Source organism: Panicum virgatum, chromosome 2K (genome assembly GCF_016808335.1).
Source record: "Panicum virgatum strain AP13 chromosome 2K, P.virgatum_v5, whole genome shotgun sequence".
NCBI classification, from domain to species: Eukaryota; Viridiplantae; Streptophyta; class Magnoliopsida; order Poales; family Poaceae; genus Panicum; species Panicum virgatum.
Genome location: NC_053137.1, coordinates 51,239,414 through 51,310,814, shown reverse-complemented (window position 1 = coordinate 51,310,814; position 71,401 = coordinate 51,239,414). Strand labels below are relative to the sequence as shown.

The window sequence follows — 71,401 nt, the reverse complement described above, 5'->3', positions numbered from 1 at the left end:
ACATCCAAAACAAGGATAAGTACTCGACATAGTACAACTACTCGACATTACAACTCGAGTACTTTTTACATAACTTTACAAAATGACTCGGGCCTGCACGCACACTTCTTGGCTTCCTGAGAAGCTTGCTGCAGCTAGATCGGCCCGAGGCCGTGATAAAGTACAAACTTGTTATTCCCATCAAAGGAATAATGATACTTGTATCCTGGGAGAAAAGTTTCAAGAGTATGAAGGCAGATTACAGTAATCACCTCGCAAGTACTCTTGTAGCATCTTCTGGAGAAACTTCTCCTTCTCCCAGAATACATTGTGACAAGATTAAGCTTCCCCGCCAGAGATGTCAGTTCTTGGGCAGTCTCAACCTGGGAACTCCAAGAGTATGACACAACTAGACTCAACCAATCCACAAAGAACCTGTCTCATTGGAAGATGCAAGGACATGATGTCCAAAATGGATCTAATGAGAGCATGGGTGTGGTAGGATGAGGTTGCAGGGTCTTCTATTGTCACTCGCAAGTTCTCTTCTAGCATATTTTGTTGGGAAGAACTACACAAATCTCAGGAGGGCGAGAGCAAGAACACCAAGGAAAAATCTCCCCTGCCTTTTATAGCCACAAAGGGGCTTACTAAGGAGACCCCGTGAATCAACAGTGCACGTTTCACGGACGCATTCATGACAGCATTCACGGACGCAGTCAAAGCTACAATAATGCAAATTCTCCAAACAGTAACATCTCATGTGAGCACTGAATAAAGAGCCGTACATCCCGGGTTTTATTCCTGAAATTATTTCGGGTGCAATCAGTGTGGCGGATCCAATTGTATCATTTTTCTGGGATTTTATCTAAAAAAGAGGTCTTTTCGGATTCCGGATCTGATGAATCCTGCAAATAATCTGAAGAATAAAATCTGATGCCACGACTTAAATCCTTAATTCCAAATCTACGCTCTGGGGCTACTCGCAGCAAAAGGGATTTTGATTTAAGGCTCGGGGGCTGCTGGATATAGGCATCAGAGATTTATTTTTCAATTTTTTTGGAAAATAGACTGAAGTGACCCTCAGCCTGATTCTGCGATTCAACCTAAGGCTCGGGGGCTACTCTATATGGAGCGCGAGTACTTCGCGCACCATATATGATCAAGATTTCAGGGCTTGAGCACCTCACAGCCTCAAAGCAAACGGAAGTACTTGAAGGACTACTCGACGTATTTGAAGGAAGAACCAGAAGCAACCAGAAGGATGTTCTGACTACTTGAAGTACTCGAAGACGCACAGCCAAGTACTCGACGCCTGCAGGACTCGGCTACGAAGAGCTCGGGGGCTTGTCAGACCCGGGACAGCGGGACTGCTTATAGACATAGAATGTTATAGAGAAAGGGATAGCTCATGGATGTACCTTACCTCTTTTGTAACTACCCGAATAGGCATAGAACTAGCTGCAGTACAAAGGAAACTACCCGATGGTGTTGTAGTAGGACTCCAACTGTACTCGGCTAGGACTTTCCATGTAACCCTGTCCCCCCTGATATATAAGGGCAGGCAGGGACCCCCTTCAAACAATCATCAACACCTAAGACAATACAAACCACACAGGACGTAGGGTATTACGCAAACTCGCGGCCCGAACCTGTCTAAATCTTTGCGTTCCTTGTACCATCGAGTTCTAGAGCAGTCAATCCCTACCTATAAACCCTACTGCTAAGGGTATCCCCGAGCAGGCTTGGCGGTAAACACCGACACAAAAGGTGTAGTTCCTTCTGAGCTTGGCTACGGATATTATTGTGGCAATAGCTACGGAGAGTATTGGGTTCGTATATTAAACACAAATTTGAAACTCCATATGATTATGTGATTGTGCTAGTTGTTGATATATTAACATTTCTGAATGTTTGCCTCTCAATTATTTTTCAGGAGGGAAGGACGTGTGATTGGGAGTCGTTTGAAGGCCAGTATGACCTAATGTTGCAATTGGGTAGAACAAAGAGCCGTGGAAATCTAGAGACACTTTAAGTAGAAAAATGAAGATAAGGAAGGAGCACCACATTACATTGCCCCTTGAGTCTTTTCTGTCAGGGCCTGTACTCCAGGACCTACGGCGTGAGTACGGAAAGAAGGCAGCCGAAAAGGCCACTCTTGAGGATTGCATTGTTTATTGGAGGAGGAACCGAAGCAAGTATCCACGGCCCCTCACTGACAGAGAGCTTTTGGTAAATTTTGAGAAGAAGGAGGAGGAGGAGAGGCAGAGGCAGAGGTTAAGGGAGGAAAGAGCAAAGAAAGGTTTTATTGTTGATCCTGAAGCTAAATACCCAAAGGGTTCATGGGAAGAATATTTTCAGAAATTGGAGGCTAACAAGAGGTTGGAAGAAATGGAAAAGATGGAGGAGTTAGCTCAGGAGGCTCAGATGGAGGCAATGCAAGCCCTAGTTGCAGATCTACCACACAAGGTGCCCAACGTTGAGAAGGAAGTGTCATCCGCGAGCATGGAGGTTTTGGGTGTTAGAGCTACTCAAATGGAGGAAATGAAGGCATTTGTTAGGGACTTACCTACTGAGGATCACCAGTCTGACAGGAAAGGAAAAGCAGTTGACATCCCTAATTGGTTCGGCAATGAAGATGATGATTGGGGTGACGACGAGTTGCTTGCAGATTGTGACTCGGATTAGAATGTCTCGTATTCTAGCTATGTTATTTGTGTAATGGACTTTGTATGACTTTGAGACTTTAATTTCGCGTACAAGACTTATGTGTTGGAGAAGTCAGTTAAACTATAGGACTATGTATGGTTGTTTACTTGGGACTTTATTCTGTTTGGTTTCTTATGCAATGCAGCGCTATCTCTAATATTTAAACTATAATTGCATGGTAGACGAATAGAGCTTTGGAGACATCTTAGATACGTTCACAAAAAGCAATGGCAGATGGGTACATAATTCAGGATTGCATCGAAAAGTACATGATTGCTACAACATTGGCAGATAATACAAGAATGATACATGATAGTGCAACAACAAATATAGAATAGTAGAAGTTGGATAGGCAAATAGAGATGCTTAAACGGATAGATAGTACAATGTGGTGACACAAATGTATCTCCACTAACCATAATAGTTCCGTCGTCCCGAAACTGTTGGAGGCATGAAGCGTCACGTCAAGTTCTTGGTGCGCTCCTGGCGCAGCTCTTCTTCCAATTGTGTGATGCGCTCGGCCATCGTCGACTTCTCCTGATTGTCAAGCAGAAGTTGGTTGATTTGATCATGCTTCATATTAATCTCTGCATCCTTTTGCTGGTTCAATACGTGCAGGTGACGTATATATTCTTGAACATGAACTTCCATGGGCCCATCAATCCAATAAGTGAATCCACAATCAGTCGTCTATGTTCAATAAAAATGAGTTAGCTGCTTACATAATTACAGACATTGGTAACATGAACTAATACCTAGATGTGAAATATACAAACCTCGTAGTGAGGGCACCGGAAGAACCATCTTCCTGCATCACCAAAAAGCTCGTAGACCTGTACAACTGCATCGTCACCATGATGGCAAGATGGCCAAAATTGCAGTGGAAGGGCATTGTGCGCACCGTAGAATGATCTGCTTCTTACTTCTAAGTTTGGGTGCGGAGGGGGCGGATCGATGGGTCCTTGGATCCATGACATGGTTTCTCTCAGATGTAGTTTTGATGGCTCACTACACTACTTGGGGTCACTATATACTACACCCAAAACATGATGCGCACCGGGTCCGGTGGAATCAACTTGTTCCTAGCGTCAAAGCCTCTGAAAAGGCTCTCTCGTATACCCTATTTACTGAAAAGTCTATAGTCCAGTCACTAAAAAGCTTTGTTACTGAAAAGTCTAGTGACTGAAATGTGAAATCACTGAAAAGTTTAGGCATCATAGGGTCCAATCACTGAAAAGCCTAGTTACTGAAAAGTGTACTGATTGAAACGTGAACTTACTGAAAAAGCATAGACATCATATAGTCCAGTCACTGAAAAGCCTAGTTACTGAAAAGTCTACTGACTGAAACGTGAAGTCACTGAAAAAGCCTAGGCATCATAGCGTCCGGTCACTGAAACGCCTCCTCTAGCTTGAATTGACCATGAAAGACCTAAGCATGATAGTATTTTGAAGCATATACAAATATTCTTGGTAGTTTGAAGCATATGCCAACTCCTGTCGCGCCACTGTCGATGGCGCGACAGGAGCCTGAGTCGCGCCAATGGTTCCTAAAAACAGGCCACTCTGGGCCAAGGGAACCACTCTGCGCTAGTGGTTCCCTTGGCCCAGAACGGCCTGTTTTCTAGAGCCGTTGGCGCAACAGACCCTGCTGTCGCGCCACTGGAGTTGGCGCAGCAACTGCAAGTTACCAGGAAGCCCGCTGTCGCGCCAATTGAGCTGGCGCGACAGCTGTAAGTCCCCAGGTCGGCCTGGTTCCACTTGTGCAGGCAGCCTTTGTATTATGAAAACTGAGTCTGGACAGGGGAGCGCAAGCGCCAGCCAAGTTAATAGTAATTTCACAAATAGGGTGGGCCAATACGCTAAAAAATCAGCAATGAGAGTCACATTTGTTATGCCCCATCTTCTATGAAGCAAACATATTCCCTCCGTTTGGGTCCCTACACACAAATACTAAGTATCAAAGTGTGACAATGCATTATACAATAATAGTGTCACAGTGCATAGTTGAACAGAAATGGTCACATGGTGCTACAATAATAAGTATCATCTTGTCCACAACATCTAACGACGGCGACGGCGTTGCTCCTGTGGGCTGAAGGGGTCGTTGTGCCTCCGTGCTCGTCCAGGCTCCGTAGGCAACACATTGACGCTACCAACATCTGAACGGTCACGTCGACGACGTCGAGGTGCCGGAGTCTGCATGGCCTGCACGGTTCACATTTTCGTATATACTTGTGCACGAAACAATATCGTTTTGCTAAATACAGTCAAGAATGAGTGCAAGATGTACCTGGCTGGATTCGCCCTGAGTCTGCATGCTAGGAGGAGCATCGAACATCTGTGACATCCGAAGAACCTCAAAGTCCGGGTCTTCTTCTCTTGAGTCGCTTTGCGCGTCGGAGTTGTCTGTGTCTTCTGGCTCTTGAATAGCTTTTCCCCTAGAAGCGGCACATGAGCCAATTCTCGATGTCGAACGCGAAGGAGTTCTAGCCATCGCCGTGCCGTAGTGAATAGCTATCGATACAACCAAGCAAGTGTGGCCGACCCCCAGCTGTACTGTGCAATGTTTTCCCACTGCTGACCAAGAATAGGAAGGACCATCCATGATATAGTGTTGCCTGAACCATCAGGAAACAAGAAGCCTCCAAAGAGGTGCCACAACCAAACACGTGCATGGCGCTCTACCAATTCTCCAGGTGCTCCTTGGGGGCAATGGTTGAAATTCTACTTGAGCCAAGCCGAGCTCACCCCTAAGGTCTTCCTATCCTTGACTCCCTCTGGCGGTTCTAGAGGACGAACCCCAATCAGCTGCTCAACCATATCTCTCCATCTGTCACTCTGTATGATGCAGGTGACTGCATTTCCCTCCAGAGGCAGCCCAAGAATCATTGCCACATCTTGTAGAGTGATGGAGACTTCACCACAAGACAAATGGAAGGTATGTGTTTCCGGCCTCCAACAGTCAGCAAAAGCAGTCAGAAGCGGTCCATCAATCACTGGCAGACCAGCACACACAACTCGAGCCAGAGGCAGCAACCCAGCCCAGCGAAGGTACGGCCCGTACCGCTCATCCCACCGGAGAGGCGAGTGAGTACGCGCACGTAGGGGCTGCAGCACCTGAAATAGGAACATACAAATAGGGTGTCGATATGTATGTACGGGTTAATGTTGTATGCAATATTTTACAAATAGGGTGCATCCATCTCAGGGATTGGTTGATAAAACAACTCTACTAATAACTGATAATTTGCAGAAGAACTCTACTAATAAGTTGATAAAGACCACTTACTTCCCCCTCGTCAGCTAGTACGTGAGCGCGGTGCTTGGAGTCGTAGAAGGTCTCCAGGAGAGGGAATATCGGATGAGTCATCCTGCATAGAAGAAACAAAGCATCGTTAGTCCCAACAATATTCAGACAAATAATATTAAATTCAAGATACATGACTTTGCAAAAACGTAATATGCACAATATAATGTACTTCTCGGCCTATTGTTTGTCTACCTCTCCGACTTAGGGTTTGGTCAGCCATTTTTTCGTTTCAATTTCTTTTTATTCTTACATTTGCACTGAGAACAAAATCTATGGCCCTTGGAGCAACGGTTTTGGCTCTTGTCCTCATCAAAGTCACCGGTTCTGTAGTCTGCACTAGCCCGACCTTGGGCCTCATCCATATCACCTTTGAGCCTTTTCTTTCGCCTCCTTCCTTTCTTAGGTTTCAACAGTGATGCATCCGGCACGTACTCTACTCTCTTGTGTTCGACCGAGGGTAGTATGGACTCAAGTAAGTCGGGCTTTTGAAACAAAGTCCGCGGGCCCTACATGCCGTAATTAGGTGCGAGCATGGATGGTGTAATAATTGTGGAGTCATGCAAGTGCACTCTCCAGATATGAGGTCCACTTTGTAATGGCGTCCTCCGTGACTCTCACCTCCTATATTTGTACCACCTGCTCCTCTAACACCATAAATCATTCTCTCAGGCCCGTACGGCGCTGCAAGTTGGTTCACCGATCTATTCTCGGCATCGTCAAGGTGTTCATGCGCTATTAGCCCCCACTGTTGACCCTTATCCAACAAACTCCGAGCTTTCCCCCATCTATCGATGAAGTACTCGTTTAACTTTTCAAAAGAGAACTCTACAATGCCAGCAACACGTCTTGATCGAATACCTTTGAATATATTGTTCACTGACTCAGCATTGTTTGTGGTCATGATACCGTACCGCCACCCCCCTTCATCATAAGCAAGAGCCCATTTGTCCTTGTCCACCATTTCACCTTTCAACCACTCCTTCGCCCTCTCATTCATGTCATTCTCTAAATCTGCAAGTTTTTCTTCAAAAGCTTTCTCCGTGTGCACTGAACACAACAACTTTACTTTTTCAATTAGTTCCTTCTTTTTCTGACGCCTCCACATATTTGCTGCAAAGTGTCGCATGCACCACCTATGCACAAGAGGTGGAAATCCATCCATGTGCTCTTTAACACAGTTTAGAAGACCATGGTGCCGGTTAGATATCATACAAACTTGCCTGGAGGGGCCCAACACATACCGCCACACCAGCTTCATAAACCAAGACAAGCTATTATTGTTTTCTCCTTCGGTCAAAGCAAATACTAGAGGGACTAGTTGCCTATCAGGGTCCACGGCAACGGCCATCATTAGTGCCCCCTTGTATTTGCCCGTCAGGAATGTGGCAGTAACGTCCCGCCTCCCCGAGGCCAGGCCCGCTTACATCTGGCAGCTCTCTAGGACATAGAATGCCCTCACAGACCAACACATGTCTTTTCTGCACACTTTGTCCTCACTCATGCGCACCCGGAAATCACTTCCCGGTCGGTCACCCATCCCCAAATTGCTCCGAGCCAAACATGCTTAACCTCGGAGTTCTTTGGTGATCGGCTTCCGGAAAAGAAGTTGCAACTTGTTGACATGAGTATTCTATCAATCCTATTAAGCCCTGGACCGGGATGTCACATCCTCATCCCCTTAAGAGACCGACGTCCTCGTCGGTCAATCCCAAGCCAGGAACGTCCTCTCTTAGCCACGTCCCGTACGTCCAGTGCCAACAGCCCATGTGCCACGTTCGTGCGTCCAGTGCCAACGGTCCCTGTGCCACGTCCGTGCGTCCAGTGCCAACGGCACATCCTAGATGCCAGCGCACTGACCCGCCACGCGCCCGTCCACATGCCGGTGGCATCTGCGCCCCCACGCGCCCGTGCTCATGCCCGCACACATACGCCCGTACGTGCCCGTGAAACCGCGAGAGTCGGCTCTGATACCATTCAGTAACGTCCCGCCTCCCCGAGGCCGGGCCGGCTTACATCTGGCAGCTCTCTAGGACATAGAATGCCCTCACAGACCAACACATGTCTTTTCTGCACACTTTGTCCTCACTCATGCGCACCCGGAAATCACTTCCCGGTCGGTCACCCATCCCCAAATTGCTCCAAGCCAAACACATTTAACCTCGCAGTTCTTTGGAGACCGGCTTCCGGAAAAGAAGTTGCAACTTGTTGACAAGAGTATTCTATCAATCCTATTAAGCCCTGGACCGGGATGTCACAGTGGCGTCCACGAGGATCACAGGTCGGCAATGCTGAAATGCTTTAGCATATTGGGCAAAACACCAGAACACCCTTTGTAAAACATGCTTGTACACTCCGTAGTGAGGGAGCATCATGTTTCCCGTGTACGTGAACCATCTGATGCCTGGATTGAAGAGGGACATGCCCATCAAGACCCTGGGCACCCTGGCGTATGACTCTAACCAATCTCCCCACAACAGAGCTATAGCATGTTGCTTTGCACGCCACGCTTTGGAGTACTTCACCCGGTAACAACTTAAGGCGAAAATAGACTCCATAAGTGAAGGAACTGAGGTGTTGCTGTCCTTCCGAACAATACCAAGGATCCGATGAGTGAGGTAACGTGCAGTGCACTGTGCATGAACTTGCTTCGGCTTCGACGATGCACATGTGTGAGGCTGTCTTACATTGGTGATCTTCCATTGACCAGTGCCCCTAACAATACGTGCCCAAACACCCCAAAGACATCCCTGCTTGCAGAGCACATCATAGCGTAGGCACTTGTCCGAATGAACCACATTAAATGGTCGGTGGTGACGCACTGCATAGTCAGCCAAGAAAAACTGCAACTCTGGAAGGGAATTGAACTTCATGCCCTTGCGAATCTCCGGACTGTCACTATCAATTACACACTCACTTTCAAAAATAGTTGAGTCAGAAATGGCTCTATCGATCCTGCTAAGATCCTTAGCATTTGATACCGCAGGGACTTCGACGTGGGCTAACTTCAATATGTGCAACTCCTCGGTGGTATAACTAAATCGTTGATCATCATTATTAATAGCCGTACACATTGACCCATTCCTAGACTCCTCATCTCCATCTCTTTGCTCATCAATTGCGTTGGCACCATCGCCGGCATCATTTTTCTGCTCTACTTGGGCCTCAACACCATTACCCTCCCGTTCTTCTTCCCCGTTGTCTTCATCATCGTCGTCTTCATCACTACTATCGTATTCACTATCCTCCGAACCTAAAGAAATATCATCACCATCTGCAGCACCTGTGTCATCCTGTGCCTCGAAGGTATCTGGCCCCAAATGATCGCATGCGACTGCCATATCGTAATCCGAAGCACAAGTGGGATTTGGGACATCTTCTACAAAGGTTGACTCTTGAGTCATATTCTCAATATGAAATGGAATTTCGTCTACTCTCCCAACTGGTTCTTCTAATCTTATTCTACGGGTTATTACAACAACCACCTCCAAACAAACCACATTTGCACGAGCTACTATATCCTTGTACTTTCTCCAATGCATCTCCGATTCCAATGTCATCAAAATATAATGTGCTCTAGCTTTACCACAATCAAATCTGCCCCTCAGAGATATTTCATCAATTCCACATGAATGTTTTGAAATCACCCAGTCTACCAAATCCTTTAACAATGGAGGACTATCGAACAGTTCGATATCCTCTACCATATTCTCAAACTCTCCATTTTCCTTAACCATACCACCGTGAAAAGGCCGAACTAATTCGCCCATCTACAACAAAAAAGAAATCTTTGTACCGTCATCACTTATACAAAGAAATCATCTAAAAAAACAATTCTTCACGATGCCTAGTATCCATGTCTAAAACCCATATTAACATCCCTACTACTCAATCCTAAAAATCATATTAATCGATGCATGCACGTACTACCTCACGTCCAAATCGAGAGCAGAGTACCATCTATGCATCATCTAAAGCACTAATCTACGACATTATTTCTCAAATCAAGAACCAAAACCTAATCACCAAGAACCGCTAATATCTACAAATGTGCATGATTAAAGGAGGGGAAAAATGAGAGCAATACCTTCGGGGAAGGGTGGGGAATGTTTCCCCCTACTTCCCCCCTCCCTCCCCCACCCCCCAAAATGCCGGATTTAGGGGGGGGGGGCGACGCCTGGGAGCAGCTCTGGTCGGGATGAGTGAGGGAAAGAAAAGGAGGGTGGGGGAGAAAAGGCCGGCGCGGGTCCAGGACATTGGCCTTGTCGCGCCGGCCCTCATGGCGCGACAGGCTTGTCGCGCCAGTGCATGCGGCGCGACAGGGACGACCACGTCATCCCCGACACGGCGCACCGCTGGCTCGGGCTGCCAGCGTGGCAACACTGTCGCGCCAGTGCATGTGGCGCGACAGAGGCTTTCCGTAACGCCATGCGGGATGGTGCGACCAAACAGGCTATGTCAATACGGGTTAAATTTAAAATATTAATAAAAAAGGTTAAAAATAAAAAAAAAATCGCAAACGGCCATGCCTTCCTTTCTATTCTTTTTTGTCACAGTCGTCTCACAGAGTGGCCCGCTGGCACGACAGTGACATATGCATGGGGAGATACTAGTTTGGGAATTATCTTGATGTGATGGGCATGACAAAGAAAGCAGGCTCACCCTATTGTAGCAGAAGCATGTGGATTTACTCTGAAATTTTGTGCTTTTTTTTAAAAAAAACTCTGAAACGTCGCCACGTGACATCTTATTAATTTCTTGTTCCCTGTCCTCTTGGGGTTTTCTGCTTAACTCGGCGAACTATTTAGCTGTTTTTACGTATGTTGGGTGCCATATGATTCAAAGAAATAGATTAGACACATCACGATAATCTAGTTTTATAGTTGAAAGGGCTACGTACGTAAACTTTTTGAAATCATGTTTAGGTCCGCTACCCGATTGCTAGCTAGCGAAATTTAGTCAGAAGGGATCCCAACATGATAACTAATCCCAGCTAATAGAGTCTAAAGACATGATGTTGAATCAAATTACCCACTGCCATTACCAAATGCTTGGTGCAAAGAAAATTCTGCAATTAAAGAAGGGCGGGATAGTCGACTACTTTAATCTATTTAGCAATTAGCTGGTGGGCTAACCGCACATTAGCTAATGGTTTTTTGCTGTGTGATCCAAATAAGTTAGTATTTGAAAATGCTAAGAATGATGCGACGACTGGCTACGCGAGTAGTAGGAAATGGAAAGTGAGCGAGCGCTGAGGACAAGCAGCAGAAGGGCGGCGTTGCTGTCAGTCAGGCCACAGGCGGCCCAGTGCGCCACGCTGTCATGTTCCTCAGGCTTTCTCCAACCATTCCCCCCATCCAACTCCCCCCAAACGTACTATTTACTATATTTTACTATCTCCCTCCAAAAGACTCCTCCCCCTATATTTACATCTATATAGGGGGAGCTGTGGGGGGAGCCGTTGGAGGGCTCGCTCACCCCAAAGCCCCCCCTACGTGGGGTGGGGGGCGGTTTACAGGGAGGCGTTGGAGAACGCCTGAGGCGAGCTGCCCGCTCGCCAACGGCGACGCCCTGCCCAGCATGCTCCGCGTCGGCGCTGCATGTGCAAGCTCCGCGTCGGCTTGGCTGGGCGTCGCTCTCGGCCACCGACACCCCCGCGGGCCGCAGTCCACACCGAGCCGATCGGGATGCACGCCGGACGCAGCCCGAGGCCGGTTACCCCCTTTCTTGTTCCCTTGCGGAAAATGAGACGACGACCGTACAGTCCGTCTCGCCACCTCCCCCTGTACGCACCGCTGTCTGTCCCGGTCGATCCGAGATCCGGCTGTCCCTGGCAGGTTGGGCCCACCACCTCTAGTGGTCCGTGCCGACGAATCCCAGCGCGCGGCCGATGACTGGGCTTTTCGGTCGCCGCCGCAGACCCGCGCAACTGCTCGTAGCGCCGCCGCGCTCGACGGAGGGGTTGTTTAGTTTCAGAGGCTAAACATCAGCTCATATCATATCTAATTTTAATATTTAGAAATATTAAATAAAAGTTAATTATAAAACTAATCTAGAGTTAAACTGCGAGAGAAATCTAATTAGGTGTACTAATCCATAATTAGCAAACGGTTGCTGTAGCAAATTATAAATTAATTAGGTTCATTAAATTCGTCTCGCTAAATTAGCACTCAGCCGTCAAAAAAATTATAAACACATTTTATTTGATACACTAAAATAGTATCTTTTTGAATATGTAACAAAGACTAAAAAAAGTCTCTAAAAACAAACAACCCCTGAGTCTGCTTTCTTTGTCCTCTTCGATCCCCCGGTCGCGCTCCACCGCCGGGCGCCCCGGTCGGTGCGCCTGCACCTTCGGTACGGTCGCCCTGGCCTTCATCTCCTTTCACAAGGGACATCGACCACGCCTTTCCAGGATCGGGCACCAAACGAATGCAGGCCGGCGAGGGGAAATCTAACCTGCCTCCTTTCAGCTCGGTAGTGAAAGAATTGCAAAGCGCAAGCAGGTGCTGCGAGCGCGGTGGCAAGAAGGCTTCAATGCGCCTCCATGCGGCGGCGTGTGCCCATCAGGGTTAATCATTTCGTTTTCCGATGAAATCCCGGTGTTTAGCGGAAACGAAATTTCGTTCCGAAATTTCGGTAAATTTCGGTGCATTTCGGATGAAATTTGTTGAATTTGAATTTTAAAACAAAATATACCGAAAAATACCAAAATTTCTTTTCCCGGTAACTAGCGGAAACCAAAAAAACCGAAATTTCGGCGAAATGCCACCGAAAAGTTAAACCCTGGTGCCCATAGCGCGGCGCCGGTGGCCGGGAGCACATCACATGCTTCGTGACAACGATCTCCCATGCACGCGCGCGCTCACTCCGCTTCCAGATCAGGAGCCTCCGCGACGCGACGGCGCTGAGGGCACGGGGTCTCTTCTTTAGCATACGGTCGATCAACCGACACCGACGCGAACGCCCACTGAACATTGCAGCGCCACTCATCCTGTTCTAGCTATAGCTAGCAGGAGATCTAGTGGCGCCAGTTCTGGCCGGGATGCACCCGGCTCGTCGGCTCTGCGTCGAGCTAGCATGCAACTCGACCCGATTCTGCCAACAAGTCCCCAAATGTGTGCGCGCTGGTACGAACGGCACACGCCAATGAATGAACCAACTGTTCTATGGGTCCGTGTACTTCCTGCTCGCTGCCAAAGCACGCTGCGGCCTGTGTCAACGTGGTTGACACCGCACCAATTATTTTATTAATCGCAGTCGCAGGCATCAAGTTCTCAAATACATTGGCTAAGCCATTGACTCGCGCACACGTTTCACAGCCACAGTCCTGCCAAGTGCGTGCCAACCGCCATGGCCGGAGCTCCAGGTACAGGAGAGCTGGAGACTAGAGAGTGGAGACCACTCGCTTCGCTGGAGTGGCGAGCTGCCCGTGCCCGTGCTCGGATGCGATCCTACCGAAAAACACTACCGCTTTTCAGCTCCGCCTCGTTTACCAGTGGAGGATTCGGATTAGGCAGGGAGGTGAGGATCCCAAATTCCCAATCCAGCCAGACCCGACTCGGGGTCACTCCGAGTGGCGCCCAACCGAAACCAAAACCACCCGCCGGTGCGGGCCCCACCTCCCCCGTCTTCCCTGCTTCCGTTTTTATATCCCCCGCCTGCTCTCTCTACCTCCTCAGCTTAGCTCGCTTGATCCGAGCCTAGCTGTCCCGTACGTTCGCGTCTGTCTAGCTAAGCTACCCGTGGCGAGTTCTCTCCATCGGGGTCCCGGACGGACGCGACGCGAGGAGTAGCGGAGGACAATCGCCCGCCGCAATGCCGTCGTCGGGGATCATCGCGGTGGACGCGGCGGCCAAGGGGATGAAGCTGGAGCGGTACGCGAGCGGGGGCGCGCTGCTGCTGCGGCGCGCCACCAGCGCCAAGCTCGTGTCGGCGTCGTCGCACCTGCTCTTCCGCGCCACCGTGCTCGCCACGCTCGCGCTCGTCTTCCTCTTCACGCTTCACTACCCGTCCCTCCTCTCCCGCTCCTTCCACCTCTCCACCGGCGGCGGCGACGCCGCGCACCCCTCCTCCGCCTCGCACCGGAGCTTGCTCATGTCCTCCTCCTCCTCCTCGGCGTCGGCGGCGTACGGGGGCGCCGCGTGGGAGAAGGAGATGCGGCGGAGCGCCAGGCCGAGCCGCGACGGCGGCATCTCCGTTCTGGTCACCGGCGCCGCCGGGTTCGTGGGCACGCACTGCTCGCTCGCGCTCAAGGCCCGCGGCGACGGCGTCGTCGGGCTCGACAACTTCAACTCCTACTACGACCCGTCGCTGAAGCGCGCGCGGCAGGCGCTCCTGGCCAGCCGCGGCGTCGCGGTGCTCGACGCCGACATCAACGACGGTCTGCTGCTGGAGAAGCTCTTCGACGTGACCGCCTTCACGCACGTGCTGCACCTGGCGGCGCAGGCCGGCGTGCGCTACGCCATGGAGGCGCCGCAGACGTACGTGGCCTCCAACGTGGCCGGGCTCGTTAGCGTGTTCGAGGTGGCGGCCAAGCACGCCGACCCGCAGCCGGCGGTCGTCTGGGCGTCGTCATCGTCCGTGTACGGGCTCAACACCGACGCGCCCTTCTCCGAAGACCACCGCACCGACCGCCCGGCGTCGCTCTACGCGGCCACCAAGAAGGCCGGCGAGGCCATCGCGCACACCTACAACCACATCTACGGACTCTCCATCACCGGCCTCCGCTTCTTCACCGTCTACGGGCCGTGGGGCCGCCCCGACATGGCCTACTTCTTCTTCGCCCGCAGCATCGTCGCCGGCGAGCCCATCACGCTCTTCCGCGCCGCCGACGGCTCCGACGCGCGCCGCGACTTCACCTACATCGACGACGTCGTCAAGGGTTGCCTCGGCGCGCTCGACACCGCCGGAAAGAGCACCGGCTCGAAATCCGGCAGGAAGAGCGGGCCCGCGCCGCTCCGCGTCTACAACCTCGGAAACACCTCCCCCGTGCCCGTCACCCGGATGGTCGCCATCCTCGAGAAGCTGCTCGGGAAGAAGGCCAACAAGCGCATCGTCACCATGCCCAGCAACGGCGACGTGCCCTTCACCCACGCCAACGTCAGCCACGCCGCGCACGACTTCGGCTACCGCCCCACCACCTCCCTCGAGGCCGGCCTCCGGCACTTCGTCGACTGGTTCGTGGAGTACTACAAGCTCGACGCCAAGATTGCCAAGGGCGCCCGCGGCGCCGCCGCCAAGCCCGCGAAGAAGAAGAAGGCCGCGGCGGCCATGTCGGCGGCGTCGTGATCGATCAAGCACAGGCGCACAGCACACAGAGACAGAGCACCACCACCACAACACCAAGTCATCAAGTGTGTATTCTCTAGCTAGTTCTTGGAAGCTTTTGTCTGTATGTAACCATGTATTGTTTAAGCCCTTGCTGCTTCCTCCTCTTCTTCTTCTTCTTCTTCTTCTTCTTCTTCTTCTTCTTCTTCTTCTAATCCTACTTATGCTGATAGAGATTAGTAGGAATAATGATGCAAATAACTGTTGCATGCATATTGGTAGATAAAGATTGGGAAGGGGGTATAGATAATGATGATAAGATCAAACAGAGGAGCCAGGACGGATGAAAGATGAAGTCGCTGGCTCCCTATCAATCAAATTGTTCTCTTGCACAATGTCACTTGTTTTGTTCTTGCCCGCCATCTCGTGATCTGAGGGCCATGTACGTCAAGATTTCTATGCTGGAACGGGAGGATGCAGAAGCCAAACCACACCACGCAGCTTCAATACTTTCGGTTCTGCCTGTACACCGCATTTCTGGATTCTGAATCCTTCCCATCCAAAGCCAATATCCGAACAAACTTGCACGTATTCGGGCCCTGCTGCTACATTTCAGTCCGGTTCTTCAACAGGGGACCTTTGCCATTTGCGTACAGCAGCGCGTGTGTTCATGTGGTCGTGCTTCGTGCAGCACTGCCCGGGGTCTGGGTGAAGTAATGAAGCTGGTTGGTGAAGGGTTCAGAGCATGGTCCAATCCGCTGCTCGTTTTAGCATCTTTAATGGGCGGCATGAGCCAATTGGTACAAGCCGCTGTGCCGGCCGTTTCGGAAGGAGAGGACCATCTGGCTGCTGCCAATTCAGGCCAGGGGGCCACTGGCCCACGGTTGCGAGAACTTGCGTTTGGAGATTTCAGTGGCGAGGTAGAAGTGTCTGCCAGTTGCGATGCTAAATATTTTAAGCGCCAAATGGAATGTCGGCACGATGCCACGAGAGGCTGCTGTTGCAGCGTTGCATGTTTCCATACTTAAGATTTGCAGCACAGGATTCGGTTAAGCCACAAGCTATTATATACCTTCTCTTCTTGCATCAGACTTACTGAAACTCTGAAATGCCAATCATTTTCTTCTCTTTTTCTCCTGATGGTGAGTGGAATGGAGATCATGCATGATAGTGGAGAGTTGATGGAGACACTGCGCAATTGTGCATTTCAGCAGTGGTGTTCTGCAGAAGAGATAGTGCGATGATGAGGAGCAGAACATTGGAACCCTTCTAATAAGCCCAATTTATATTTATTCCCCAGTGCCAACATATCTGTCTGTCCATGCTGGCACCCGTCCTGATCCATCCATCATCATGCTATTCATGCATCCAGAGCGGTTCTTGTCCACACTCAATGTGCCTTAATCACAAGCTCTTCCTTGCATAGGCCATCAGATTCCAGCGAATCAGTATTGTACTATTGTATTTGGTCTTGTGCTACAGGTTCCCAGAAGAGAAGCAAACGTATCACCTTTGCACGCGTACCCTGTGAAAATTGCTTCTACAGTTCTACTGCAGGCAAAAATCTGAACTCTGTTGGCGCCAATCTAGGGCCAACACACGAATGTGCTTGATCGCGCGGTGAGCGCCGGCACAATTGCAGCGCCGATGCTCAGACCGGTCAGGGTAACCGGTCAGACCAGTTCGCCGGTGCAGAACGGCGAAATCCGACGAACGCTCGCCCAGGAGGGACCCCGTCAGGGCAAGCGCGCGTAGGGTTGTTCTAGGATCGGCAGGCCACCTAGAACGCCTTCAGACGTCGCGGAGACGAAGGAAGAACAGCAGATTGGGGAGGGAAGGAGCTAGGGTTTAGAGATAAAAGTAAAGACATAAAAATAAAGGAAAGTAATGTATTGATGTGTTTTTGATCGATTGGATGTCTCAATCGGCCATGGCCCTTTATAGACATCCAATCGGCCGTGGCCCTTTATATTTATAAGGTGGGTGGACTTGTCCCGCAAGAAATCCTATCACAAGATCTAAATTTATGAAAATTTCTAGTTGCACTCGGACTCTGCTTGGACCGGTCAGACCGGTCTGTCCCTGCCGGATAGGCCACAGTGCCTCGACCGGTCAGACCGCTTGGTCAGACCGGTCAGACCGGTTGGTGCAAATTTTGGCTGTTAACATATGCCCCCCTGTTTTTTGGTAAAGCTTGCTTGCCAAAAAAACATTCTTCTGAGCCAAAATTGTCTAAGAGCGATGATTAACACTACATCGGCCATTTTTTTACTAAAGGCGATAAACAATTATCGGCTATGTTTTGCTCAAGTCGATGTTGAAACAATTTGTTTGGGCCGCCACACCTTCTTCATTGTCGCTGACGTCTTTGGCACGACCTCCACTTGTTGTTCCATTGCCTCCTTCTTGCGCATACGTTGCAGCCTTTGCTTCTGAGTATGAGACAAGCCTGAGGGACACCACCTCGGCTGTAAATACTTTGAATCTTGCTCCTTGCTCTTCTCATTCTCTTTGCTGCAATCAACATCTTGGTTGACCGGATTATCGCTAGCAACAATCAATCTTTGTAGTAATGCATGATTTGGATACATAGGAGGATATTGAATATAATATGATTGCATATGCATCCTACTATAATCCATAGGTGTATAAAAATAATGATACCAGCAATATCATGGAGCAATCGGTCCACTAGATGAAGTACAATTACCTTGACTCGATTGCTCTTGATGTTTTGACAATGATCCCGTATCCTTGACTTCGGTTGGTCGCGCCTTCTGTCTCTGAGCACTCCCTTCCTTCTCATATTTGGCCAAGAGTTCCTTGAAACTCGGCCTTGTCTTGCTTTTGGAGGAATTCCCAAACTTACTGGGCATACCGGTCAGACCGGTCGAACCGGTCAGACCGCCACTGTGGCTGGTCAGACTGGTCGATTTGTTGTCGGCCTCTTTTTCCTTGTCCTGCCCCCCGAGCGTTGAAGCCTCTGTCGCAACTCGAGGAGTCTTGCTCTACAGCACCTTTTTCTCATGCCTTTCCTCACCAACCACCACATTGTTCCCTTTATTTGATTCGGCTTGATGCGGCCGAATCAATACTTTTGGATTTGACAACTCAAGTGTATGAACAAGAAAAGGATTTTGATCAATTTGCATCGCAGGATCAACCAATCATCCTTCATTTATAGCCGATTGTATTTGTCTACGAAGAACATTGCAATCATTAGTTGCAAGAGAAAAAGTATTGTGTAACTTACAATATGCACGCCGCTTCAATTTCTCCGTCGATGGAATAGTGTGAGAGAACTTAATCTTCCCAAGCTTTGCCAATTCATCAAAAATTATATCACACTTTGTCACATCAAAAGTGAATTTAATCTCATCTTGCCGATTTTTAGAAATCGGCTTTAAAGAAGTACAAGTGCTGGGCTTATCACTAGATGACCATACAAATTCAGCAGCATATACTTCATTACTCTCATCGTCTGAAGATTCTCCTTGTAGCATATGCATACTAAGACGATCGGGTTTAAATATTGCATCTTTACTTCGGCTTTCTTGAGCCAAAGCCCTTTGCAATACTTGATTAACGGTTAGAAACTCATATCCTTCTAATTTTTCTTTAATACGAGATCTCAAACCATTAAGAGCTAATTCGGCAAGATCTTTTTCAGAAATAACCAAACTATAACATCGGTTTTTTGTATCTCTAAATCTTCTAACAAATTCAGCAACAGATTCATCATGTTTTTGCTTAACCGATGTTAAATGACCTAGCCTCAATTCATTATCACCATTGAAAAAATGCTCATGAAATTTATGCTCTAATTGAGACCATATTTGGATAGAATTAGGAGCTAATGCCGAAAACCATGAAAAAGCAGTGCCAGATAAAGACAAAGGGAACATTCTAATTTTCAAATTATCAAGACTCCCATAATTTTCCATTTGTGCATTAAACTGACTAACATGCTCTCATGTAGTCCTACTATCCTCCCCAGTGAATTTAATAAATTCAGGCACCTTGAAATTCTGAGGATATGGTATGGAATCAAAACTCTCATGATATGGTTTTTGACAAACAAGAGTTTTATCCTTAAGTTCTATGCCGAAAGACTCATTAAACATAACAGCCAAATCTTTCTTATGTTTCTCAAGTATTTGATTAAAATAAGAATCATTTGGCCTCTGAACATTGGCGCTAGAACTATTCGGCATTTGCGGTGCATGTTTCGGCTGTGTATATGGTGTCTGCTGCGAATAACCATGGTTTGGCATTGCACCATATGAATAGTCCAAACATTGGGGAGGCATAGTATACGGATTATAAGTCATAGTTGCGTATGGAGGAACACCATAACTAGTAAACCCATTTGTTCGGCTAAAATCAGCCTGAACAGGAGGCATACTAGCAATAGGTTCAGGAAACGACTGATACGCCACCAGAGCACAAGGACCGGTCTGACCGGTCGGGAAACCGGTCTGACAGGTTGGAACCGGTCCACCGAGACCGGTCTGACCGGTTTGTGCAACCGGTCTGACCGTTCCATTCGCGTACTGCTCTGAAGGTTTCTGATCATCATAAAAATTCATCGGCATGCCGTACTGTGGTGCGGGTATCGCCGATGATTCAGGAGGCATAGAGTGATTTTGAAAAGTACCAGCAACACTAGATATAGGAGCACTACTATCATTGGCCAAGGGTTGCTTTCCTAAGGACTTATCAATCATATTTTTAACAGTAGCAAACACCTTTTCTTGACCATCAACCATTAATTGAGTAAATTGCTCCAAAATATCAGGCGATGCTGAAGTACTTACATTATTATTTGTTTTGGCATGTTCTTCTTCATCCGAAAGAATGACCACCTCCTTGTCCTTGAAGACTTCACCCTTCCGGTTCTGGAGAAGTGAGACAAGAACCACTGACGCTTCTCTTCGATTTCTTTCTCTTTGCGCCGTGTGTTCTCCTCTTCGCACTCCTTGATGAAGGCTTTATAAGCTTGACGATCTTCAACCAACAGTTGATCAGGAGTCGGTCTAACGATGTTGCTGGCATCAACATCACTACTTGACAACTTCACCATGATAGTATGTGGAGTAGATTAGATCGGTTTAAACAACCAAGATCTTTCTTCCCCAGCAGAGTTGCCAAAAAATGTTGGCGCCAATCTAGGGCCAACACACGAATGCGCTTGATCGCGCGGTGAGCGACGGCACAATTGCAGCGCCGATGCTCAGACCGGTTAGACCGGTCGGGGTAACCGGTCAGACCGGTTCGCCGGTGCAGAACGGCGAAATCCGACGAACGCTCGCCCGGGAGGGACCCCGTCAGGGCAAGCGCACGTAGGGTTGTTATAGGATCGGCAGGCCACCTAGAACGCCTTCAGACGTCGCGGAGACGAAGGAAGAACAGCAGATTGGGGATGGAAGGAGCTAGAATTTAGAGATAAAAGTAAAGGCATAAAAATAAAGAAAAGTAATGTATTGATGTGTTTTTAATCGATTGGATGTCTCAATCGGCCGTGGCCCTTTTTATTTATAGGGTGGGTGGACTTGTCCCGCAAGAAATCCTATTACAAGATCTAAATCTATGAAAATCTCTAGTTGCACTCGGACTCTGTTTGGACCGGTTAGACCGGTCAGACCCACGGGTCAGACCGGTCGGTCCCTGCCGGACAGGCCACAGTTCCTCGACCGGTCAGACCGGTTGCTGCCAATTTTGTCTTTCAACAGCCTCATCGATATCTGTCTACATGAATGAATCCTGAATTCCTAATTGGGTTGCAGCTCAGCTATGAAGTTGATCCAAGTAGCCAGGATCAGGACTGATGTTTGCTCGCTAAATTGGGCAATCAATTCGCACTAGCATTTTCAGTCAACATTTCTCTTTTGGAGAAAAAACGGGGCATTTTCAGTGCACATCCTCGAACCAAGAACACGGACTAATTTATACCAGGGAAAATAAATTCGCTGTCGGCATCTAGATGGTTCTTGCAATCTAATGCCACGGCCCACGCTGCAGCCTCAAACAACACACTGAATCGAACCAGGGTAGTAGGACCAGAGAGAATCTGATAAATTATGCAGAAAGCAACAAATATGCCTCAGATCAAACAACACACTTGAAATGCTGTGTGGTGATCAACGAGGTCTGTCCGCACAACAGCCTGAATACCTCGTTCAGCATAACAAAATCTTTTGTGGGCAGAAAAGGCACTTTGGATCTGAGGCTTGGGATCTTGGAAATGGTGTGTTCCTGCCGCATTGTGGAATGTACATGGGTCAAGATCCTGGCTCCCCTTTCTTGCTGCACACTTCAGGTTACTGCATTAGTTGGGGTTGCTAAGGACAGTTAAGCACTGGCATTTCACAGCCACTAGTTTAGTCATGTGGTTAGGAAGTATACTTGTATCTGAGAAATTGTATAGTGCCTTGAAGCCAGTGCTGCAGGTATAGTATTATACTATTATTAGTGCTAGAGAGAAGTTTGGTCCCCGGCAACCTCTGACTTGCCGTTGAATGGCATTAGACCAGAAACTTTGACTTAACCTTGACGATCTGCAAGTGCTTCACCACTCGCCAAAAAGTGAGTTTCACCATCTCTTGCTCTGAGTTGATGTGCCCCCATTTCTAAGTGCACACAGATCCAACTGAATATGCCTTAGTCACTGTAAACATGCTTGTTCCTGTCATTCTGGCTCGCCTCCAATACGCGTTACCCGTTCCAGCTTCCTGCGGGTCTCAGAGAAAAAGGGTGTGTCTACACATCCAGCAGCAGGAAAATTCAGTTGGGATCATAAAGCGAGATGTGGTTGTTGGCTGCCTGCCAGACCCACTAACCAAGTATTCTGTACTCCTTACATAGGCAGAATCGAATTGCAAGTGTAACGGTTTTTATCTGAGAAAAAATGTCAAACCAAGGAGACTCACCATTTAGACCTCCATGGCTTGAATGTCAATGCTTAGATTTATAGTTGCGGTGGTTGGGTTGGGAGGATTTGGTTCTTACTTTCTGGACATTATCCAAAAACCTGATCTCCTTTTCTTTTTATACGACCCTCATTTGGTTTTTGCCCCTTGTGACTCAAGTTTCTCGTCACTGGCCAAATGGGTCAAACTCTCACTTTCCATGGTTTCAGAAAGAAAAAAAAATGTGTGTGTGTTGAGAGGGGTGGGGGGGGGGGAGCAACTACCATGGCCAGTGGCACGATGATTGATAATGGCATCCATGGCCGTCTCCCCTCTGTTTCTCTTTCCTCCTCATATTCGCCGCGTTGCATGCTACTGGAACCTCAGACACCTGCGTGCGTGGGCGTGGACTGATGAGGAGGAACTGAACTGGCAGTGGTGGCGCACGGGATGAGCCCTCACGGTCTGCCTCTGGTCTGGCATGCGAGCTGCGGCAAGGCGGCGAGGCCGCCGACCGGCCGCCTCCGCCGCGAGCGCGGCTCACCATCACCGTCGTCCCGCCCGGGACTGTCCCGGCGGCCGACGCGGAGCATGCGGGACGGCCAGAGTCCCGTCCCGTGCTGCCCGGAGAGGCGGCGACGCGGGCCACGGGTGTGTGTGTTACGCCGCCGCCGTCGCGGGATCCAGGCCTTGGGGGTGATTCTGCGTGGAAAATAACTCTGCAGGGGGTTTTCCGAGATATTCCCTTGCCGTTAATCTGAGCCGCCCACGTAGAATTGAATGGTCAGCAAAGACCCAAAATATTTCATTTACCGTTCTCCCCTAGTTGGCCGAGAGCTTCAGAACGAGGTGTCCTTCCCTTCAACCAGTGGCGGATCTAGGATTTTAGTTCAGGATATGCCGGATCGATATTTTAATATATAATTTTCTAAGATACAGCGAACAATTTGATATAAAATTAAAATTTGCCAAGTAATTTAGTACATAAAGGTAAATAATTGAAAATATGGCCATATATTTAAATGATATCTTAATATCTAAAATCACTCGACGATAATCGGAGAGTCAAGCTGGCATGGCTGCTAGGTTGCCATAAGGTTGGATTGAAAAGCACTCTCTAGAAAACAAGAATGAGTTATGTGATGGAATCATCAAAATTATGAAAAATTATGTTAAATTGAGTATACAACTAAGCAGAGTATTTGAATTAGTTTGGATTTGATCTAGTGACTAGTAGTTTCTCCAAATTAGAGACCTAGTAATAAATTAAACTGTACAACCACAGTAACTATTGCTCGTTGTGTCTTGTCAGAAGAAGTCTAGAAATTGATATAATAGATTAATCCAATCGGTGGTGGTCACTGGTCATTTCATTAGTCATCACTGGCACCAATGTAGCAGCCATCCCCATCTACGGAAGCATGCAAGAAGCATGCAAATCAACACACGTCCTCATGTTCAGTTTTACTACAAGCTAATGCTGCCGCTTGCAGACGCTAGAGGGTAGGCGAGCAACACTCAAAAGCAACAAAAAAAAATGGGCACAACGCTGATCAGTGGCAAGGACGTCACGTATGGGTTGCCTGTATTGACCGGATTTGCAGGGTATGCCGTGGCCCAACCGGCATACCCTGTAGATCCGCCACTGCCTTCAACGGCCCGGCAATTCGTAGCCTTCTGAAGTTATAGAAGGAGGAGGATCCTGACATTTTGTTCTTGTCTGAGACTAAGATGGTCTCGGGCAAGATTGAGTGGTTGCGGTGGCGTTTGGGTTTGACAAACATGGTGGTGAAGGATTGCGTTGGGAGGAGTGGTGGACTTGCAATCTTTTGGCGCAATGGGGTTGAGTTTCATTTGCGTACAACGTCTCGGCTGTACATTGACGGAGATGTGGAGGAGGCAGATGGATTCACATGGCGTCTCACGGTCTTCTACGGCGAGCCCAAATCAGACCAGAAGGAACTGTCATGGAGGGCGTTACGCACACTAAATGCTGGGCGGAGGCATCCGTGGCTTTGCTTGGGTGATTTCAATGAAATTTTGTTTAGTCACGAGAAGGAGTGGGGTGTGCCTAGACCACAAGTCTGCATGGATAGGTTCCGGATGGCATTAGAGGACTGTGCTTTGTCTGACCTTGGTTTCTCCGGGGACATCTTTACCTGGAGAAATAATAGCCACACGGATGACCATTACATCCGGGAGAGACTGGACCGTGCGGTGGCGGATGGAGCATGGCAGGCACGTTTCCCGGATTTTCATGTTCGAAATGGTGATCCCCGCCACTCGGACCACAGGCTGGTGGTGGTCACTATGGAGAAGGAGCCAGAACACAGGAGTCCGGCTGGGGGCTCCCCTTTCCGTTTTGAAGCTGGGTGGGTTCAAGAGGAGAATTGTGAAACAATTGTGGAGAACGCTTGGCGGCTGACAATGGAGGCGAGGGGAGGTAAGGTGGAGTCAGCTGTTCGAGAGGTGGCGGCGGAGCTCCAAGACTGGAGCACGAACTGTCTTGGTGATTTGGAGAAGCGTGTTAAACATGCAAAAAATGCTTTGGAGATGTGCAGACCCAGTTCCATTAGCCGGGACAGTGTGGCAAGGGAGATCCTCAAATATCGGCTGCATAAGCTTGAGGATCAGGTGGAACTGTATTGGTGCCAGCATGCTACTTCGCACTGGCTGAAACATGGTGATCGGAACACACGTTTCTTCCATCAGTATGCATCAGAAAGAAGGAGGAGAAATCGAATTACACGATTGGTGAAGGATGATGGGTGTGTAGTGGAGGATGCGGGAGGAATTCAAGCCATGGCGACTAACTTTTATTCTGCTTTATTTACCTCTAGTGCGGGGTCTCGATATGAGGAGCTGTTGCAACATGTGCCATCTCGTGTAACTGATGCAATGAATGCTGATCTCACTAGAGATTACACTGAGGAAGAGATCAAAGCTGCCCTCGATAGTATGGGAGATCTGAAAGCTCCTGGCCCAGATGGCATGCCTGCTTTATTCTATAAGAAATTTTGGAATATTGTGGGGAAGGATGTGGTAAAGGAAGTTACTGAAGTACTAAATGGAGGTCCTATGCCTGGCAGCTGGAATGAAACAGTGGTGGTGTTAATTCCAAAGGTTCAGAAACCTGAGCGATTAAAAGACTTGCGTCCCATCAGTCTTTGCAATGTGGTGTACAAGATTGCCTCGAAGGTATTAGCTAATCGTTTGAAATGGGTGTTGCCGGATATCATTTCTTTGAATCAGAGTGCTTTTGTCCCAGGGTGGCTTATCACTGATAATGTCTTACTTGCTTATGAATTGACTCACTATATGCAGAATAAGAGGAGGGGTGCTGATAGTTATGCGGCTCTGAAACTTGATATGAGCAAAGCGTATGATCGTGTTGAATGGGAGTTCTTACGCTTGATGTTATGCAAATTGGGTTTCCAAAATGAGTGGGTGGATAGACTGATGAATTTGGTCACAACGATCAGGTACTGTGTCCGTGTAAATGGTGAGTTAACAGACGAGATTGTACCCCAGCGGGGATTGCGGCAGGGAGATCCGATATCCCCCTATCTGTTCTTAATTTGTGCTGAAGCCTTTTCTTGCCTGTTGAATGCAGCGGAGGAAAGGGGTGAGATGGCTGGTGTTCGTGTTTGTCAGGAGGCGCCGAGTATAAATCACCTTTTGTTTGCGGATGATTCACTGTTACTCTTCAAATTGAGGATAGGAGTGCAGAACATCTGCAAAATGTTCTATCTCTGTATGAAGATTGCTCGGGCAGACTATAAACAAGGATAAATCATCCATCATGTTCAGTAAAAACACAAGAGAGAGTGTGAAATCTGCTCTGATGGCTGACCTGGAAGTCAGTTCTGAAGCAAGGAATGATCGGTACCTCGGCTTGCCTATCAGTATGGGCAGATCAAAAGTCCTGACCTTCAATTACCTGAAGGAGCGGGTCTGGAAGAAAATTCAGGGGTGGAAGGAAAAGCTGTTGTCCAAGGCAGGAAAAGATGTACTTATCAAAGCTGTTGCACAAGCTATTCCGTCTTATGCAATGTCTTGCTTTGATCTCACGAAGACACTTTACGACGACATTGGCTCCATGATTTGCAGATTCTGGTGGTCGCAGCAGGATAAAGAAAATAAAATGCATTGGCTTTCTTGGGAACTTATGTGCAGTAGGAAGGAGAAAGGAGGACTGGGGTACAGGGATTTGCACCTGTTCAATCTAGCAATGCTGGCTCGGCAGGGTTGGAGGCTCCTCATGGATCCAACTTCACTGTGTGCCCAAGTGCTACAGGCCAAATACTATCCTTCTGGTGATCCTCTGATGGCGATTGAAAAGCCTGGTATCTCATATAGTTGGCGTAGTATCTTGCGTGGCTTTGGGGCTCTGAAGGAAGGTTTGATTTGGAGAGTGGGTGATGGGGCTAGAATAAATATCTGGTGTGATCCTTGGCTCCCGTATGGCACTACAAGAAGACCAATCACACCAAAAGGCAGATGCCTGTTAAATAAAGTCTCAGAATTGCTTGATCCCTACACAGGGAATTGGGATGAGGAGTTGGTGAGAGAAATTTTCTGGGAAGAAGATGTACAACATATTCTGAGTGTTCCAGTGAAACAAGGATACTCTGATTCTCTAGCGTGGCACAATGATGTGAAGGGTTTATTCTCTGTAAAATCAGCATATCATGTACTTGAGGATGGGAGAGAACGGAAGAATGTTAGACAGGCTGGTTCCACAAGCTCTGAAAATTCTGCTGTTATGGGCTACTATTGGAACCGTCTCTGGAAGATTGACTGCATGCCAAAGGTGAAACAATTCCTATGGAGGCTTGCACACAACAGTCTTCCCTTGCGGATGAACATTTCTCGACGGGGCATGAAGATTGATACTCGTTGTCCTATATGTTGGCGCCAAGATGAAGATGGTGGGCACTGCTTTCTCAGGTGCAAGTGGGTAAAGAAATGTTGGCAACAGCTGTGCTGGAAGACGTGCGACTGCATTTGCTCACGCTGAGTTCAGCGAAGGAGGTCGTGGGGCATATTCTTCAGATGAACCAAACCAAGCAAAAGCTGACTATCAGTCTGTTATGGGTGTGGTGGTTGAGTAGAAACAAAGCCAACGTGGGAGAACGTATGCTTTCGGTTAATGAAGTTGTGAGCCGGACTTCAGTGTCTGCGGTAGAAATTTACAAAGACTCGCAAGATCACGTTAACATCAGGGGTGGAACGCTAAGAAAGGAGAACAGGTGGAGGCCGCCACCAGCTGATGTCCTGAAGATTAACTCTGATGGAGCTTTTCATATTGTAGAGAGGTCAGGGGCGTGGGGTTTTGTGGTGCGTGACAGCGACGGCTTTGGTGTTCTAGAGGGATCAGGGAGACTGAAGGCTGTCCATGATGCTTTATCTACTGAGGGTGAGGCGTGTTTGGCTGCACTACAGGCAGCGACGGAAGCAGGCATATCGCGGGTTATAGTCGAGTCTGATTCGACTAATCTACTGACGGCTATCCAGACACCACAGTTTGATCAGGCCCCTGGTGGCGTTATTTTTAGAGAAATCTAGGAACTGCTTTCTCTACAGTTTACTTTTGAGCTTTTCAGTCTTGTATCACGTTTTTGTAATCAGTGTGCACATGAACTTGCTCAAGCTGGTCTTGTACGGGATCCGGGTGAACCGACTGTCTGGCTTGACCCCTCCCGAACTTTGTAAGACTTTGGTTGGACCGAGACCTCGCTGGTCTAGAGGTTCCTGAATAAAGAACGAGCAAGATTCCCTCAAAAAAAAAAGGTGTCCTTCCCTTCCACGAGGTCGCCTCTCGTCTCCGCCCCCGACGGCCGCGGCGGCGTACGCTGGCGGAGTGGCGGCGGCGGACGCCCTGCGGACGTAGCGAATCGTTGAAGGATTTTCCAGAAACCGATCCGTGTCGCTGGGAGACGAGATGAACGACGGAGCTGCGTGAGGCCGTCAGATGGCGGACGTGCCCTTCAAGCGTGGAATGTCTGCTTCCATCAGGAATTTACGAATGGCCGTGTCGATGATCGAACGGAGGAGTCCACGTGCTCGTCGTACCTTCTCAAGCAACCGGGTCACAGGCAGGTACGAGGTCAGGAGTGAGAGATTTGTGCATATCTGAAACAATCAGAAAGCAGGCCTGGTTCCGTTCAAAGAAAAAAGGAACGCAGGCCTGGTTTTGTTTTCTGTCAAAAGATCCTGCAGGGCAGTCAGGAATTTGCTTAGAGAGCAGCTGCAGCGAGCATGTTCTAAGTGAGGTTTCTTGTCAGCAGTAGATGCCGGTGATGCCTCAGTGATCAGTTCATCTGGTCCGCAATGGCGCAATGCAACGCGTATGCTGATGGATGGACGCAGGCCGGGCACAACGACAACGTGGTTAATCACCTGATCCTGAATCTGATTTCAGAGTGCCCAGCACAACTTGTTGTTTCTTAATTATTCCCACACTAGAAATCCAATCAGACAGACCGCATACAACACCACGACGACACAATGCTGTCACACAGATCGCCGTGCACGCACGCACGCCGCCCGGCCGGCTCACTCCTCGCCTCCCATTTCCACGACGATCTTGCCGGTGGCGTGCCCTCCGATGCTCTTGGCCCACGCCTCCTGCGCCCGGCTCAACGGGTACCTGGAATCGACCACCGTCCTGAGCTTCCCCTGCCGCGTCATGTCCGCCAGCCACTCCATCTCCCCCTTCCTGGGCACCAGGAGCAGCGGCACCAGCCTCTGCTTGGCCAGCGTCACCTTCTGCAGGAACGACCTGGCGGCGGCGGCGATCCCGGGCGTCACGTCGACGACCGTGGCCTCGCCGGCCAGCACCGGCGCGAACACCGACCACGGGGTGCCCGTCGCGCAGTGCATCACCGCGTCGTACTTCCGGCCGGAGGGGCTCCGCAGCCTGGCGCCCTCGGGGGTCTTGTAGTCCAGCGCCTCGTCAGCGCCCAGGCCCCGGACGAGGCCCAGGTTGCGCGCGCCGCAGGTGGCCGTCACGTGGAGCCCCGCCAGCTTGGCCAGCTGCACGGCGTAGTGGCCGACGCCGCCGGAGGCCGCGGTGACCAGCACGTTCCGGGGGCCGTTGCTGCCGCCGCCGGACCCGTCGAAGCTGCTGACGCCCGCGGCCTTCAGCTGCTGGAGCGCGGTGGACGCAGCCGTCGGCAGAGAGGCGCCTTCGGCCGCGGACACCTCCGGCGGCCGTGCCACCGTAAGCGACGCCGGCGCCACCGCGTACTCCGCGAGCCCGCCGCCATTCTTCCAAGGTGGGATGCATGGGAAATGATTCATGAACGTGTTAATTAGTCAGGCAATGCACTTACTATATACAATTAGCCTAACAAATTAAAATCGTTGTTTCTTACTGTCAGAAGAGATGCACAAGTTCATCACTGCTCGAGGGGAACAGAACTCTGCAAGGCAGTAGTAATTGGAAATTTGAATTGAGAATGTTACCGGGAAGCTGATGGAGATGACCTTGTCGCCTGGTTTGAGGTTGGTCACACCGCTGCCCAGCTCGACGACTTCTCCAGACATGTCTCCAACTGTTTTGCCGTGGCAACAAGATCGAATTCTTGGATGTCAATACGCGTCATAAATTTGTGCGAAAAAAGTGTTGCTTCAAGTCTTGAACATCGTCCGCGCCGAAGCCGGCTGTGCTCATGCTCTCCCAAAGTATCATAGGGAAGATGAATTAAATCAGTGTTTATGTTACTTTGTTCTTTTTATTTTTTTATTTCTTTTGTGCAAAAATTGCTTCTAGGATCTTACGTTCGCTGGAGTGCGACCTCTGGATTTGACAGCTCCTGTGGGTTCAAAGCCGTATGTATATTGTATGCCAGTGATAAATGGAGCTAAATAACCACGAACAGGATAGCACAATCTTAAGTGTCTGCCAATGGAAAATCAACATCGAATCATCTGGGTGGCTAAATTATCCTTGAATAGCATTGAAGGCATGTGGCCTCCATTATTGTTAATTATGCTTCAGGCACACCTTGGAAACTTTTACTATACTCCCAGCCATGCCTTTTCGATTCCCTGTCCAGTTCCTCAACCTAGTGGTCACCTGATGGATGGATGATTCATGCTCAAGGAAAAGGAAAGCAGAGGACACCTCATCTGATTTATCACACTGCTCTCTCATGATTTATGCTCATGGCCAACCTTCACCGCTCCAAGTAATATCACTTTTTTCTTTTTCTTTTTGAAAGATTACTTTTTCTTTTGAAAATCAGCATCCATCACCAACTAGTATTGCCGCATAATAAGATCTAGTGTTTTAGGAATCTTGAGCCGTAGTAGTGCTGTGACAACAGAGCATCTAAATTGATCCAGACTGTACCTACTGCTTTACGATATCTGCATCTAAAACAATTTGGTTTTATGATCTCTTCAGTTTTCTTTCACAAAGCATGAAACAATTTCTCTTCAGATCCTACCAATTTCTTAACAAGCACTAGTTATGAGGTACCACCCAGATCGACGTTCCGTACAGGCTATGTAATGTACAGTACTGGGTACTGATGCAGTCAGGCGCTGTGCCGCTGTGTATACCGATATGTTCCGTTCAGATAGGTAACGTACCTGGTATGAAGGGGAACTTCCTGGGAAGGAAGGGCCGGACCATGCCCTTCTGAATTTTCCAGTCGATAGGGTTGATGCTGGCCGCCTCCAGCTTGAGCAGCACCTCCCCCTTCTTCGGCGACGGGACCGGCACCTCCACATGCTGAAATCGGGCAGAAGCAGCAGAGCATCGATGGAAGGTCATCAGAAGTATGCAGGTTCTTGGACATGCTTGAGAGCAGAAGTGTGGTTAGTGCTTATTGTACCTTGAGACCTGCTCCTCCGCCATACTTGTCGTACTGCAGGGCTCTCATCGTCTTCTTCGGAGTAGCCATGGCTCTAGTTCCCTGTGTTGTATGCAGAGAGAGAGAGAGAGAGAGAGAGAGAGAGAGGTGGCTGGTACAATGATGCTGATATGGTTGGTCAGGAATCAGGACTCAGGCGTTGTGGAGTGTGGACAGAAATGAACCGGTTGCTCGTATCTGAAATATCAGAAATAGAGAGTACATGGGTGTACTCAGGTGTCGCAGCAGTAGATACACTGGTTATGTAATGATGTCTGATTCGTACTCTGCCATATAATTTAAGATAACTTAATATAAAATAAATATTTATTTCTTTAATTTATTTTGTAGTAACTGTATGATTCTTTAATTGGTGTATAGAAAAAATAGTAGTACAAGTTAAGAGCTAACAACTTAAATTTTATAATGGTAAGAGAGTGGTTCTATACTAATTTCAGCTCGTGAAGCGATTGCTTTATGAGACAATTCGTATGTAACAATATATACTTTGTCCTAGTAGCTCGGTGTGCAACGGATGCCTCGCGAGTCCTGACCTCTCCCCCGTGCACTTGCCGCGCCGCTCGTCGCCAAGCAACAGCGCCGCCCTGCTCACCTGTCCCACCCCTCGCCGCGCCGCACGGCACAGCGACGCCGCCTCGGCGCTCGCGCACACTGCGAGCAGAGCTCGCACGGCCGCCGCGCATCGACCTCCCCTGTGCCAAGTACCTTCCCCGCTACCGCCCTCCCCGCTACGCGCCACCGCCTCCCCTGCTCGCCTTGACGCCCACGCCACTCTGCAATGCCACGCGAGCTCTGGGAGCCATTAATGGCCGCTCTGTAGCTCGCCGACCGGCCGCTGCGCCCCGTCCTCCTCGTCCACGCCTTGGCCTATAAATCAGCCCTTCGCATCGCCCTCGAGCTCCACATCCCTGGCCACCACCGCTCGCCGCCTCCCTGACCTCCCAGCGCCGCCGCCACGCACACCTCCGCCCGCCACCGCAGGCCACCGTCGCGCCGCCTCCTCGCTCCATCCCAGCCCAAGGTGAGGGTAAGGGTAGGACCCCCTCCACCTCCTCAAGCTCGCCGCCGCCGCTGGCCCCTCCTTCCCAGCCCGCAGCACCGCCGCCAGGGCTGCCTCCGCCCGCCGTCGCCGGCCCCGTGGTCGCGTCTCCTCCCTCCACTCCAGCCCGAGCTAGTAGGGGCAAACGAACCCCCTCGCTCCCCTCTCCATTCCCCCCTACCCCCGGCTGCCGCTATGCCCCCAGGGCCGCAGGCCCATGGCCGCCGGCGCCCCATGGCCCTCCTCTGTTTTGGTCACGGGAGGGAGGAAGGAGAAGGGGCAATTTTGCCCTTAAGCCCCTCCCTTCCTTCCATTTTAATTAAGAGCCCCCCTATATGTCCCTTAAAGAAAAGTCCCCCTCTTTTATTTATTTAGCGAACTAGTCCCTCCACCATATAAACAAAATTCCAAGTATACCCCTGTCCCTTTTCTGAGTAACCCACGTATTCCTAGAAGTTATAATCAAGTCCTTTCACTCTCAAAACTAATTACAAACAAGCCCTTGGATCCTTATTTAGCCCTAAACTCCTCGTTACCCTATCATTTTATGCGCCAAACAATCTCCGATCGACCTGAAACTTTACCACGCCAAACCTAACATAGTTTTGGCCGTGCCATTAGAAAACCGCCCAAAAATATACACCTATCTCCATATCTTAATTATCTCCGATTCGAGCTCAACGATAAAACTTTTATTTCTTTTTCTTGATTGTGTGTTGGTTTGTATGCGTCGTAGATCACGGTGTGAACGAGAGAGAACCCGTCGATGAGAAGTACTGCGAGCAAGCGGACGAGGACCAGTTCCGCGACCCTGAGCCCGAAGGACAGTACTTCGACCAGGACCTCCCGGAAGGCTTCGAAGATGGCAAGTTCAATCCCGCCGTTTGATGCATAATTTGTCCTAGTTTTTATAAACACAATCTATTGGCCTGTTTTACAAAACTGCATATGTTTTGCCTGCTGAAAACATGGTTGGATAGCCACCCTTTGATTTGTTATAACCATTCCTTGACCACCTAGATTAATATCTGAATGTGTTTTGTTTGGACGTTAATCGCTGCTAGAACGCTTAGGACCTTATACACAATACAACTTGTTTTATAAAGAAAATGTGTGCGTGTGTGGGAAGGGAGAAATGTGGAATTTTGAAAGATGGGTTTAGACAGGATGGATGGCATTTCTGTGTGATTTGCCGATTGGTGTGCTCGTGCATGTGTGGCAGAGCAAAAGGAATGGAGATATCCATCTTGTCATAATTAAGGACCGAGTTGGTGTGTCATCTCACCTAACTCCACTATCGTGCAAACCACTCGACCATTGAATGGGCAACGGCTTAGCATAAACCCCACTAGTTAGTCTAATAGCCATCAGGAGAGCTGAGAGCAACGGGTGATCAAGGAGAAGGGATTAGCTATGTGTGACTTATGCCCTGGTTAAAACCTCTGTGATAGGTCAATTACCCCTTGGTGGATCCCGTGATGGCTAGTCAAGTCTAGCTAAGGTGGGTAATGACTTTGTTGGGATCTGCACCGACACTAAGGTGATCGAGTTGCAGTACCCCGCTTGTGGGTAAAGTTGCACACCTCTGCAGAGTTAAAATCTATTCGAATAGCCATGCCCACGGTACTGGGCGAGTTACAGTGTGGTCACATAACTAGTGTTTCTTCTGGGAAGGGATGAGTTGGCGTGAGTTGTTTTGGGAAAAGTGTCCGGCAGTTGTGCCGTGTGCTACGGCGGATGAGGAGTCCGGTAGCAACTTAAAACTTGGATCCTGTGTGGATCAACACTATGTGTTACTTGGTACAAGAAAACTTGCTTTGAAAATCCTTTCTTTTAAATAAACCCCTGCATCAAAATTTGCTTTCTGCAAATAAAACCCTAGCCTCATCCTTGATTTACCCTGTGCATTATATTTTGCTTATACCCCCTCCGTGGGTGTGGTTGGACTTGCTGAGTACATTTGTACTCACCCCATTCTTAATTTTTACAGAGGAAGACCCAGACTTCGTTCCCGAAGACGTCGAGTAGAGGTTCCGTCCTGCACCCAACCTTGCCTGTGGATATGGTCACCCGCAGGAAGTTTCACATGGCGCAAGACTCTGATGACCCCCTTTTCGTAGTTAATATCGTTGTGTGGGTGTTAGTAGTTATCCTCGCGATAGTGGCGTTTCACTGCCCACTTCCGCATAAAGTTGTGTGGTGATGTACCATCTGATGTAATAAAGGTGTTATCAGCCTCCTGGGACTGATATTGTATCACTTTTAAGTCTTCTCTTATGAGGGGACGCTTCACTTTCTATGCTTAATAGGGCTCGATAGAAGTCGAGTGATTTTCCTGTCACTCGCAAGATATAGGATATTTAGAAGTCGAGTAATTTCCGGTTACTCGCGAGATATAAAATGTAATTATATTCCAGTACATGAGTTATTGAATTTGATATGGAATGAATAGAAACTTGAGACCAGACGGGAAATGATGATGATATATAGGTATGGCAGCAGGACAGGGTTCCTGGGTGTCTTGGTCCCGTCTGTGTCGATTAAGGACCGTACCATTGTTGGCCCTGGTGATCATGTTGAATTGTACTAACCGCATGCCGGGAGTAGGAGGTAGTCGAAACCGGTAAGCCGAGTACTACATTGCTTCGAAAGTACAGGAACCCGCACCCAACTCCTAGGGTAGTCGAGTGGCCGCAGAGAAAGGGGTTGCATATGTTTATTTTTTGTGGTCTCACGTAGGGCTCGGCTGACTATATGTCGTTGGGCTGGTTCCTGTAGTTCGAGGCGGGGAGGGGAAAGGTTGGTGAGTGGGGCCCGACGGGGCTTTTGCGTGCCGTGTTCGTTAGGTCCACCTTGCAAGGTTAAATCGGATCGATTCGCCATCAGTCGCTCTCGGATATGAGCACCTTGATCAACTGCGTCACATCGTAGTAATATGATATGGAACATGGATTATATTATATATGTTGATGTCTACTTTAAATTGTGATTAATATTCTACCATATTTGCTATAGCTAGTTTATGCAAATGATAGATTATGGTTAATTTATATAGAATCTGGGGCTAAAATGATGAAAGTAAGGAATTACTCTAGTCACTTTTTCTGCAAAATAACCACCAGCCAGATGTCTTGAATGTCTAGATATGTGGGCTAAGTTATACCCACTGGTCGGGTAAGTCTTGCTGAGTATTAGTTGCTCAGGGTTTGATGTTTACCCTATTTCAGGTACAGGAGCTAACTGGGTTTCACATCGGTGGGCTCGATGTGACATCCTGTCTTCACGCCTCGGTAGTTCTTGATTTATTTTGTTTATTTTATTTGTTCTCTATTAATAATGCTCCTCTAGTTAGATTCGCTTCTGCTGCTACTTTTTCTTTTATAAATTTTAAATTTAAAGCTGTTTTGTAAAAGTCTTCATATTATTTACTAATTTTTGTAAGATTTTATCATGCTGGTACCTTCTGCGCTCGCCTTCGTGCGAGACTTCTGGTGTGTTTCGATCGGCCTGTGAGTTGGAAACAGCCTGTCGAGTTACACTTAATTAAGCTAATACGTCTGATGTGTTCAAATGATAACGGTTACGTTTAATTAAACGTTTTAACTCGGCGGGTCTGTCACATGTCACATGTTCCTCAGACAATTCCTTCGTCACTGCGTCATCGACCTTCATCACGTTGCCCACCCGCTTCACGGCCACCTTCCCGCTGTCAGGCACCTCACTTCTGGCCTCTCTGTCAGTCAACACCACGCTGCTGGCCCCCTCGTGGGTCAGGCCGGTCAGCTCGCCAGCTACAGGTACATGTGATGTGAGCACCGTAGGCGATGGCTCTACATAGAATAGAGCTTCACGATGACAAACAGGAGCCGATTTCAATTCATACCTTTGTCGTCATCTTTCTTGAGGTACTGGAATCCGACAAGTCCAGCCAATCCGGCCACGGACAAAGCACCAAGAGCGCCCACGGCAGCGTCCGGATTGCTCTGTTTCGGGATGAGAAACATGAGGATAGATGCTGCGAATGAAGAAATTTTAGGTCTGAGATACCGAAGCTCACCAGAGTGTGGAGCGAGCGTGTTGGCCTCCCCGACGCCGTCCCTATGGTCTCCGCCTGCGCCGCCTGCGCGGCGGGGTTCCGGCGTGGCCAGAACCTCCGGATGAGAAGGGAACTCAGGGCCCGGAGAGACATGATCCCGGCCGACGGCTGCCCTTCCTTCACCGCCTCGACCTACTGGTCTCCGCTGCCTCGATCTCCTGATCTCGGTCGCCGCCGCCTCGCGTCGCCTCTCCTCTCCTCTCCTCTCCTCTCCTCTCCTCTAGGGTTTGACAGATTTCACTGCATATATATCTTCTCTACGTGACGAAACCTGCGGACGATTCCCGAGCAGTCATTGGTCCACGTCCCTCCTAAATTCTTGACCGTCTGATCGATCGGAGGGCTGATGCTGCGTGTCGACTTCAGTCAGCCCTCAAGATGGTGCAGCGGCTGCACGTTACGAAAGAGGAGACAGCGCTGGGCATCTCCCGTCTCGCTTCTCCTTCTTCCAGTCCTCCCTTCCCGATCTCCCTATCCTGCAGAATATAGCTGCCTACAGCTCAAGATCGAGAAACAAATCGAATCCATTCTCTTCCCAGCTCCAATTTTAGTTGTACTCGATGAAGATGGCTGGTGCTAGGCGCTTGGCGTTGAGGTGTGGCTTTGAAGGAAAAGGAAGGAGCACTGGCGGCGGTCGCTGCAGACGTAGCAGCAGCCTACGCAGCCGGCCGGCCGCGCGCTCAGTGAGAAATCACACCTGGTGATGAAAATCCAGTTCTAAAAGGTGCAGATGCAGGAGCTTCCTTCAGCAGAGATGCGCTTCTCTTTGACTTGTTTGATTCGGTAGATTCGAGATTAACTCATTTTATTTTGCACGGCAGGTCAGTAAGCAAAAGCTAACCTGTGCAAAATGGCATCCCCTTCTGCACATCTGATTATTGTTCGGTTAAGCAGTGCTGTTATACTCAAAATTCGCATGGTTATTTTCCCGATGTGAGCAATTCAGCTCTTAACCAGAATTGAGTACTAATTATTATATATGAAATTACAAAAAGTTTAACTGATCGTGCTATAAAGTTTCTTCTTTTATTATTTGGTATATATATGGTATTCAGATTGCTAGATTGATATGGAATCTAGGATCTCTAGACCGTGAAATATCAAATGCTATGTGTGATACTAAAACTATGATCCTTCGTTTATCACCGAAACTTAGGGCGTGTTTGGTTGCAGCCTGGCAGACGTACAGCTTGTCCACCAGGCAGCTTCATCCAGCCCCAGACTGAGGAAATCGATGGGTTGGATATGTTGCTTGGCTTAGGCAGCTACTCTAGGACTCCATCCAAATAAGCCCTTAGTCCATGTCCTCCATGGCTCCATATCCACATCTAACATTCTCACTTCAGATATTGCCCTGGTGCATAACAGTGAGACACGATCGATTAATCATTTTGTTATTTCTCTTAGCTTATTATTTCAAATGGATGACAGCGTATCTACTTATACTATGGATGATGCATTTGTGTCCAATGCTATATGTAGGAGCATATGCATGGAAGTCATTTGCTGGGCAATAGACCAATGTTAGGGGATAATTTCAGATATCCCCTAAACCTTGCACTTAATAAAACATAAGGAAACTAATCATTCTAGACGCACGCTACTACCCTGGGTCACAAGGCGCGGCAACACTAGAAAAATGTTGTAATCCATGACGTTTAAAATTCATCATAGATCACTGAAAAACCGTCAAAAACGTATTTGTGACGATCTCAAATTTCGTCATGTATTAAATATCACAGATTATACCTCGTGCCGTTTTTAACAAAATCGTCACAGATAATTCAATCCATGACATTTCGAAAGCCCCGTGCAGCCCAACCCAAGTTATTCATGACAAAAATAAATGTCATATATGGTTGCTGACAAGGAAGCCGATGTGGTTGCAAGCATCAGCATCCAAGCCCATTTATTTTTTTTAAATTACACAGTACAACCAAGACACTCACAACACACACTCACTCCTATGAACACACGTACGCAAACCTCGCCTCTATGAGCGTCTTCGAGAACTGAGCCGGTAAATCTTCGAGATTGACGAAATCACTACAGTCGCCTTGAAGTCACGTTTTTCAAATGTGAAAAACGGGCCACTGGTTTGGGCTGAATACTTCAGACCCAATATAAATTTCCAGCGAGACCAAATTAAATTTCAGCTCATCCAATTTCCCCATTTGTACAGAACCCATAACAAAATGGTCCACCATTTATTAGAATAGCCATTCCCTTCAGCCCATTTATCAGGAGAACATATCAGGTGCAAACCAAACTATTCTTGCAAACTGTGTAAACTTCAATCCGACCCACTACATGTGACAATGCGCCAACGCCCTCTATTCGTCATCATCCTGCCCCGGGGAATCTGGATCAGTCATCCGCTGGATCGGAGCTGGAGAGTCCCTGCAAATGCCAAGGTTGGGAATCAACGTGCTGAATGTTATATTTTAGGACTTGTAGCCAATCTCGTTGGTGTGGTTCATTGAACTGGTTCGAGATTAGTGAATCTTGCGTATACAAGGTGAACGATGACAAATTCTTTTGTCCACTTGATTAAGTGGACAATTAAGTAGCAGGTTCCACTTGTGGTCTAATTATTATTAAGGCACTATACACTCTTTATGGGTTTCTATTTTAGAGCTTGGGCGGATATAGGAACTGACAAGAAATTCACACAAGTACATCGGCCATTAACATAGGCTAGCAAACTTCATATATAGCAGTAACCAAAATTGTGCCTTCTTGGTCTCTCAGCTGCAGACCTGCACTTGGTTGTTCATGCATGCCCACGTTATGTTTTTTTGCTCCTCTGAACTATGCATACAACCCTGTTAAAAAAAACTGTGAATACAACAGCAGCAGAGGGATTGCAGTTGTGGGTTCTCTATTCGGCTTACATTTAAGAGTTTCCCTCCCATCCACATGCAGAAAAAAATACAGGTAGAAATGAGAATAGCTAGCAGAATACGACAACGGCACCGGTCATCCGTGAGTCAAGATTGGATCTGTGGATCGGAGCTACTCCCTCCATTTCAAATTTGAAATTATATGTCGTTTGACTTTTTTTTAAGTTTGACCACTCGTTTTATTCAAAACTTTTTGCAAAACATCGCTTCGTTTGTTGTGACTTTCTTTATCAATACAAGTTCTTAAAAAATTACTTAAATCTGACTATGCTTGCATAATTTTTTTGAATAAGACGAAATGTTACTTAAGGTTAAAAAAGCTAAACGACCTTAAATTTGGAACGGATGCAGTAGCTAGCTGGAGAGTTCACGCACATGTCAAAAGTTGAGAATCATGTGCTGAATATTACATTTTAGGACCAGCCGGCGGCAGCAAATCTCGCCGGCGTGGTTCAATGGATCTCACATGCAAAACAAGTAATCTAGCGAGGGTGTGAAAAGAGTTGGTTGTAAGTCATTTAAATTGGAGTTCGTTTACAAGTTCTCGCTTATCATCAATTCCATAATTGTTGCCAACCACCCCTTCTCCCCTACCTCCCACATGGGCCACATGCAGAAAAATATGGTTAGGATTGAGAATACCATCCACCAGAGTCCAGTTTGGGTCTCTGGATCGGTTGGTAATCAACAAGGTGAATGTTATAGTTTAGGACCGACAATGGAATCTCGCGGACTGAACTGGTTCGGGATTATCAGTTGATCTTGCATATAGAGGGTAACTAATGATGGCAAATATGCTTTGACTAGTTGATTAGCTATGTAAAGCAATTAATAGTAAGTACCTCCCACTCGTGGTCTAATTCGTGTATGCCACTCATTGTGGTATTTTTTTTTCAGATGCTAAATTTACAGTTTTCATGGGAGAGAAGGAGCTAGTACATAGTTGTGCAATAATGAAGCGGAGGAACTAGAAATTTTGTAGAGCCTAGACACGAATATAGTACACACCATTAACATAAGCGAACTTGATAGCAGTAACCACATTTGCAAAAAGTCAAAAAGAAGGGCAAGCAGGCAATATCCATTTCATACTCCCCCCCCCCCCCCCCCCCCCCCACATGCAGAAAAATATGGTTAGGAAGGAGAATAGCTGAATAGGACGGCACACAGGTCATCATAAACGCCAGTCAAGTTTGGATCGGGGCTGGGAGTGCTGGACATTTGAGTTCCCGCACATGCCAAGACTGGGAATCAACATGCTCAATGTTGTATTTTATTTTAGGACCAGCAACTAACGTCACGGGTATGGTTGTCCAGACAGGTAATCCAATGACCCTGTCAGAGCGAGGGGGCTCGATCGAGCAATACAAAAGGGCCTGGGGAGGAAGGGGGATTGTAACGAACATGGCACCATTTATGCCATTTCGAGTGATTTTGGTGATCGAATGACAACACAACACTTGGACTAATATGATTGTTAAGATGATCATTCTCAGGCTTTTAGGTTCAAGTAATGACAAAGAGAAAGAGAAAATAGGCGTAGCAAGGCCCGAAGGGCAGCCCCTACGGGGGTTCCGCTACCCGGTTAGCGGACGGGGGTCGAGGGGGAGCCGCCCCAAGCGGGTCTCAGGGCAGCGCCCTGAAAGCTCTTCGGATCAGGAGCACCGGAAGAACCGACGCCAAGGGCATCGGTGCATCCGACGCTTGTCGGAAGAACCGACGCCATGGTACTTTGGTGCAGAAGGGAGTCGAAGCCAAGTCAGCCTATAGGCACCGGTTGAACCGACGGGTCAAAATGGGGCATCGGTGCATTGGCCGTCCTTTGTACCAGAGGCGATGTCAGTGCCCAGGAGAAGTGTCTTCAACACCGGTTCAACCGTTGGGGCATCGGTGCATACCACCGGTGTAATGATGTCAGTGTCCAAGAGAAGATTCCTTCAGCACCGGTTGAACCGGTGAGGCATCGGTGCAAAGCATCGGTTCAACCGGTGGTCTCTGCGTCAGCCGTCAGGAGTCCAACGGCTACTTCGTGTTATGAGTGACCGGATGAACCGACGCTACCCCGCCAAGAGGCATCGGTTCTTCCGGTGGTACGCAGATTTTCAGCTAACCGTTGGAGCAACGGCTACAAGACTTGGTGGCCTATATATACGCCTCACCCCGGCCATTTGAAGATTGCTGGAGTTGCTGGACATCCCACACACACCCAAGAACATCTCCAAGCCATACAAAAGCATCAAGATCATATCCTTAGCCCTTAGCACACTTTGAGAGTGTTGTGTAAAGGATTAGCTCTTAGTGAGTGAGATTGCAAGGCCTTAAGCCTTTGTGCTGTGGTTCTTTAGCGAACCAAAACAAGAGCTTGGTGCGCCGGCACCTTGGAGCGTGAAGCTCGCCGGCAACGTCATCGACCCTCCGACTTGGTGTGGAGCGGCGACGACACCTTTGTGCGGGGGACGTGGAGACCCCCATCCTTTGTGGAGAAGTTCCTTAGTGGAACCCGGGGCCAAGGTGACCGTGATTGTGTTCACGGAAGAGACTTGGTGGCCGAGTAGCAATACTCTTAGTGAGTGCTACAACAACGTGGATGTAGGTGTGCCTTTGTGGCTAACCGAACCACGGGATAAACACCCGCGTCAAGAGTTTGCTATCTCCTATCCCACTCTTTAAGCTTCCGCATTTCATTCTAGTAATTTGTATGCCTTTACTTTCATAGAATAGATTCTTGGTAGGAAAGGCTATAGGTTGCTAAACTCTTTTAGGATAGGGGTTTTACACTAGAACAACCTAGTTGCACATATTGATAGCATGTTTTAGTTTAAGTTTTGCGCAAACTAGTTGGAGCCATAGGTCTAAGTTTTTATTAGTGCCTAATTCACCCCCTCCCCCTCTTAGGCTAGAGCACCCGATCACTTTCAGGGATGCCTCAAGCCGCGCCACTGGAAGTTCAGTACTTAGCGTGCGTAGCCTAAAAAGTAGAGAGGAGCTAGCACCTCGATCGACCGGCCATGGCGGAGATGGAGATACTGTGCAAGGACGGCGACAACTTGTATGCGTCCATTCGTGGCTCTGAGATCGTGCTTGCCCGCGAGGACCCCAACGACAAAACGCAGGTACACGTATAGTACGCGTGCGCAACTGATTGATCTTGCTTGTACGTCTTGCTGATGATGCATGTATGTCCCCAAAACACACATACTACCTGCAGCAATGGTTCATGGACTACTCCAGGGCTAGCCATGTGGCCGGAAACAACGGCCAGAGGGCATTTGCATTGGTGAACAAGGCGACGGGATAGGATTTGGTGAACAAGGATGAGAAACGGCCCGACGGCTGCGTCCAGGTATCAGTAGTCTCGTGGAAAATAAAGGTTTCCTTGGATGTCCTTCGTCAACAAAAATTCGTTCACGTACATAGACAGAATTGCATTGCATTTCTTTTGATAGACTAGTGGAGTGACTAAATTTGAGTGACTAAAACTCATTTTAGTCACCCACTTACCAAGTTTAGTCACCCAAAATGTATTCTCTACTCCAGCAGCACCGACTAAATAGACTTCTATTTGGTAGAGAGAGGAAAAAAAGAGAAAAGGAAAAAAAATGGTGGGCTCTACTTTTGGTAGGCTAGAGGGTGACCAAATTGAGGGGGTGGGATAGCAAATTTAGTTACCCCTCATTTTAGTCACCCAAGTAGGGACCCTGCTGGAGATGAAAATTTGAGCAAAATGACTAAAATGTGAATTTAGTCACCCAAATAGAAGTCCTGCTGGAGTTGCTCTAAGTCGCTAACCCGCTCCGCTCTTATGTTGGGTGTTGGCTGCCGCCGCTGTTTAATCTATGTACATTGCTAACCTGCAGGTGCAAGTGGCTCCATACATCGATGATGGACATGTGGACATCTCTATGTTCTGGAACGTGGTCGAGAAAGTGCACGGCGATGGATTTCACCAAATAGCAACACTAAGGAACAATTCTTTGGTCATCGACGGGCTAAAGGGCAATTGCAAGGAGGGAACAATCGTTGGAGTTGATCCTTCACATTACACGTACATGGATAAAGTAAATGATAACCAGCTCTGGAAGATCCTCCCCGTCGATCGACCTGCCATGGTGGCGATGAAGATACTGTGCAAGGACGGCGACAACTTGTATGCGTCCATTCGTGGCTCTGAGATCGTTCTTGCCCGCGAGGACCCCAACGACAAAACGCAGGTACACGCATAGCACGCTTGCTCAACTGATCGATCTTCTTGTACGTCTTGCTAATGATGCATGCATGCCCTGAAAACACATATACTACATGCAGCAATGGTTCATGGACTACTCCAGGGCCAGCCATGTGGCCGACAACAACGGTCAGAGGGCATTTGCATTGGTTAACAAGGCGACGGGACAGGCTTTGGCGAACAAGAACGAGAAACGGGCGGACGGTTGTGTCCAGGTATCAGTAGTCTCGTTGAAAATGAAGGTTTTCCTGGGCCTTCATTCTTTAACAAACATTCGTTCCCGTACAGACAGAATTGCATTTCTTCTGACAGGCTAAGGGAACGAATAAGTCGCTATAACTCGCTCTTTTGTTGGCTGCTCTGCTGTTTATTTTATGAACATTGCCAACCTGCAGGTGCAACTAGCTCCATACAGCGATGATGGACACGTGGACATCTCGATGTTCTGGACCATGCTCGAGGAGGTGTACGGCCAAGGATTTCACCAGATAGCAACACTGGTCATCGACGGGCTGAAGGGCAATTGCAAGGAGGGAACAATCGTTGGGGTCGATCCTTCACATTTCACGTATAGGGCTAAAGTGAACGATAACCAGCTTTGGAAGATCCTCCCGGTCAGCGGCAGCGCGACCACCACCGTTCCTGTTATTCTTGGAGGCTGACCTGATGGAAAGTCCTTGTCCAAATAAAAGTTTGTTTTTTTCTTTTCACAATAAAATTGGCATCAACCATGCTTCCTTGTTTCATGATGTTGAGGTTGTTTTCCTTCTGCTATTTCTGTTTTTTTCTACGCTTGGTGGGTTTTTTTGGAGCCTCTTGGCCGAGCGTGTGATTGAGCAAGCCTTCCTCCATGCTGCGACATGCGCGTCGTCGAGGGTGTCGTGCGCGCGGACCCTCCGCCAACACTGAGAAATTAATGGCCAGGCCACGATCAGATCTGTACACTACTCATCACTCAGAGAATAAAAGGACAAGAATACAACAGAAAAAGCTGCTGGTTGGAGTTCACTGCAGCACCAAATCATATTTAATTTGTTGTGTTGGTGAGTTTGAGTGCTCGAGTGCAAGGCAACACTAGAATTAGTATTGAGAGCCCTGTTTCGTTTTAGGGGATGGCCATGTAGGGGACTCATCTCCGCCTTACCAACGAACTCTGTTGGGCTATAGTTCTTTTTTTTCTTAAAAAAAGGACGCTATTGTTCTATTTAGCAAAAAAAAGTTCTATTTGAACCTGAACAATTGGACGAGTCCGATCCGTATTTTCACTCTTAACTAATAAATCATCTATTTCGACTACTCCAACTCTTGAAACCGGTGTACTCCAACTCTTGAAACCGGTGAAGTCGCAAAAAAAAAACTCTTGAAACCGGTTATTTTTCCAACTTCAGTGGCTTTGGCGTCAGTTTCGCAGCGAGGTGCTAAATCGAACTGCTCCCTATAGTCTGAGCAAGTTAAATTAACTTCATAAAAAGTAAGTTATCAAAATATTTTTCTTTGAAAAGTTATACAATCAACGATAATAAAGTATGATTTAATCTTACAAAATTGGAAAAAAATGAATTTAGTTTTAGATTTTTTTTCTAGAATCAGTACCATTCAGTACCTTATATGATCTTGTTTTGATATTTCATACTAGTAGTTACGCTAACTAGTTGTTATAATTAGACTGGTAGGTGTCTACGATGCAAGATATTAACGACCCATATGGCGACAACTTAGGCCCTATTTGGGAGGGCTCCCGCTGGCTCCGGCTCCGGGCTTCAATGAATAGTGCAGCCGTGTCAGTGAGAGAGGAGGAGAGGAGGGAGAAAAATGGCTTCTGTGAACAGTGCCACTACAGTGGAGCCGGAGCCGCTCGAAGCCCTCCCAAAAAGGCCCTTAGCTTTCATGTGACCACCTCGTACTTGATCTGTCTTTAGACACACATAATTAGTATGGCTAGCACTTTTCAAACATAAGTAGAGTACGATACGATGACAACAAATCTGTTGTTATCGAAGTCATTTGGCCTTCTTCATAATCTGGGTCATTGGTGTCAAATAATTATAATAGATAAAAGGAGTAACTACTAGATAAAACCAAAAATATAGAGCATTATTTTTTTAAAGGATATGAACTGGCTTTATATTTTTATAATCTAAAATGAATTTCATATGATTAAATATGATTTTAGAGTTTTTCTAATCTAGTGTATAACTTTTCTAAGGAAAATACTTAAATTTTTTTTGTAGAGTCCATTTAACTACCACAATTTTTTATTTAAACTTTTTTCATGATGATAGAATATTTTGTTCGATTAGAACATTTTATAAACGTGAAATTAAACCCGCCAAGTTAGATGAAAAAGAAGCTGACACAATGAGGAAAATCATTAAAAGGCATAAAATTATAAACCTATATGTTAAATATTACAAAGGAAAAGGAAATCATAAATGATTTCTAAGGCACACCACAACATCAAGTTTCCCAAAAGTTTTCTTGAAATAAACCATATGCTAATATGATCGGGGCGGAGGAAAGGCTGGGGCAACTAGGGCCATGGCCTAGTCTTCAGCCCACTTTCTCCACACTGTTGCATACTGTAGTATGTAGACCCAGTCCATACTGCACAATCGGCCCATGGAGTGGCCCTAGTCCTTGGGCTGGCCCAGCTCCGCCCCTAAATATGATATAAAAAAAATAAAAACAGTCAGTTATTTACATGCATACTATCTGTATGTAAGATATAGTTAATAATAACTGACCCCTAATGATGATAATTTTACTATACTCAGATAATTTTAATTTTTTAATACATATATCTGTTTTGCCATCTACTTAGCTATGTTATGAGATCGCCATCTAGGTTATGAGATGAAGTAATCATAATGCAAACAGACTGAAAACCGTTGATACGCTAGTTTCAGCTGCGTGCTCATATGGTTTTCATGTTCATAAGGCTTTGTAAAAAGAAGCCTATCAACCTGTGCTCCCCCACAGAGTAATTAGAGTGCTTGAAAGAGCTTGCTCGTCAAGAGAATGACTTTAAAAAGCTTAAAGATATAGAAGAACCAGCAGCCCTCGAAAGATAGGGCCAAGGGGTATAAGCACCTAGCCTTCTAAAACTAGTCGTTGTTGTTGTCAATACAGACCGACTTGTTTGGATAAACTAGCCGTTAGTGCTCAGACCAGTTAGACCGGTCTGGGATCGGTCCGAGCCAAAGAGGACCCAAACCAAGACTTACCTGGTCCACCAAACCAAGACTTGGTCAACAAGGTTGCTTATAGTTAGTAAACAGGGGTGTCGGTACCCTGCAACAGGGATACCCACTCTTACTGCAGCAAGGCAGGACCCGCGTAGTTATTCGTAGCTGCGCGGGAAAGACGGAGTAGCCAGGCCCCACAGGCCAGGCTTTTTCCTCACCAGGCCAACGGCCCCGGACCGTTCCCCGCCTGAGGATGGGTCCGGTGACGCCACGAGTCTCCATGGAAGGGAAGCTCCGAGCTGACCGCCGAGGCCTCGGACCCCCAGAGGGGTCCGGGACCTCCTGCGCCCGTCCGGACTCCCCTCACCGTGTAGGGGTCCGGAGCCGCCACGTGTCCCGGAGACGTGGGATCGTGCGCGAGTCTTCCGCAGGAAGACTCGCCCACCTACCGCATTTAATGCGATGGACAAGGCGTGCTCTGCCGCCGCGGTACACAAGACAGCCTTTTGTCAGGCCCCGCTGCGCGCCGCGTATTACCAAGGAGCACAGTGCAGCCGCCTGAGCCGCGCCCGCGCAGAGCCCGTCTGCCACGTTAAATGGATACGACGGCACGGCACTTTTCCATCATGCCACCTACGCCGCTCCCTACACAGCCGTTCAGCTACGTGGCAGGCGATGCTACTAGCTAAGTCAGGCTCCGTCTCGACAAGACAGCGCCGAGACATGATGGACGGAGGGCTCCGGGAGCAGGCGAGGGAATCCGAGAGAGAGATCTCCTTTGCCTGCAACGCCATAATGTATGAACAATCCGTTATTTTATATTGCATCGTTGGACCCACCTGTCGGGGATCCAACAGCCGTGTACGCGCCCCCTTGAGATATAAAAGGGAGGTGCCCGCTGTGCACAGGACCATCTCCACAATCCAGACTCAAGCTCTCGCACCTTCTCACTCTCGTGGGAAGCCAATACAACACACAGTGGACGTAGGGTATTACGCTCCGGCGGCCCGAACCACTCTAAATCTTGCTGTGTTCATCGTGTTCTTGTGTGAGATCGATCTAAGACTAGCTAACCCCCGAGTACACACCCTCTGGGCTAGGGCGGGTGCCTTCCGCCACCCGGCTGTGGTTTGCAGCACCACGACATTTGTCGCTCGCTGGGGAAGAGCTGCAGTGGCGTCAGCGGCGGCGGCTGCTTTGTTGGCGCCGCGTGCCTCCGACCCACCCCGCGCCGTCGTGGGATCTGTCCACTTCCCCAGTTCCCCTCCCACCACGGACGGCGCCAAAATGTCGCGGGGTTTCTAGGGGTACCCACAGCCGGGTGGCGGAGCGCACCCGCCTATTCCCAGTGAGGGAGTACTCGGGGAAGTACTAGGCGATGGGGCTGAATCTACGCTGAGACAAGGACTCAAGAACACATGATTTAGAGTGGTTCGGGCCGCCAGAGCGTAATACCCTACGTCCACTGGGAGATGTATTGTTCTTGGTGGTGTGTATGAACCTATCCTCTGCCGGCCTTGGCTCTTGCCCGGCCTGAGGTTTTCTAGCGGCGCCCCCTCCTTTTATAGATCAAGGGGGAGCGGATACATATGACGTTGGTGCCCCGACAGGTGGGCCCAACGTGACTGTGGCTACAGTGGTAGCGAATCTTTCCTCCGATATGCGTACTGCTGCTCCTCTGACACAGGGGGGTCTTCTCTTGTCCCGTCGGCTAGGTGCCCGTTGGAGCAGCGTAGCTTGCGGCGTGGCCTGCTGAGGCTATTATGTAGCGTCATAAAGGGCGAAGCCGAGCCGTCGTATCCATCTGTTACGGCAGACTGGCAGACGCGGCGTGGGCGGCGCCAGTGCCCCCACTACCTTGGTAATACGCGACCAATAGTGTCCCCTGGCTAGTCAAACGCCTCGGCTTCTGCTATATCAATGCGGACGTCCACCTACCGCAATAAATGCAGTGGTGGGTGAGGCTTTGTATGGAGACCAAGCGCCCTTGTATACGTGTCCGCGCCAGACCACCCAGAGGTAGGGCGTCGACTTCTTCCCTTAGCGAGGGGTCCGGTTACCATACAAGAGGTCCGGGACCCTATGAGGGGTCCGGGACTTCCGCGGGGGTCCGGATCCTTCGGGAGGTCCGGAGCCCCGGCTGTTCGGGCTGCCCGCCTCTTCCGGGACACGCGTCGTTCCCGGATCTTCCCCAGTCGTGAGGCAGGTCCGGGACCGTTGCCGAGAGAACGGAATTCCGGACCACAGGGGTCCGGCTGTTTGGACGTAGTCAAGGATAACTACAAGGCCCTTGCCTAGACTCAGCAAGAGGGGGTACCCCAGTCCTGGGGTACCGACAAGGGGCTTCTCTCAAGAATTCTCACATAAATAACTTATAAACACTTTGAGTGTCGTCAATCAACCAATGTTGCATCCCTTTTGATATTATGGTATACGTATACAAGAATAAAAGTAAATCCCAATTCTAATACTTGAGCTTTTTATCACTTCAATCTTGCCATACTTTGATGTTCTTGAACTTGTGATTCCAACATTGCACTTCTTTCTTGAGCAGTTCCATCTTGAGCTAGTGACTTGGATTTTTTCTTCATTTATGGTAATGTGTACTTGAATTCATAATAAGTCACTCCAATATCAAACAAAATATATTTGATGCATTGCATTACTTCCCTCAATAAAGCTTAGGTATGATACTTCCCTCGGACACTGGCGGATCTAGAGGATGGGCTGGGTGGGCCACAGCCCACCCTAAGATTCCGCTAGCTCAATACCCACCCCCTTTGATTCATGTGGCTAACTGAGCACGGCAATAAGCAAATAAGGCCATTCCCAATGGGAGTTTCATAAGAGTTTCATGCTAATTAATTAGCATATCATGTAGAATTATATGATGACATGGTATAGAATTTAAGAAGAACGAGAAGAAACTAGTTTCATCTTGATGAAACTCTCGCTACACGAATATCAATGCTCTATAAGTGTTAAGATTAAATGCAATATAGATCTCATAAAACCATAATATGAAATTATGTATTGGGAGAGGTGGTTTCAACCATTGTTTTAGTCTTTTTTGCTGATGTGGCTACCTTGGAAACATCAACATAAAACCCTCCACCGAGAGAAGCCACTGGGCAGCTAGCACACCCTAGAGGCCCCTGAGCGCCCAAATGCCCGATCGCATTGTCACCTGATTTCTGATTTCTGATTTCCGAGCCATCGGTGGAGTGAGGATACGACTTGCGAGGGAGCAGGTAGGCGTGCGCGGCCATGGGTGATTGGCGCGGCAAATGCAAGTGGGACCCTCTCATCTCAGCCACATGCCCACAACGCAGCAAGCCACAGGCAAGCCGGCCAACTACCTTAAGCAAATCATCGCTAAAAGAGTTTGCATTGCAATTTGCTTATTTGCAATCACCAAATAGCAAGCTAGCAAGGCAATTCAGGAATTGGTATTGCAATTTGATCTCTTGAAGAGTGATAGCCATGGTAACAAAATTTGTAATTGGCTGTCATTGTACAATAGAATTTTTGAAACTGAAACAATGAGTTACTACATCTCTCTTGATAAAAATTTATTATAGGTGGATGAATTTTTTTCCCAACTTGGCCCAACTTCAAAACCTGGATTCGCCACTGCCCACGGATATTAGACACTTCACTTTAGCAGTTCGCATAGTAATTCGTCGCTTTGCCAAAGCTTGTTTAGTCCCTCACTCTAGTTACCTTCGCAGCATTGAGTTGAACTTTGCACATCAACAATGATTTCCAGTTGAAACTTCTCTTTGTTTGCTTGATCTTGATTACAAAGTAGTATCCCATATCTCAAGCTTCCGATATGATCAATCATGTAATTCATATCCTCATATGATTGTCTTGCTTTTCAATCATATTTTTGATAGTTCACTTTAAACACGGTCAGACACAGGAGCCCGAATACTCTGGGTAGAAGTCCGGACTATCTGCAGTTCTTATCCGGAGACTCCGGATATGAATGCTCGAATTGAAAACACTAGAAACCTGATCAAGAAACTAGATCAAGTAGATTTGCAAGTATCAGGGGTTCCTTCTAAGTGAATTCCACTGGATGAACCAAGCTAGAAACTTGTATAAGAGTAGATCGAGCTCAAACCCTAGAAAGTTAGTAATACAAGCAAATAGCAAATTCAAGTAAAGAGCACAAGAGGAGACAATGATTTGTTTGCCGAAGTTCACTCTGAAAAGATCTACGTCTCCATTGAGGAAGAGCTCAAAGGATGGAATGGATGCTCACTAGCACAAATCTTTGCTCTTGCAACAATCTCACTTGAATCCCTCAAAAGAATCACTCAAGAATGGGAGAGAGAGAGAGAGAGAGAGAGAGAGAGAGAGAGAGAGCTCTTTTCTCAGCGTTGTGGCCGTTGAGTTCGAAATGGGGCAAAGAGTTGGCTGAAAAAGGGGTTGAGGGGTATATATACTCCCTCAGCTGAAAACTAGCAGTTGGCCAGGGTTACCTGGATACTCCGGGTATAAGCCCGAATACTCCGGACGTCAAAGTCCGGACATTCCGGGCTGCTACCTGGACATTCCGGGTTGGCATGGTCACTCTCAAAAATAACATTTTGGAGTGGTTTCTTTGGCTCACAAGTATTTGAATAGGTTCTCTTGAGCACTAGTTTCAAGTTAACACCTGCAGATTAAAGTCTCTCTTGATAGTACGGCATTCATATACTCAAAAACAAAATAAAATACTGTTCTTTGAGTAAATTCCAAACACCGCCTTTTCATTTCCTTTTTGAGGGGACATGTTTCGCCATATTATTCATCTGTTCAATTTTAACACCTGCACACATGCTAGATTACAATATTAAACGTACATTTGTTTTGTTATCAAACACCAAAACTCATTTAGAGCCGAGATATCTTTCATTATGTTTTCATCAAACTCAAAATAATGATGATACAACGAATAAAGTGGCGTTCCTTTTTCTAGCCTACTAGGAAGCTTCTATGATATGTAAATCAAAGGTAGAACTATAAACATATACTATTTAAAATAAGAGAAAAAATACAAATAAAGTGAGAAGAAATGCTTAGGTGTCAAAACAGGTAATTATGAAAAAATTTCAACGGTTGCTACAGTAAAAGTTATCACGTTAGCACAATGTTTTCATGTCAGCACTATTGAGTCACTGATGGCTTTATTTTAAAGCCAAGAATCAAGGTTACTATGCTAAACTAGCAAGGTTATTTTTTCTCTCTCGAAAAGATAAAACTATCAAGGTTATTAAACTGTCCAATTTATGTTCTCTATCTGCTGTACTAACATATTAACAGAAGCACAATGTTTTGAAGTTGTCCACTGTTTATGATGACAGTAATCCCTGTGTTTATGTTCAGTCTTTTGTTTCAGTTTGTTTTGTTTCAGTTAGCAGTCAATCAGGTAGTTAGCTGAATGAGTCAAGGGTGTTAGCAGCCAGCAGGTCCTAGTCTTTAGGAAGTGGAGTTAGTAGAGTCACTTGTTCTCCTTAGAATGTCCTAGTCTTTAGGAAGTGGAATCAGTAGAGTCACTTGTTCTCCTCAGGACGTGTCCTGAGTATTAGGGGCCATCATGGCCATTAGCATTGGCCACTAAGGCCCTGTTATCGGTTCTATAAATAATGAGAGCAAGATAAGCCCAAAAGCTGCCTTTTACAGCACCAAATCTCCTACATGTATATTGTGAACATTTCGTGCCGGGTGCGTACTCGAGCTCTAGTGCAGCCGTGGCGCTCAGCTCAGCTTGAGGCCATGGGTGGGGGAACCGGGGCATTGTCGACAAGCCACATGCACCAATCCCGGCAGCCGGCTTTTGAGTGCAACGCAATGCCCGTCCAGTAGCAGCTGCCATGCTCCCCCTTGCGCGCGCACATTCGTTGGGCGGGCCCCTTCCACACCACTAGCACCAGATCCGCTGCGTGACTACCTACCCAAAAGCAGAAGAGGCTCCTCGTCTCACTCTAATACTCCACTCCCCCTGCCCTACCCCTCCTCTGCTCTGCGCCACACTCGACATCGACATGCGACCACACTGCCTTTAACTACACCCACCTCCTCCTCCCAACCCTAGCAATGGCTTTACTTTAAACATTGTGCTATATTTTTTTTATCATACACATTTTTAGATTTTTTATTTATCATTATCATTGTCACTTGGGCCTCTTATTGTGAAACATTTAATGCTGATTGCATTTGTTCTATTTGTATTTGTTGTTTATTCTTGAACATGATAGAATGTCATATTTACGTTATCAGCTAATGTCATATATAAACTTTGCAGATTGAACCAGATATGATTTTATCTCCCACCCTATATTACAGTACGCCACCTGATAAGCAAGGGTCTTGCGTAGCTCACACACTATACTGGAGTGGTAAGAGTTATACAATTCTTTTTGAGAGTGGGCCAAAGCTGACCGACTTTGAGGGATTTAACCTCACTCCTGGAGAATATCTGAGTAAGGAGCCATTCGTGAAAATAAAGAAAATTATTGGGTCAGTAACAGATAAGGAGTTTAGCTTTGTGCGGAACACCGGGAAGCGTATAATCCGGTCTCTACTTTCTGAGCTTGCTGACTTGTTTGTTTTCGGTAAATGTATCACAAAGAAACATCTAAAAGCTTCTAACATTCTCCTGAAGGGGTCGACCGTGAAATTCTTTGGATGTCAAATCATCACATATGAGAAGGCTCAACCAAGAGAGAATGTTTAGGACATTGCTGATATAGTTACGAGATGTTTCCCAGTGGGGCAGGTCCCAAGTGATCTGGATGATCTCCTTTTTTTGGTGGAAGATCCCCTTAATAACCTTGAAATAGCGAAAGACAGCTGCGATTTATACTTGGCAAGAGAACGGAGAGAGCTACTAGTACATCTCCACACAGAATACATGATCAACGTGAAGCACCAAATACCCGACCTCAATGAGTTCTTCAGAAATTGTCCATATCAGGCGAGAAGGAGGGTTTTGAGAGAAATGCTGAAGGGAAGGGGTGGTGGTAAGAATCTGAAAGAGGTCGAAGAGTTCAGCGCCCGGAAGGAGGCGGTGGTTGCCCCTGCGACGAAGAAGTGGAAGGCCCTGTCGGATGATGATGGGATGGGCGTCCAGGCCCCTCCTCCCAACGACTCCGATGGTGGGCTTTCGATGAGGAAACTTAAGCAGATGATGATGAAGAAGGGGAAACGGACCGCCAGAGAGGGGAGCTGTTGTGGTGGTTCGGCTAGAGACGGACCAGACAGGGAGGAGGATCGCGCAGCTGCCCGGTTGCTTTCGATGGGTGAAGTTGCAGAAGAGATGCCAAAGGGCAAGGGGGATGGTAAGAAGAGGAAAGAGGTCAGCAGGGAGGAGGTTGGTGGCGGTATGGACGGCACTGGCGACCAACAGCCCCGCAAGGAGGCGGAGGTGATTACATCTATAGCAAAGAAGCAGAAGACCCTGCTGGATGGGGATGGCTGCGGCATGGAGGTTGCAAGGGACATGATGGGGTATGGCCAGGTCCTGGAGAAGGTGTCGGTTGCTGCGAAGATGATACCATCAATTGTTGTTGTGCATACTCCTGACATGCCAGAAAGGTGCCTATCTATATCTTTTCCTTCATCAAAGCTGATTATAATAGCTCTAAACTAAAGGAGTCTTGGCCAGAAATCAACCTGGCAACATTTCAAACAAATAACACCGGAAGGGGAGAAGGGAGGACATCAGAACAGTTTGGGGCTGCTGAACTTAGGCTGCAGCTGGCCCTCAATACATATATTAGAGTTGGTTACAATCACTATTTAAAATAGCGGGCTAAAGTATTTAGCGGTTGGTGTTTGTAGAGGCTAGGAAAGGCTCTAGCGGGCTATAGCCTAGCTAACCCATATAACGGTTTTATAAATACCATGTGTTGAGAAATCAGCCCACTAATTTTGATACCAACTTCTTTTGTACACATTATACCCACACTACACCAAAAAAAAACCTCACATAGACACTAATATGAGAGACCAACTCTATATGGGAACTCAACTCTTTATTCACCATAACGTATTACAACACAAGACTCTTGTACTCTTTATCTGGTTATCCTACCATGACACTACTACACTATATGACAATCTTGTCATCTCATATTTTAGACATCTTATGCCATGGTGTGGCAACAGGGGAGGGGAGCACCCCTATTTATATGACTCTACGGCTCATATGGTTTTGCCATGTGTCCATCTTCTACACACTTTTTACAAAATATCTAACTCTAGAATTTCTTCATACTTATCTAATTATACAAATATATATATATATATATATATATATAATTTCTAAAGTATTCTATATTTCACCATAAAGCATGGTAACCATGATTCTCTCTAATTTTCTAGAAGCTTCTCACAATTATGCACTTCTACTTCAACACCATGCATAAATCTATGAGCAATTTTGCATATAAATATGAAATCAAGAAAATTTTATGTACTGAAGTACGTCTTGGACTTCATTCCCTCGTCACATCATTGACAAAATACTAAATTTTGTAAATGACGAAGTTCAATACTAAATTAACAATAAATAAAGGCTAATTTATATAGTTTTGCTGGCTAAATAACCCTTAGTTTATAGTCTATAGCGGGATATAGCTGTCTGTTAGCGGATTTAGCGTTTTAGAGCTAAGAGATGGATATCCTAGCTTTCTCCTCTCTCAAAAGTTATATCAGGCTATAGCGGTGGCTATAGCCGGCTATTTAGAACTTTGGTTACAATAGTCAAAAGCTATAGGAGTTATACTCCTCAACAACTACTGCGTACTTAGGCCTTGCTCGCTTCTGCTCATCCGCTTGCTGCAGTCAGTATGGCTAGCCACTGTTGGTAATGCTGGCTGCAGCTGCGTTGACCCTATACTATTACACTAGACATGCTCCTACTACGCCACTTGCCACAACTTTCTGCCATCACTAGTTTACTGGTATGGTGAGGCAATGACGGTGGATAAAGGATTACTAAAGATAGGTAAATAGAGTAGCAACGATGCAGCATTTAATCTAGGATCACTAACCATCGGTATCTATTTTTTAGGTGAACATGATCTTTGTTATAGAAAGTTTTTCCATGAGCTCGAGTTGTTGTTGCTTGAAGCACTTCCACACCCTTAAGAACTCTTGCATCTTTTCTTGCACTGGAGCTTTGATCAGTATTTCAGAAAGTAGAACTATATAAGTCATAATCTATTATCTCAACGGGTGACTTGATATAATAAGGCATTAAGGTACGGGTGACTTGTGCATTAAGATAGTTACCTACCATCATACGTGGAATAGCTGTAGCTTAAGTATCAGTCTAAGAAAATCTCTGCAACTTCTCAAAGTTAAAATATCTGATAAGTCCAAGCTTTTGTACCATAGGCTATAACCTCTAATGTTTTATTTTTCTTATAGGTATGCATTGTTGTTAAGAAGCATCACTTTTTTACTTTGCTGTGATAACCAAGGCAAATCATATGAGTGCACATCAGATAGAATAAAATCATTCTTAAAATGGAGCGGATGTAGTTTCTGCCTTTTCTTTGAGGTATAAACCATAATATTTGTGTCTGTACTCCATATGTGTTGTTATATTTCACTTATTGGATCCCTATTTTCTTATGTTAGTGGAATAAGGATCAAGGAATGCTTTGTCACATGTTGAATGCCCTGACTGGAATGCGTGTTGCATTTCTTGTCAATCCAGGTAATTGTAGTCGCCGTCATATTTATTTACCTGATACTGCTATTATCCATTCCATTGATTTAACGGTATTACCATTTATTTTTGTATTGTAGCCTTTACATATGTAATGTCCAATGTCAAAGTGAAGCCTGTCATCTTTCTCGTCAAGTTTTTGTTGTGATGAGAAATGGGCTGCTGTGAAAGATATTCTTATGGCGGTAAACAAAACGCTCTACTTAATATTTGTTTATCTTTTTCCAGTACATTGCATGTAACATATGAGACGTTGGTTATATAGGTGTTTCTCCCACAAGAAGAAAACGTCCCCGAACCACCGGACCATCTATATGTGTTCACCAGAACTGATGATTATGTCTACATGAGAAATATGAAGGTATCTTGATAGCGCATTGTATTTGTTTGGGCTATTTGCAAAACACGTAGTTGGACTTCAAAACAAGGGAAGCCTTGCAATTTTTCTTGAATTTTTTATATTCTTTTTCTTTGAATTTCAGTTTTGCTTGCCCTATTTCTTTAAAAGGACAAATTTCAGGTTACCACAAATTTTGTTGTGGTAGACGCTTACCTTTCTCTGTAACTGTTCTCCCTTTTGTCCTCCTTTTCCTTTCTTAATTAATCCAATTACCACTGGCCATGGCCGATGGTTTTGAATCCACATAACAGAAAAATCAATAATTGATGGGTGGTGATGTAAGTTCCTTTCCCACATCTAATCTTGAGAAAGGCTACTTGAGAAAGAGTTGGGCCTTGTTTAGATGCATAAAGTTTTGGGTGTAAAGCACTGTAGCACTTTCGTTTATATTTGGTAATTATTGTTCCGTCATGGATTAACTAGGCTCAAAATATTCATCTCGCAAATTATAGATAAATTGTGTAATTAATTATTTTGTTTAGCTATATTTAATATTTCATGCATGCGTTAAAAGATTCGATGTCATAGGAAATCTTGTAAAGTTTTGGAATTCTGAAGAAACTAAACAAGGCCCTATTACCCAGCCTGCTGCATTTGCAGCATTGTTACATCGCAACAGCAAGATGCGTCAGAACTGACGTGGGAAAGTGCATAGCATCTGCCACAACAGACATGGGAGCTTTGTGGGTGGGCTAATAGCCTGAAATGTAGAGGAGGGTGCATCTAGTTGGATGTGACCATGGGTGTAATTTGTAGCCGGCACTGGCAATAGGCCAGTGAATGAGGGATGAAGGCTTTTCAAGTTATGGCTTTGCTGATTCAGATGTCACTTGCAGGTCTAAATTAGTTCACGCCAGCTACCATGTCTCTAGAACTGCCTCTAAAACAAGAGATTAAGTGCCCTGATTTAGATATCTTACTTCGCAATAGTGTCGATGATATGTACATTTATAGTGATGACTTAATGGTTGGATGTTGTCAACTTGAATTTGGTTGGTTGGTTGATTTCGATTTTAAGTATGATCGAAAAATTGCATGTATATGTATGTGTTTTAAGATCGTTTTCGTAATGCCGAGGTTGACGGACCCCTGCTATGAATAGTAGCGAGGGCACATTTGTTCTTACGGAGGTAAAACTTCTCATACTATCATCCTCATTATAAACTATTTGGAATTTTTCAGGTGGGGCCATCTTTCGGTCTGAAGCTTTTGAAAATTCAGGACATCTCAGATCGAGTCTACGGTATTCCTCGAAACCAGATAACTATGAAAATTTGTCAATTGTTGCTACAGTAAAAGTTACCACGCTAGCACAATGTTTTCATGTCAGCACTATTGAGTCACTGATGGCTTTATTTTAAAGCCAATAATCAAGGTTACTATGCTAAACTAGCAAGGTTATTTTTTTCTCTCGAAAAGATAAAACTAGCAAGGTTATTAAACTGTCCAATTTATGTTCTCTATATGCTGTACTAACATATTAACAGAAGCACAATGTTTTGAAGTCGTCCACTGTTTATGATGACAATAATCCCTGTGTTTATGTTCAGTCTTTTGTTTCAGTTTTTTTTTGTTTCAGTTAGCTGTCAATCAGCTGGTAGTTAGCTGAATGAGTCAAGGGTGTTAGCAGCCAGCAGGTCCTAGTCTTTAGGAAGTGGAGTTATTAGAGTCACTTGTTCTCCTTAGAATGTCCTAGTCTTTAGGAAGTGGAATCAGTAGAGTCACTTGTTCTCCTAAGGACGTGTCCTGAGTATTAGGGGCCATCATGGCCATTAGCATTGGCCACTAAGGCCCTGTTATCAGTTCTATAAATAATGAGAGCAAGATAGCACCAAATCTCATGCGTGTATATTGTGAACATGTCGTGCCGGGTGTGTACTTGAGCTCTAGTGCAGCCATGGCGCCCAGCTCGGCTTGAGGCCATGGGTGGGGGAACCGGGGCGTTGGCGACAAGCCACATGAACCAATCATGTCGGTACCCTGTAGCAGGGATACCCACTCATACTGCCGCAAGGCAGGACTCGCGTAGTCACCCGTAACTACGCCATAAGGGGCGGAGCAGCCGGGCCCCACGGGTCTAGCTCTTACCTCGCCAGGCCAACGGCCCTGTACCCGCTCCTCGCTCTGGGACGGGTCCGGTGATGCCACGTGTTCCTGAGGAGGGGAGGCTCCGCGCCTTAAAAGCCGGGGGCCCCGGACCTCCCACGGGGTCCCGGACCCCCCATATACTATCCGGACCCCTCAGCGGGGAGGGAACAGACACCCCGCCTGGAGCAGGTCCGGAGCCGCCATGTGTCCGCAGGCGCAGGCATGCGCGCGAGTCTTCCGCTGAAAGACTCGCCCACCACCACATTCAATGCGTGTGGTTGAGGCGTGCTCTGATGCCGCAGAACGTGAGGCAGCCTTTGTCAGGCCTCACTGTACACCGCATATTACCGAGGAACACAGTGCAGCCGCAGGCGCAGCGCCCGCGCAGAGCACGCCTTGCCGCATTAAATAGATACGACGGCATGGCCCTTTCCATCATGTCGCCTACGCCGCAAGCTACACGGCCGGTACAGCTACGTGGTAGGCTACGCCGCAAGCTACGCCTGGCACCGTTTCGACAAGACAGGGCAAAGCACGCCGGTCGGAAGATTCCCACGGACAAACCAGGGAAATCCTGGAATAAGATCTCTGTCGCTTGCAGCGCCATAATGCTCTATACAGTATGTTATTTTACACTGCATCATTGGGCCCACCTGTTGGGGACTCAATGGTCATGTACGCGCCTCCCTTGAGATATAAAAGGGAGGCGCTCGCTAGAACAGGAGGGGACACACACGGGCTCTCAAGCTCTCGGACACAAGCAATACAACACTCAGTGGACGTAGGGTATTACGCTTCGGCGGCCCGAACCACTCTAAACGCTGGTGTTCATTGTGTTCTAGATCGAGATCGAACTAAGCGCAGCTACCCCTCGAGTTCATACTCCCTTAGGGCTTAGGCGGGTGCATTCTGCCACCCGGCTGTGGGTTTGCACACCACGACATTTGGCGCGCCAGGTAGGGGAATTCAGCGAGTTTTAGTTCATCTCATCCTTGTCTCCATGGTACGTGTGGTATAGCACTCTCACCACGACGACGCCGTGGAGATGGCGGAGGGTGTGGCATTATCCGCGCCACGCACCTTTCGCCTTCCTGCGATGGGGGCAACCGTGCCCATGGAGCAGCCGCCGTCAGCAGTGGCGCACGCTACACATCAGCGAGTGTCAGGGCGCCCGTCAAAGGCCCCCTCACAAGCTGCGAGCGGCGGGGCGCTGGCAGCAGGTAGCGAGTTGCTCCGCAACCCTCCGGCTGCTGCAGCTTCACCAGACGCTCTGAGGCAGTGGCGGGACGACATTGACCATCTCCTCCACCTGGCTCAGGCCTCCCCCAGTTCTGCAAGGACTGGGCAACGACCTCCACCCGGCAATGCGGTGGTACCCTACCACCGACGCCAGGGCGGTGCGTCGACATCCGTGCACTCCCCCACTATGAGGAGTGCGCGAACAGAAGACCTGCGGGCGGAGCTCAACTGCAGGCGTGCGGGTGAGGATGCCCGCGTCTCCCTCAAAAGGGCGCGAGAACGCCGCCTCAACATCGAGGGCCGCAATCTCAACGCCGACTTGGATGCAGCGGCACCCAAGCTTCCGGGAAAAGCCCGGGCACTAGCGCCTGCCCCGGTTGCTGGGGTGGGCTGCGCCGCGCTCGCGGTTCATCTCCGCGCGGTGGCCTGGCCGTCCAAGTTCCACCCGCACCTGCCGGAGAAGTACGACGGTACCACTAATCCGTCGGAATTCCTGCAGGTGTATGTCACCGCCATCACAGCAGCTGGTGGCAATGACGCTGTCATGGCGAGCTACTTTCATGTAGCCTTGACCAGGCCAGCCCGGACATGGCTCATGAACCTCACTCCTAGGACGATTCAGTCCTGGGAGGAGCTCTGTGCGAGGTTCACTGCGAACATCGCCAGTGCATACCAGCAGCATGGTGTGGAGGCTCACCTCCACGCCGTGAGGCAGAAACCCGGAAAGACGCTCTGGGCATTCATCTCGCGCTTCACCAAGGTACGAGGTACCATTCCTCATATCTCTGACGCATCTATCATTACTGCTTTCCGTCAGGGGGTACGTGATGAGAAGATGCTCGAGAAACTGGCGATGCACGAGGTGGAAAGCGTCACCACGCTTTTCTCCCTGGCCGACAAGTGTGCCAGGGCCACTGAGGGCAGCGCATGGCACTCAGCCCCCCAAGGCGGAGTCGTCGAGGCTGGTGGCTCTGGAGCCACCATTCAGGGCGGTGGCAAGAAAAAGAAGAACAAGAACCGCGGTCGCGGGGGACCCCAGGCTGGAACCCCAGTTGCTACGGCAGTAGCACCAGCTGCAGCGGCGGCGGCTGGGGGCCAGAATGCAAACAGCAAGCGACTCCGACAGCGAGGAGCACCGCAAGAAGCTGTACGTAATGTACGGCGGAAGCTGGGAGGTTGTCTCCCGGCGGGACGTGAAGACCCTTCGCCAAGAGGTCCTTTCGGCGAAGCCGGGGATCCCGAAGGCGGCGTCGTACCACAGGTGGAGGGACACCACCATCTCCTTCGGGCCGTCTGACTGCCCGGAGAACATGGCCGGGGCTGGTGTACGCCGGCTGTATCACGTGCTGATTGACGGTGGGGCTGGCCCCAACGTTATCAGCTATGCAGCGTTCAAGCAGCTGCAGATCCCGGAGTCCAAGCTGACTCCCTCTCGCCCATTCTCCGGAGTGGGCCCACATCCGGTGTTCCCTCTAGGGAGCATCACTCTGCCGGTCACGTTCGGGACCGAGGAGAACTTCCACACAGAGAGCGTCCAGTTTGATGTTGCGGAGGTGAACCTCCCGTTCAATGCCATCATTGGCAAGACAGCTCTCTACCGCTTCATGGCCATTGCCCATTACGGGTATTTGGTCCTGAAGATGCCTTCTCCTGCCGGTGTCCTCACCGTTCGGGGTGACCGCTCTGCTGCTATCGCTACAGTCGAGAAACTGCATGCTCCGGCGGCAGAGGCTGCACGTTCCGAGGAGGATGCCCCATCCGCCTCGCGAGCCAAGGTGCCTGCCAAGGCACCAAAGGTTCAACCGTCCGACCCAGACAATGTTCCCGTGAAGACCGTGCAGATCGGAGCGGACTCCTCCAGGACCACTCGCATCACAGGAAACCTAGAGGAGAAATAGGAAGACGCGCTCATCACTTTCCTCCAGGCAAATGTGGACGTGTTCGCCTGGGAACCGTCACAGATGCCCGGGATCCCCAGGGAAGTGATCGAGCACCATCTGAGGATCTACCCTGACGCCACGCCGGTACACCAGAAACCTCGGAAGCAGTCCATGGAGCGGCAGAACTTCATCCGTGAAGAAATCCGCAAGCTGCAACACGCTGGCTTCATCGAGGAGGTCCACCACCCCGAGTGGTTGGCCAACCCGGTCGTTGTCCCAAAGGCCAACGAGAAGCTTCGGATGTGCATCGACTACACCAGCCTCAACAGGACATGTCCTAGAGACCCCTATCCTCTTCCACGTATCGATCAGATCGTGGACTCCACCTCCGGATGTGACCTTTTGTCTTTCCTAGATGCATACTCTGGTTTCCACCAGATTCTGATGTCTAGATAGGATAGGAAGCATACTGCTTTTGTAACAGTGGATAGACTTTATTGCTATATTGTCATACCATATGGTCTACGGAATGCCTTACCCACGTTTGTAAGAGCTATGAATAAAACTTTCTGTAATCTAATTAGAGATATTGTTGAGGTGTATGTTGATGACATTGTGGTTAAGACTAAGGTAGGGTCAACACTAGTTGAGGACCTGTCCCTCGTCTTCGATCGGCTACACGCCACGCGCACGAAGCTGAATCCCGAGAAGTGTGTGTTCGGCGTCTCGGCAGGGAAGCTGTTGGGTTTCCTGGTCTCACATCGAGGCAAACTCAGCCAAGATCAAGGCGATCGAGGCAATGAGGCCTCCTGGCCGCATCAAGAACATCCAGAAGCTCACTAGATCTCTGGCCGCTCTTAGCCGCTTCATTTCGAGGCTGGCTGAGAGGGCCGTCCCCTTCTTCAAGCTGTTGAGGAGGTCCGGTCTATTCTCTTGGACTGAAGAGGATGAGCAAGCCTTCTAGGAACTAAAGCAGCATCTCACCTCACTGCTAGTATTGGTGGCTCCAGAGCCAGGTGAGACGTTGTTTTTATATCTTGCTGCGTCTGCAGAGGCGGTCAGCATGGTGTTGGTGGCCGAGAGGACGGAGCAAGCCGCCAGGGGGACACCAGGGTCCCTCCGGCCAAGGATGGTGAGCCGGGCCACGGACATGGGGGTCCGGCAGCCACTCCTCTGTCTGAAGGTCCAGACCCCGGACCAGGGGGTCCGGTGGAGCCTCGATCCAGTGGGAACCTAGAACCGCTGGGGGCCCAAGGACCTGACGTGGTGGACAAGGATGAGCCGGACCCGGTGGCCAGGGTCCGGACCATCCAGAAGCCAGTCTACTATGTCAGTGAAGTCCTTCATGAGGCGAAGGCTAGGTATCTTGAGACGCATAAGCTTATCTATGCCATACTTATTGCGTCCAGGAAACCGCGTCATTACTTTCAGGCACACAGGGTTGTTGTAGTGACCTCTTATCTACTGAGAGCGATCTTGCACAACTCCAACGCCACGGGCAACATCGCCAAGTGGGCAGCAGAGTTGGCTGAGTTCCAGCTGGACTTCCAGCCCCGCCACGCGGTCAAAAGCCAAATCCTGGCTGACTTCATAGCAGAATGGACTCCTTCCCCCAAGCAATCCTGGGGTCCGGACATCAACGCCGGACCCCCGGAGCTGGAAATCAGGACACCAGTCTTCACCAAACCCCACTGGACACTCTTCTTCTACGGGTCCGTCCGTGAGCAGCGGGCCGGAGCTGGTGTGGTCCTCATTGACCCAAGCGGAGATCAAATGAAGTACATGGTGCACCTTGAGTTCAAGGCCACCAACAACATGGCAGAGTACGAAGCATTGATCTTTGGCCTGACACAAGCCCTGTCTCTGGGGATCCGGCAGCTCCTGGTGAAGGGAGATTCTCAGCTCATCATCAAGCAGGTCCGGGGGGATTGCAGCTGCAACAATCCCCAGCTTGCGGCATACCTCATTCACATGAGGAAGCTCGAGAAGGACTTCGACGCCTTGGAACTGCAACATGTTCCCCGCAAATTCAACTCAGCAGCAGATGGTCTCTCCGCGAGAGCATCTACCTGGGCATCCGTGCCTGAGGGCGTCTTCGAAAGACGGTTGCTGAGACCTACCGCCCAGCCTGCCGAACTGGGTGAAGGGGATCAAGCTACCACCTCGAAGCTAGCGGTCCCGGCGGCATTCCATCTGTGGTGCCCACCCTGGGTTGTGTGCTCTGTTGAGGATCCTGGAGGCCTCATAGAGCCACTCCCACCTGCTCAAGGAGGTCCCGATACATGGATCTGGGACTACCTGAAAGACAATATCCTTCCTGATGACGATGTGTCCGCTGAGCGCATAGTACGATTGGCTAAACGCTATGCGGTGGTAGAAGGGGATCTCTACCGCCGTGGCACCAATGGTATCCTCATGCGGTGCATTTCCCAGGAAGAGGGCCGCGAGTTGCTCGCGGAGATCCATGGAGACGAGTGTGGAAGTCATTCCTCATCACGCACGCTTGTTGGTAAGGCCTTTCAGCATGGCTTCTACTGGCCGACAGCACTCCGGGATGCAGCCGAGCTGGTAAAGTCCTGCAAAGCATGCCAGTTCCATGCAAAGCAAATACACACACCGGCTCAGGCTCTGCAAATGATCCCGCCCTCATGGCCATTCGCCGTATGGGGCGTGGATATCCTGGGGCCGTTCCCCCAGGCCGTCGGCGGATACCGGTTCCTCTACGTCGCCATCGACAAGTTCACAAAGTGGCCGGAGGTTACCCCTGTGGTGAACATTACCAAAAAATCAGCAGTCGCATTCCTCAAGTCCATTGTGTGCAGATTTGGCATCCCAAACCACATCATCGCGGACAACGGGACCCAATTCAAAAGCAGACTCTTCCAAGAGTACTGCGAGGACATCGGCATCCAGCTATGCTTTGCGTCCATGGCACATCCCTGCAGTAATGGGCAGATCAAAAGGGCAAATGCAGAGATCCTCTGGGGACTCAAGACCCACACTTACAACTGCTTGAAGATGCATGGTGCAAAGTGGCTTGATGAGCTTCCGTGCATGCTATGGGGCAACCGGACCACGCCCAGCCGAGCCACTGGGGAGACCCCATTCTTCCTGGTCTACCGGGCTGAAGCATGCCTTCCCTCGGAAATTCACCTGTGCTCACCACGGGTCCAGGCTTTTGACGAGTCCATGCAGGAACAGATGCGGCGTGATGATGTGGACTTCGTTGATGAGCGAAGGTGGCGAGCCGCAATCCGAAATGCACGCTACAACCAGGCGCTCAGGCGCTATCACCAACGGTTCGTGCGCAGTAGGGAGCTCTGGGCTGGGGAACTTGTCCTAAGGCGGATCCTGAACCGAGCGGGGCTTCACAAACTCTCCCCCAGCTGGGAGGGTCCCTTCAGGGTGACGGAAGTATGATGGCCCGGATGCGTTCGCCTTGCCACAGAAGAAGGAGTGCCACTGCCCAACCTGTGGAACATAGAGCATCTGCGTAAGTTTTACGCTTAGACAGAGCAGGGAAAGAACTTTTCCTTTGTAATAAGATAGAATCAGCTTGCGGTCCAGAGCGGTGGGGGTCTGTCCCTGTAAACCCGGCCTCTGGCGTCCATCGCACCACCGGCTAGCATTAACGCGCGGCCCAGAGCGGTAGAGGTCCGCCCTCATAAACCCGGCCTCTGGCATCCATCGCGCAAGCTATGTATATCAAGTTGCAAAGGAAAGATTTGCTCCAAGTTCTGTCTTTGTGTCAAAATTTTATTTCGCATTTCGATTCACAAACTTTTTCCCTTTCTAACCCCCACGCGGACTCTCACTCTTGTCGTTACAACTAAGATCTGTAATGAGTTGCTGGACTACCGTACAGGTCCGGACCCCCTTTGCTGCTGGAAGAGGGGTCCGGACCCCTAAGGACCTGCTCTAGAGAGGGGGTGCTCCTTTCCTGGGGTGGTCCGGAGTCCTGTGTAGCCGCTTAGCCGGCTCCTTACCCAAAGCCTACACGCTCCACCACCCTGTAATGAGTGCTCTAGTACCCGGAGTTGGGTAATTAGGGGTCCGTACCTCGTTCTAGCTCAAAGGTTGGCTTGCTAAGTCCGACACGGCAGGTCCAGCTTTATATCTCAAAGGATCAAGTATGACAGAATGGTCTCACCCTCTGATAGGAGGGGTCCGGGATCCTGTGAACCAGATCCGGAGAAGAGGTGCTTGTTTCCGGGAATGGTCCAGAGTCCTGTGTGGCCGCTTAGCCTGGTCCCGTACCCTAAGCCTACGCACTCCACCACTCTGTAACAAGCATCTTGCTATCTGGACCTGCGTACCCGGAGCTCCGGACCTCATACTAGCTTGGGGGGCTGGTTCAGAATAGGTCTCGCGGGCCTGCTACTAAGCTTTGACTTTGAGTGGTATGCAGGTTAGGCCTTGACTGGTGGTAGCTAGCCTCAAACCATTAAGCCTACCTACCAGGGGGTCTCGGCATCCGCTTTAAGGCTTCATGCAGATCGAGGTCCAGTCTCAGTGGTAGACAGACTCAAAACAACTGAGCCTGTCTCCCAAGGGGCCCACCGTGAATCGATTCTGCATGCGTCAAACAGCTAAGTTGTAGTATCATTACTACCATACCAGCGGGTTTAATTTTCCTCTCTGTAGTTTTTTCTGCTATACAGGGAATAAGTTGCTCGTTTGACTTGCAATCTATGCTACACCTATGCCCAAGGACACTTGCTCAACCTCATACGGGGGTCCGGAGCGTCTTCTCGGCTCGGATGGTAGATAGGTTCTAACAACTGAACCTATCTACCAGGGGGCTAGGGGGCCGGGGTGCTGCATACCGCAAACCACAGCAACTGACAAACAGCTAAGTTGAAATTTTCTTCTATTTAAAATTTCAACAAGTACAATATTTTTACATCTACAAAAAACAAAAAAAAAGTGCTACTGCTATGATGGCCCAGCTCCGGAATCTGCATGCTCACGCTTGAAGTAAGCAGCAACGAAGTCGACGACCTCCTGCACGCCTTCCCGTGCGGAATTTTCCGTCTCCGCCATCGGACCATCAACGACTGGGGCCAGCAAGATGGCGGGGTCGTGGCTTCGGAGGCAGGTAAAAATGTGCTCCGCCACCATCCGGATCTGCTCACGGCCCTCGGCTTTGAGGTGGCCGGCGAGGACCTGCTCCAGGCACCGGAGTCTCTCTGAAGCGGAGTCCAACAACGGGAGGGCATCAGCGAGTGAAGCTGGGGGCTCTGCCACTTGGATTGGGCTTAGTCCGAGTGGCACCAGAGCCGAGCTTGCTTCACCCGCCCAGTCGGTGATTCGCTGGGCCCCCTTGCACTGGTCCTCCTGCAGCTTCCGGACCGCCTCCTGACTGCCTCCTGCACCCGGGCGTCCAGTGCTGCTTGGGATGCCTCCACCTGGCGGGTCCTCTCCTGGAGCTTGGCCTCCTTCTTCACCGCCGACTCCTTCAGGGACTTGAGGGCCTCGCGCTGGCGCGCAAGCTGGAGCTCCATGTTGGTGGCGTGGGATTCTCGTTTTGCAAGGGACTTCCTATCCTCCTCGAGCTCCATCTCGGCAACAGCCTGCTTGTTGGCGGTCTCCTATAGATGCCCGCGCCATCCATGCAGAGTCTCAGAGAGCTTGTCGAGCTCCTGCTTGCGGATCTCGAGACCTTGGCTGCGAGTCTCAAACTCGGATCGCTGGGCCATAAGGCCGGCCTCCGCCTTAGCAATGGCCGCCTCCCGCTGCTCCAGGGCCTTCTCCCGCCCCGCCACCACGAGCTCCCGGCCAAACACCTTCTGAAGACTGGCTCGGTAGGACTCAAGGTCGGCCTCGAGTTCGGACCAAACACGCGCAGCATGGGAGGCTTCGGCCTTCGTGCGCCCCTCCAGGCAGGTGTGCCAGTCGCCGAGGTGCTGGCGCTCGCTCTCCAGGGCCGGCCACTCCCGCTGGAAGGCTGCCTCGGCGGTAGAAGTCACCTCTTCTATGGTCCGCCGGACCCGGACCAGCACCCGGGGGAGGGGAACCGCATCCTTCTCTAGGGGACCCTGCAGGAGCCGCCTACCAGAAACTACCTCCAGCTCCTCTGCTACAGGTGGGGAGTTGGGGGTGGTGGTAGTGGCGGCGCGGCTACTCCGGGGGTCCCGCGAGAGCCGGGGGCCCGGGAGCTATCCTGGCCCGCGTCCTCAGTGGTCCTCTGACGCTTTGCGGCGGGCTCCATAACTGGGGTCCCGTCGCCGCAGTGCAAACTGCGCTGGCTCGCTTCCTCCGATGATGCGCCGGAGCTGCTCCGGGCCTGGCTGGGACCGCTCGTGGCGGAGCTACCAGCCACGGCCTGTTCCCCAGACGCACCAGGGATCCGAATCCCACGGTCCGGATTGCCTCCAGTCTGGCGCGCTGCCAGCCCACCGTCGTCGAGGGCTGGCAGGGTGGCCAGCACCGCAGTCCTCAGGCGTGAGTCCTCGCAGAGAGGAATGACACCCTGGGGAAGGATCAGGTGCTCCGGGACGAAGATCTCCCCCGTCACCGCCCGCACCAGGACCTCCAGGGCTTCCTGGGTCAGATCGCTCCCCTCTCCGCGGTGGGTCCTGCTGCAGTCGTTGGGGCCGGTGAAGCTCCAAGCAGGACGTGGCCGCTGCTTCAAGGGGGCGATCCGGCGCTTCAGGAAATCCCGAGCACATGTAGCGAGGTGAAGCCGCCCTCCGCCAGCGACCTGATCTTGCTCAGCATGGGGTCGAACGCCGGCGGCAGGGACGGCTTAGCCCGCCAGGACTGGCGGTCGGAGGCGGGTCCCTCGGTCGGCAAGGCGAGGCGCTCGTTGGCTTCGGTGGTGGCGATCACCCACTCCTTGCGCCCATCCTCCCACTTCCCGCCAGTGAGGCCGGAAATGTAGGGCGTCGGCAGGTTGCTCCTCGTCTGGAAGTAGTACGCCCCCACCTCATCATTCCCCTTCCCGGACTTCACCAGGACGAAGAAGTGGTGGAAGAGGATGATGCAAGGCCGCACCCCCACAAACATCTCGCATAGATGGACGAAGATTGACGTCAGGAGGAGGGAGTGGGGTGTGAGGTGCTGGAGTTGGACGCCGAAATCTTCCAGCAGCAACAGCAGGAATGGAGAGATCGGCAGAACCACGCCGGTGTAAATGTGTGAAATAAACAGCACAAATTCCCCGGCGCGCAGATCGCCGAGTGCAATCGAGCCTGCTCGGATTCCCCAGGCGGTCTCCTGAGAACTCCACCCGAGCAGGCGGCGCACCACGTTCAGTTCCGCCTCGGTCTGGAACCGGCGGGGACGGACGAGTGACGCCATTTTTCTGTAAGGGCAAAGAGCAATCTGCGCAGAAGAGCAAGGGGGGAGAAGGCTCGAAGGCAAAGGGGCGCAAAAATTTGGGAGGAAGAAGGCAAGTGCAGAAAAGTAACCGCAGACTGCGGCATCTGCCTTTTATGAAGCCTGATCCAACCGGCGTGCCCCGAAATCGTCGCTGGAAGCCAAGCAACGCTCATGCCTGGTGTTAGCCGCCCAGTCCATGACAAGGGGGCCCAGGCTCGCCTGTCAGGAGAGGCCGGTAACAAACGAAGGTGTAAAAAGGCGGGATACGAGCCGTCGCGCGGGCGCGTGGGGCGAGGTGGAAGCCGAACCGACGCACCTGAACGTGCGCTGACAAGGTCAGATTCTCTGGAAACCACGACGGCAGTAAAGGATTCCTTTCACCCAGGCGGCAGTAATGCCGAGCGTCTTACGCATGACTAGGCGCTCCACTGTGCATGGGGGCCTTGAGTCAGTGAACTGTGGCGATGGGGTGGGCCAGTAGGAAACCCAACGGATGGTCAAAGCCGGATAAGACTCCTGCAGCGCGCGCGGTCGAACGCTGGAAGCTTCAAGTTATCCGGAGTTTGGTCGCAGTAGTGGCCCCACCTGCGGGTTCGTGGCCTCTCCCGAGGTGGGCCCGGGGGCCACTGTCGGTACCCTGTAGCAGGGATACCCACTCCTACTGCCGCAAGGCAGGACTCGCGTAGTCACCCGTAACTATGCCATAAGGGGCGGAGCAGCCGGGCCCCACGGGTCCAGCTCTTACCTCGCCAAGCCAACGGCCCCGGACCCGCTCCTCGCTCTGGGACAGATCCGGTGACGCCACGTGTTCCTGAGGAGGGGAGGCTCCGCGCCTTAACAGCCGGGGGCCCCGGACCTCCCACGGGGTCCCGGACCCCCATATACTATCCGGACCCCTAAGCGGGGAGGGAACAGACACCCCGCCTGGGGCAGGTCCGGAGCCGCCACGTGTCCGCAGGCGCAGGCACGCGCGCGAGTCTTCCGCTGAAAGACTCGCCCACCCACCACATTCAATGCGGGTGGTTGAGGCGTGCTCTGACGCCGCAGAACGCGGGGCAGCCTTTGTCAGGCCTCACTGTACACCGCATATTACCGAGGAACACAGTGCAGCCGCAGGCGCAGCGCCCGCGCAGAGCACGCCTTGCCGCATTAAATAGATACGACGGCACGGCCCTTTCCATCATGTCGCCTACGCCGCAAGCTACACGGCCGGTACAGCTACGTGGCAGGCTACGCCGCAAGCTACGCCTGGCACCGTTTCGACAAAATTGGGCAAAGCACGCCGGTCGGAAGATTCCCACGGACAAACCAGGGAAATCCTGGAATAAGATCTCCGTCACCTGCAGCGCCATAATGCTCTATACAGTATGTTATTTTACACTGCATCGTTGGGCCCACCTGTTGGGCACTCAATGGTCATGTACGCGCCTCCCTTGAGATATAAAAGGGAGGCGCTCGCTAGAACAGGAGGGGACACACACGGGCTCTCAAGGTCTCGGACACAAGCAATACAACACTCAGTGGACGTAGGGTATTACGCTTCGGCGGCCCGAACCACTCTAAACGCTGGTGTTCATTGTGTTCTAGATCGAGATCGAACTAAGCGCACCTACCCCTCGAGTTCATACTCCCTTAGGGCTTAGGCGGGTGCATTCCGCCACCCGACTGTGGGTTTGCACACCACGACAAATCCCAATAGCCGGCTTTTGAGTGCAACGCAACGCCCGTCCAGTAGCAGCTGCCATGCTCCCCCTTGCACACGCACATTCGTTGGGCGGGCCCCTTCTACACCACTAGCACCAGATCCGCTGCGAGACTACCTACCCAAAAGCAGAAGAGGCTCCTGTCTCACTCTAGTACTCCACTCCCCCTGCCCTGCCCCTCCTCTGCTGGACTCAACATTATAAACTACTGGACTCAATATTTACTCAAACTTGGTGCAACAATTTGAATAAACTAATTAAACATTTATGTGAAAATGTTGAAGTTGTAAATTAAAATTGTTGAACATGTATATTCAGGATGTTGAACATATATTTCCAGTTGATTTTTGGAAACAAAATTTTAAAATTAAAACATATTTATATCAGATCTTATTTTGTTGCATAAATTCTAAGTAGCACGAAGGTTCAAACGGAATTCAAAACACATTTACGGTTTGGAAGGAAATTGAAATAAAAGTTTCAAATCCAAAAAGGAATCCGTCCAACTAGTCTCCATCATGGCAAACCATATG

General features: G+C 49.2%; 3 protein-coding genes and 1 pseudogene across 3 annotated transcripts; 3 read left to right on the top strand and 1 right to left on the bottom strand.

Annotated features, from left to right (window-relative positions):
• The first annotated feature begins 13,565 nt into the window (after nt 1-13,565).
• LOC120695777 (UDP-glucuronate 4-epimerase 6-like) lies at nt 13,566-15,664 on the top strand. The gene has a single exon (XM_039979005.1). It carries the CDS (start codon nt 13,813-13,815, stop codon nt 15,283-15,285), a length of 1,473 nt encoding a protein of 490 aa, XP_039834939.1. The 5' UTR covers nt 13,566-13,812; the 3' UTR covers nt 15,286-15,664.
• Nucleotides 15,665-23,903: 8,239 nt separating this feature from the next.
• On the top strand, nt 23,904-27,136 carry LOC120695420. The gene is made up of 5 exons (XM_039978676.1): nt 23,904-25,370; nt 25,497-25,552; nt 25,935-26,518; nt 26,717-26,985; nt 27,095-27,136. Exons 1-5 carry the CDS (start codon nt 23,904-23,906, stop codon nt 27,134-27,136), a joined length of 2,418 nt encoding a protein of 805 aa, XP_039834610.1.
• Nucleotides 27,137-28,563: 1,427 nt separating this feature from the next.
• On the bottom strand, nt 28,564-31,266 carry LOC120695776 (chloroplast envelope quinone oxidoreductase homolog). Its single transcript, XM_039979004.1, has 4 exons — nt 31,019-31,266; nt 30,774-30,915; nt 29,643-29,731; nt 28,564-29,444 (listed from the first exon to the last, which is right to left on the bottom strand). Exons 1-4 carry the CDS (start codon nt 31,085-31,087, stop codon nt 28,731-28,733), a joined length of 1,014 nt encoding a protein of 337 aa, XP_039834938.1. The 5' UTR covers nt 31,088-31,266; the 3' UTR covers nt 28,564-28,730.
• A 10,837-nt stretch (nt 31,267-42,103) lies between these two features.
• LOC120695418 lies at nt 42,104-43,982 on the top strand (annotated as a pseudogene).
• The last annotated feature ends 27,419 nt before the right edge of the window (nt 43,983-71,401 follow it).

Bases quoted from the DNA above. Each gene is read 5' to 3' on its own strand.
- LOC120695776 (XM_039979004.1), bottom strand. From the start codon at position 31,087: ATGGCTACTCCGAAGAAGACGATGAGAGCCCTGCAGTACGACAAGTAT. The intron at 29,732-30,773 runs GTACGTTACCTA...ACGGCAAAACAG, and splicing joins GAAGTTCCCCTTCATACCAG to TTGGAGACATGTCTGGAGAA. The intron at 29,445-29,642 runs GTAACATTCTCA...CCACCTTGGAAG, and splicing joins TCATCTCCATCAGCTTCCCG to AATGGCGGCGGGCTCGCGGA.
- LOC120695777 (XM_039979005.1), top strand. From the start codon at position 13,813: ATGCCGTCGTCGGGGATCATCGCGGTGGACGCGGCGGCCAAGGGGATG.
- LOC120695420 (XM_039978676.1), top strand. From the start codon at position 23,904: ATGGTCTCGGGCAAGATTGAGTGGTTGCGGTGGCGTTTGGGTTTGACA. The intron at 25,553-25,934 runs GTATGATCGTGT...CTCTGTATGAAG, and splicing joins AAACTTGATATGAGCAAAGC to ATTGCTCGGGCAGACTATAA. The intron at 26,519-26,716 runs GTATCTCATATA...ATCCCTACACAG, and splicing joins GATGGCGATTGAAAAGCCTG to GGAATTGGGATGAGGAGTTG.